This window comes from Medicago sativa, chromosome 8 (assembly GCF_051527215.1).
Source record: "Medicago sativa cultivar Bolivia chromosome 8, Bolivia_mono, whole genome shotgun sequence".
NCBI lineage: Eukaryota > Viridiplantae > Streptophyta > Magnoliopsida > Fabales > Fabaceae > Medicago > Medicago sativa.
In genome coordinates this window covers 75,795,763-75,864,587 of record NC_140756.1, presented here as the reverse complement: position 1 = coordinate 75,864,587, position 68,825 = coordinate 75,795,763, and the positions used below count along the sequence as shown (strand labels likewise).

At 32.8% G+C, this 68,825-nt stretch overlaps 7 protein-coding genes, 1 non-coding gene and 1 pseudogene across 9 annotated transcripts; 6 read left to right on the top strand and 3 right to left on the bottom strand.

Moving 5' to 3' along the window:
- The first annotated feature begins 11,058 nt into the window (after positions 1-11,058).
- On the top strand, positions 11,059-17,641 carry LOC146901588 (subtilisin-like protease SBT5.4; annotated as a pseudogene). The gene is made up of 11 exons (XR_015021296.1): positions 11,059-11,271; positions 11,376-11,485; positions 11,582-11,679; positions 11,770-11,931; positions 13,875-13,989; positions 14,997-15,539; positions 15,613-15,710; positions 15,812-16,075; positions 16,370-16,484; positions 16,591-16,804; positions 16,988-17,641. The product of XR_015021296.1 is annotated as a subtilisin-like protease SBT5.4 (transcript).
- A 1,804-nt stretch (positions 17,642-19,445) lies between these two features.
- On the top strand, positions 19,446-20,913 carry LOC146901587 (large ribosomal subunit protein eL43). Its single transcript, XM_085731972.1, has 5 exons — positions 19,446-19,513; positions 19,646-19,685; positions 20,245-20,333; positions 20,448-20,530; positions 20,616-20,913. Exons 1-5 carry the CDS (start codon positions 19,511-19,513, stop codon positions 20,677-20,679), a joined length of 279 nt encoding a protein of 92 aa, XP_085588098.1. The 5' UTR covers positions 19,446-19,510; the 3' UTR covers positions 20,680-20,913.
- A 2,416-nt stretch (positions 20,914-23,329) lies between these two features.
- On the bottom strand, positions 23,330-24,256 carry ATPD (F-type H+-transporting ATPase subunit delta). Its single transcript, XM_085731971.1, has one exon. The coding sequence runs from the start codon at positions 24,207-24,209 to the stop codon at positions 23,460-23,462; it is 750 nt and encodes a 249-aa protein (XP_085588097.1). The 5' UTR covers positions 24,210-24,256; the 3' UTR covers positions 23,330-23,459.
- Positions 24,257-26,038: 1,782 nt separating this feature from the next.
- LOC146901585 (Cytidine/deoxycytidylate deaminase family protein) lies at positions 26,039-30,896 on the bottom strand. Its single transcript, XM_085731970.1, has 9 exons — positions 30,599-30,896; positions 30,446-30,521; positions 29,569-29,608; positions 29,426-29,484; positions 29,299-29,336; positions 28,904-28,967; positions 28,573-28,626; positions 26,473-26,574; positions 26,039-26,269 (listed from the first exon to the last, which is right to left on the bottom strand). Exons 1-9 carry the CDS (start codon positions 30,796-30,798, stop codon positions 26,213-26,215), a joined length of 690 nt encoding a protein of 229 aa, XP_085588096.1. The 5' UTR covers positions 30,799-30,896; the 3' UTR covers positions 26,039-26,212.
- Positions 30,897-37,765: 6,869 nt separating this feature from the next.
- On the top strand, positions 37,766-37,846 carry TRNAL-AAG (transfer RNA leucine (anticodon AAG)). The gene has a single exon. It is a non-coding gene; the product is annotated as a tRNA-Leu (tRNA).
- A 3,837-nt stretch (positions 37,847-41,683) lies between these two features.
- LOC146901582 (protein FAR1-RELATED SEQUENCE 5-like) lies at positions 41,684-44,901 on the top strand. The gene is made up of 2 exons (XM_085735968.1): positions 41,684-41,958; positions 42,397-44,901. The coding sequence occupies exon 2, from the start codon at positions 43,224-43,226 to the stop codon at positions 44,673-44,675; it is 1,452 nt and encodes a 483-aa protein (XP_085592094.1). The 5' UTR covers positions 41,684-41,958; positions 42,397-43,223; the 3' UTR covers positions 44,676-44,901.
- Positions 42,412-43,126, top strand: LOC146901583 (protein FAR1-RELATED SEQUENCE 5-like). The gene is made up of 2 exons (XM_085737068.1): positions 42,412-43,071; positions 43,115-43,126. The coding sequence occupies exons 1-2, from the start codon at positions 42,412-42,414 to the stop codon at positions 43,124-43,126; spliced, it is 672 nt and encodes a 223-aa protein (XP_085593194.1).
- A 5,978-nt stretch (positions 44,902-50,879) lies between the features above and the next one.
- LOC146901581 (SHOOT GRAVITROPISM-like protein) lies at positions 50,880-51,969 on the top strand. The gene has a single exon (XM_085735179.1). The coding sequence runs from the start codon at positions 51,244-51,246 to the stop codon at positions 51,676-51,678; it is 435 nt and encodes a 144-aa protein (XP_085591305.1). The 5' UTR covers positions 50,880-51,243; the 3' UTR covers positions 51,679-51,969.
- Positions 51,970-63,028: 11,059 nt separating this feature from the next.
- LOC146901580 (glucuronoxylan 4-O-methyltransferase-like protein (DUF579)) lies at positions 63,029-64,971 on the bottom strand. The gene has a single exon (XM_085731969.1). The coding sequence runs from the start codon at positions 64,074-64,076 to the stop codon at positions 63,174-63,176; it is 903 nt and encodes a 300-aa protein (XP_085588095.1). The 5' UTR covers positions 64,077-64,971; the 3' UTR covers positions 63,029-63,173.
- Between the last annotated feature and the right edge of the window lie 3,854 nt (positions 64,972-68,825).

Genomic DNA, 68,825 nt, shown 5'->3' with positions numbered 1-68,825 from the left:
TGTTGAAGTCCCTGTATATGAAGCTGAAGATGAGGATGATGATTATGAAGAGGTACCGTATGAGATCACTCGACTGCTTGAGCAAGAAAGAAGAGCCATTCAGCCTCACCAGGAAGAAATTGAGCTTATCAACCTGGGTACTGAAGAGAACAAGCGAGAGATCAAGATTGGTGCTGCACTCGAGCCAGAGGTGAAAAAGAAGATCGTTCAGCTTCTCCATGATTATCCAGATGTCTTTGCATGGTCCTATGAAGATATGCCGGGTCTAGATCCCAAGATTGTGGAGCATCGGATACCGACAAGGCCTGAATGTCCTCCTGTCAAACAGAAATTGAGAAGGTCTCGCCCAGACATGGCTCTTAAGATCAAGGCTGAGGTGCAGAAGCAAATTGATGCGGGTTTCCTCATGACAGCTGAGTATCCTGAGTGGATTGCCAACATCGTACCAGTACCAAAGAAAGATGGGAAAGTTCGAATGTGTGTTGATTACAGAGATCTGAATAAAGCCAGTCCGAAAGATAACTTCCCATTGCCTCATATTGATGTGCTTGTTGACAGTACTGCTCAATCCAAAGTGTTCTCCTTCATGGATGGTTTCTCTGGTTATAATCAGATACGAATGTCTCCTGAGGATAGAGAAAAGACGTCCTTCATCACTCCGTGGGGAACGTTCTGTTATAAAGTTATGCCATTTGGCCTGATAAATGCTGGTGCTACCTATCAAAGGGGTATGACCACTCTGTTTCACGATATGATTCACAAAGAGATTGAAGTATATGTTGATGATATGATTGTGAAGTCAAGTGATGAAGAGCAGCATGTCGTGTATTTGAAAAAGATGTTTGAAAGACTGAGAAAGTACAAGCTGCGGTTGAACCCTAATAAGTGCACATTTGGTGTAAGATCGGGAAAGTTGCTAGGCTTCATTGTCAGTCAAAAAGGCATTGAAGTTGATCCTGATAAAGCCCGAGCCATCAGAGAGATGCCGGCCCCTCAAACTGAGAAGCAAGTCAGAGGGTTCCTCGGACGTCTGAATTACATTTCAAGATTCATATCTCACATGACTACTACTTGTGGTCCAATTTTCAAATTGCTCAGAAAGAATCAGCCTGTTGTATGGAATGATGAATGCCAAGCAGCTTTTGATAGCATTAAAGAATACCTGTTGGAGCCACCTATCCTTGTCCCGCCAGTGGAAGGAAGGCCTTTGATTATGTATCTGTCAGTGTTAGATGATTCAGTGGGCTGTGTTCTCGGTCAACAAGATGAGACTGGTAAGAAAGAGCATGCTATTTATTATCTGAGCAAGAAGTTCACCGACTGCGAGACTCGGTATACGATGCTTGAAAAGACTTGTTGTGCTTTAGCCTGGGCTGCCAAACGCCTGCGTCATTATATGGTGAATCATACAACTTGGTTGATATCCCGAATGGATCCAATCAAGTACATTTTTGAAAAGCCTGCTGTTACTGGAAAGATCGCACGTTGGCAGATGTTGTTGTCTGAATATGACATTGTATACAAAGCTCAGAAAGCAATCAAAGGAAGTGTCCTTGCTGAGCATCTTGCTTGTCAGCCTCTTGATGATTACCAGCCAATTAAGTTTGATTTCCCTGATGAAGAGATTATGTATCTGAAAGCAAAAGACTGTGAAGAACCATTGATCAATGAAGGGCCAGATCCCAATAGCAAGTGGGGATTGGTGTTTGATGGTGCTGTTAATGCTTACGGTAAAGGAATTGGAGCCATCATTGTGACTCCGCAGGGGCACCACATTCCTTTCACTGCTCGAATAACTTTTGAATGCACAAACAACATAGCTGAATATGAAGCATGCATCTTGGGCATTGAAGAAGCCCTCGATCTGAGAATTAAGCACCTTGACATCTATGGAGATTCTGCACTTGTTATCAATCAAATAAAGGGTGAATGGGAGACTCATCATGAGAAGCTGATCCCTTACCGTGACTATGCAAGACGTCTGTTGACATACTTTACAAAGGTTGAACTACACCACATCCCTCGGGATGAAAACCAGATGGCTGATGCTCTCGCTACTTTGTCTTCCATGTTTCGTGTGAATCACTGGAATGATGTGCCTGTAATCAAAGTACAGCGTCTTGATAGACCCGCTCATGTGTTCACTATTGAAAATATGCCAGATCAAGCTGATAGAGATGTGAATGATAAAAAGCCTTGGTATTATAACATCAAACAATTCTTGCAGAATCGTGAATATCCACCTGGTGCTTCCAACAGGGATAAAAAGACCTTGAGACGATGGGCTAGTAGATTCCTTCTGGACGGAGAAATCCTATACAAGAGGAACTATGACATGATCTTGTTGAGATGTGTTGATAAACAAGAAGCTGAGAAATTGATGCATGATGTACATGACGGTACTTTTGGGACCCACACATTGGGTCACACCATGTCAAGAAAACTATTAAGAGCCGGCTATTACTGGATAACTATGGAGCGTGATTGCCACAAACATGCTAAGAGATGTCACAAATGTCAAATTTATGCTGACAAGATCCATGTGCCTCCACACGCTCTCAATGTTATATCTTCCCCATGGCCCTTCTCTATGTGGGGCATTGACATGATCGGAAGAATTGAACCAAAAGCGTCCAATGGACATCGTTTCATTCTAGTGGCAATTGACTATTTCACCAAGTGGGTTGAAGCTGCCTCCTATGCCAATGTGACCAAGCAAGTGGTTGTCAAGTTTATCAAGAATAACATCATCTGTCGATACGGTGTTCCCAACAAGATCATCACTGACAATGGTTCCAATCTGAACAATAGCATGATGCAAGCTTTATGTGAAGAATTCAAAATTGAACATCACAACTCTTCTCCTTATAGACCTCAGATGAATGGTGCAGTTGAGGCCGCTAACAAGAACATCAAGAAGATTGTTCAGAAGATGGTCACTACTTACAAAGACTGGCACGAGATGCTACCATTTGCCTTGCATGGTTACCGTACTACAGTGCGCAGTTCAACCGGGGCAACTCCTTTCTCTTTGGTATATGGCATGGAAGCAGTCCTCCCTCTGGAAGTGGAGATTCCATCTCTTCGAGTGATCATGGAAGCAAAGTTGACTGAGGCTGAATGGTGTCAAAGTCGGTATGACCAATTGAATTTGATTGAAGAGAAACGTATGGATGCTATGACTCATGGACAGTTGTATCAAGTGCGAATGAAGAATGCTTTTGACAAGAAAGTCCGACCTCGAGAATTCAAGGAAGGCGAACTTGTATTGAAAAGAAGGATAAGTCAGCAACCCGACCCAAGGGGCAAGTGGACACCTAACTATGAAGGTCCTTATGTTGTCAAGAAGGCTTTCTCTGGTGGTGCTTTGATTCTTACACACATGGATGGTGCTGAACTCCCAAATCCTGTTAATGCCGATATAGTCAAGAAATACTTTGTCTAAAAAGAAAAGAACAGCGCGGTAGGTCGAAAACCCGAAAGGGCGGCCTAGGCAAAAATGCGCTTCCCGGTGGATCGAAAACCCGAAAGGGCGATCCAGGCAAAAGTTAGGGACAAAAAAATGAATATGAAAGAGCTCGCTGAGATTGTACGCAACTCAGGCAAGAATGAGCGCCTCGATGAGCCGAAAACCCGAAAGGGCGGTTCATGCAAAAATGAGGTTGACAATAAAGCCAAGTAACTATATCTGGCAAATCACCATCACCCCTTGGGACATCTGCAACTGTCAACGATCTTCTTCATCAGAGGCTTCTGTACCTGTGAATTCAAAATTTCTATGAAATGTAGCGGTCATCGTGTTCAATGTATCACCAACCAATAAAATTACCATTTTCCAAGCTTTGTAAATCCGTGAAGCCATGCCTTTGGCTGACTTTCACTCTTCTACATCAATTTGAGCCTTTCTATTGTTTGAAACTCTATTTTTCTTTCCACTTTCAATGCTTTATATACAAAATATTTTCTGTCTATTTGATAATGGCAATATCTGAAACAAACATCTTTTGAAAATTGAAAAATCTTTTTCTGTCTATTTTGAAAGCAAACCTGAGCAACAGGGTACATTTCAATGAAACATGCATGAATGAATGAATGTCAATGTCTATTTCAATACATGTTACAAGCAGGTTACTCCCCAGGATGATCTGTGGTCAATGGCAAGAATGAAAAAACAGAATGGAAAATGAAAAATTGAAAAAAATGAAAATAAAAGGCTCGCTAAGTCGAAAACCCGAAAGGGCGGCTTAGGCAAAAATGAGCACCCCGCTGATTGACAACCTATGAAGGCAATTCAGGCAAAAATGGGGCAATGAAAAGAATCTTTACCCCCCGGTGAATCGAAAACCCGAAAGGGCGATTCAGGCAAAAATGGGGTTTGAAAATGAAAAAATGAAAGAATGAAATATTGAAAAAGCATTGACCACAGATACGAACATCCAATGTTTACCCAGCACTGACACGCCTAGCAACGGCGACCTGTATCCAAGAACCTTCCAAAGGTCCTCCTTTACAAGCCTTATTGCTCTCAGCCATGGTTTTGATACGTCTCTCAAACGACGGTCTCTCCAAAGAGGTTTTTCCCCTGTGAATATGTCGCAGCACGAGCCACTACGTGCCCAATCTTCCAATGTCTTGTCTGCCTTTGTGAAATTTCTCTGTCAAAGTGCAAACCAATCATGCATTTCAAGCATTCATACATGCATAATCATGCATTTTATGTGCTCATACATCCAATAATCTTGCTATACCATACATACATGTTGCATATCCAACTTTCAACTGCCAAATTCAATGCAAGTTTCAACTCTCCAACTTCAATTCCAAAATCATGTCAACTGTCAAATTCAACTCAATGTCAATTGTCAAATTCGATGCAATCTCAACCTTCCAATCTCAATTCCAAACCATGCCAAATGTCGAATTCGAAGCAATCTCAACTCCAATAACAATTTCAATGTTGACATCCAATGACAATGTCAATGTCAATCTCCAATTCCAATGTTGACATCCAATGACAATGTCAATGTCAATCTCCAATTCCAATGTTGACATCCAATGACAATGTCAATGTCAATCTCCAATTCCAATGTTGACATCCAGTGACAGTGTCAATGTCAATCTCCAATTCCAATTCCAATGCTAATCTCTAATTCCAATTCCAATGCCAATTTCCAATTCCAATGTCAATTTCCAATGTCAAATTCCAATTTCAATCCAATTCCAATGTCAAATTCCAATTTCAATCCAATTCCAATGTCAAATTCCAATTTCAATCCAATTCCAATGTCAATCTCCAATGACAATCTCCAATATCAATTTCCAATCCAATTTCAATGTCAATGTCAAATGTCAATTTCAATGTCAATGTCAATATCCAATGTCAATGTCAATTTTCAATCCAATTTCAAATCCAATTTCAATGTCAATTGCAATTCTCCAATCCAATGTCAATGTCTATGTCTCAATCCAATTCCAATTTCCAATCTCAATTTTCAATCTCAACTTTCAATGTCAATTTCAACTTTCAATTCAATCCAAATCAATGTCAATTTACTCTTGGGCCAACAAAAAATGGTCATGTCTATTTGCAAATCAAGTCAATAACAATTTACCCTCAATTGGTATCTTGTTAAGCCAGACTTTCAATTGGTATCTTGTTACCGGTCAAGTGCCAGGTTCGATCCAAAAAAGAACCACTTGTACCTGCTTGTATACCTATGCTTCCGGACAAACGGCAAGTTCGATTTGAAGAACAGTTTGTACCCAGCTCATGCTTTGTTATCAGTCAGACGGCAAGTTCAATCTGAAGAACAGTTTGTACCTAGCTTACGCTTTGTTATCAGTCAAACGACAAGTTCGATCTAAGAGAACAGTCTGCACTTTCCCACATGATGTGGTGATAATCCAACAAGCAAGTTCGATCCAAAGAAACAGCTTGTATCAACCCTTTTGTCTATGTCTCCAGCCAAACAGCCAGTTCAATCCAAAAGAACAGTTTGTGTCTGCCTATCTGTTTGTATCTTCAACCAAGTGTCAAGTTCGATCCAAAGAACAGCTTGTATCTGCCTATATGTCTATGTCTCCGGTCAAGTGCCAAGTTCAGTCCCAAGAACAGCTTGCACCTATCTCTTGTTTTGTATTTCTTGGTCAAGTGACTAGTTCGACCCAAAGAACAACTTGCACCTTATTATTCTATCCCTGGTTTGTCTACCCTGTCAATGTCCACCTGAATCCCCAGCGACATGATAGGTTCCATAGACTCCAGTTGTTTGTCTTGCATTCATAATCAAATATTGCATAGCATTCATAATTTTGAAAATCTGAAAGCGTATTTTTACGTCCAAAAACAGTGCAAATGTTAATATTTAAGTATCTTCGTCCTGTCAACTCTAAGACTTCGTCTCTTGACTCTCCGGACAAAGAAACTTAAATAGGGGCAGCTGTTATACCCTAATTTTGGACCTAAAAATACTAGTCAATTTTTCTTTCCTTGCATTACAAGTCATTTGAACTGTCTCTGATCAATTCCATCGTTCTCTGCATTTTATTTCAGTATTCTTTGCAAAATTCACATGTAAGGGTATTTTAGTCATTTCCTATGTCAAATGTCTCTCAATCTTTCAAAACTTTGTTGAGCCCTTTCAAATAGGTTGAATAAGTCTGTGTTTCATTCTATGTAAAAATCCATTTTAAAAAAATTGCATTTGAAGTCATTTTTTGAGTCAGTTTTGCCCCTAGGGGCATTTTGGTCATTTCAAGTGTCAAGTCACTATCTAAATCCTAAAAATGGTCTCTGAGTCTTTTAATTTTGCCTGTGTAAGTCTTTGATTCAATTCCTTGATAAAAATCCTCTTTAAAAAAAATTTCATCTGAGTCATTTTAGTCGTTTTTAGCCCCAGGGGCATTTTGGTCATTTCACACGAAATTTCGGCAGAGAGGTACTTTAAAGTACCTCATTTAGGCCATTGGTTCGTTTTAGTCCGTTTTGTCAATTTTAGGCGTTTCACTTTACGTTTGTTTCAAATTACAGTTTTTAATTCAATTTTATCTTTTTTATTTTTCTTAAGTCCCAATATTTCCAAAATTTGCATATAAGTCCTTTCCTTAGTTTAAAATTCACTTTTTAGTTTTTTTTTATTTTTTTCGAACTTGTGGATTTTTCTTTTAAGTCTTTTTTGTCCGAGGTTTAGTAAAATAGTCCTCCAACTTTCAAAAATTGCAGAAAAGTCCCAAGAGTTTGTTACAAAGTTCATGTCCAGGTGGCGCTCTCACATTGGTCCAGTAATACACTTGGCAGCCTATAAAAGGCGCCAATCATTGCAGTGCCATTCAGATTGCAACAACTCATCAAAAACACTTCCAATTTTCTCTCTCTCCACAAAAACGAATCAAACACCACAAAAATCCAGAAAAGCTCAAGAACATGATGAACAAGTTCATCATCTCAAAACCCTAACCGAATTCAGTTATCACAAAAATCCATCAATTCTCATCAAATTCAAGCCAAAACTGAATCAAGAACATGACACAACACAGAATTCTTCATCAAACGCAAGTTTCAATCCAGTAATCACGCAACAAAGGTCATCTTCGAACGAGATTTTGGTGCGAAGTTCTCAGAAGTTCTTCGCAAGAACTCTCATCATCGAACTAGTCCCTGCAATTCAAGTGCAAATCCAGGGGATTCACACGATCACAGGGACGAAAAGAGTGAGAAGAAGAAAGGTCAGAAGCTCTCTCTCGAGGATTTCCATTCGAATCTCCACCAAATCCAGGTATATTCACAAAAATCCTCTCGTTTATGCTTTAAAATCATCATCGAAGACTCAAGATTGAAAATGAACGGTGAATTGAAGTGAAAACTTCGAAGAAATCCAAAAGTTCGAAACGAAACCCTAATTCGAAAAATCATGGAGATTCACCGTTTGTTTTTCAAATACGAGTTCAATTTCATAATCAGAGAAGAAAATAGAGCATGTTAGGGTTTCGTTTCATGAAGTTTGAGAACGTAGAGACCGAATGTTTCAGTCCTAGATCTACTCCGATCTGAGTTTGTTTTCAAGAAAACGTTGCCAAAACCGTAAAGAGGAGAGAAAGAGCTTTAAAAAGATGTGTTCAGTTCTCAGATCGGAGGAGGTTGAAGCTCCGACGCGGCGGCGCCACCATGGGCCACCACGTCGGAGGAGGATAGTCTCATCGGAGAAGAGAGAGTCAGTTGCAGACTCTCTCTCTCTAGTTTTTGTCTTAGAGAGAGAAGTAGAGAGGGGAAATGAGTGGTGGACCGGTTCAAGGCCTTATATAGGCCAATGAACCGGTTCACCCATGGGTAAACTCATGGTTTCGCCCTGACCCGTCCTTAGGCCCAAGTGCCATGCCTGTTGCTGCTTGCACCCCCCATTTCTTGCATGTTCTACTGATTTTCTTGCTATATACACCCTTGCCTGTCCAAATTTGTTCACAAAAAATTCTAGAATTCTTCATATGTGTTCTTGATATTTTTCTTAACTTTTTTGTGATATTTTTTTTGTGCTAAAGCCTGTGAAAAATAATTGAAGCATTTTTTCCTTGTTTTTTGGTAGAATTAATAATTTTCTTACTTTTTTTAGTCCAAAAACCCTTTAAAAAATTCCTAAAAAATTCATGTAGATTTCTTGATATTTTTGTAGCATTTTGTGATAATTTTCATATGTTAAAATTGGTCAAAAAACAAAGTATTAATTTTCTTGCTATTCTTGTCATATTTTAGGCTAAAAAATAAGTGAAACTTTTGCTTGATTTCAATCCAAATTGCTTGTTAAATTTTAGTGACCTATGCCACTTGATTTCATAAGGTTTTAGCTACTGTTTGTGTTTAATTTTGTTGTATAATTGTGAACTTTGGTAGATTACTTAGCTTACAAGTCATTAAGTAGTTAAATAATGTAAATATGCTTCAAACTTGTTTTAAAATGTCAAGAAAACCATGTAGCCTTAATTCCCATTCCAAAACTTGTTTCTAAACCTTTAAAATGTAATTGGAATGTGAGGATTATAGGTCACTTGGTTCTTGCATTTTATGAACAAATTTTAGCCATGTTTGCACTTATTTTCTACCTTTTACATTCTAATATTTCTCTTGCTTCACTTCTTTGATATTGCCTTATGCTACTAACCTTTTCCTTTCATATTTCATATTCACCATAAGCATCATCATTGCATCCCATTTTCATCTCTATTTTCTTTCTTACAACTTAATTTGTACCAAAAGTTAGAATGTAAACACTTAGGAAATTTTGTAATATTCTTTCATGCTTTTAATTTCTTGGCAAAGAGGCCATAGAATGTATCTAGGGTATGATGTAAAGGACGATGGACTCTAATGGTGTACACCGACACAAGCACCGACACATGCACACACATCACTATATAGCTAGAATATGCATGTTTAGATGTATGTTTAGGATTGTATGTTTAGATGAATGCCTAGGACTCATACTTAAGAAAAACCCAATTTTCCAAACAAATGTGAACAACTTCACTCAAACCTTTTCCAAATAAACCTTGGGATCCAATATCCCATTGTATTTTCTTTTCCATTTTCTTAATCAAATTTCAATGAAAATAATCAAACTTTGACTTCTTTTGCAAATGACTAATTCAACCTCACAATTTTCCAATCTCATGCCCTTGAGGCCTCTTTCTATTCTTCAAACTCCAATCTTCAAACTTAAAATCAACCAACAAAAACAAAAACATTTTTTGAGAGAGAACTACGGTGGATTTGATCCCTTAAACGGGTACGTAGGCAAGGAACAAAATTCCTTCAATTCAACTAAAATAAAAATCCAAAAACATTCTTCTCCCTCCAATTCTTCACTTAGAACATCCTTAGGTTTAATAAGCATTTCAAAATAGCATTTAAAAATAAAGCGCGCGCGTAGAAATTAAAGACGGTTCCTATAGGTTACTATAGTCGTTATGGGTGCCTAACACCTTCCCGTAGCGAAAACAACTCCCGGACCTCGATTCTCAAGGGTTTTGCTTACTTTTTCCCTTCCCAAGAAAAAATAAGATATCACCGGTTTAAAAGGTTCAAACGTAATCAAGGTTTGACACCCGAAAACCAAAGATAAAACACTAAGGTGCTAAAATAACTTTATGGAAAATGCTACTTCTCAAGAAAAATAGCTTTAAGAATTTTTCAAGACACAGTTGTCAAATTTTAATTGGATGATTTATTTGTCCACTTCCTATTTTTCAGCCACACCTCCTTGAATTGTGGCAAATAGTGTATAGTGATTGGCTATTCTTTATTCTTGAAGAATTCTTGATGTTATTTTTCTAAAGATATAGCATTGCTCTAACTTTATAAGGTGTTTCCTTAAGTCAACCATGATATAGAAACCAATTGCGAGAACAATATAAAGTTCTTGTCCCCTAATGCGCCAACTAAGAATGTGCAAACAACACACGAGACTAGTTCTAAAGAGGTGTTATACATCCTAGATCCAATTCTCCAAGGGCCCAAGCCAACAACTAATGATGCTCAACATTTACATATGCTTGAAGAGGCAGCCGACTATGAGAATATGGTAGAATCAGACAAATTTCTAGAGTTGGATGATGGATATTTTGACAATTATTTAGAGTTCCACGAAGATTCAGTATTAGACATTTTCTTCAACGATGATAGCGATAGCATCATGGCAGCATAAATACCATCGACCTCATTCATCTTGAATTCCAGCTAAGGGAACTTAAAGGAGATTTCTTTGTTGAGGATGATGAGTGGGCTACCTTAGTCAATGGTATAGAGACTGAAGGTATGTTGTTTGAGAAACTCGCTTAAAATATGGTTAAGCATTTGAATTCTTTATTCATCAAAGCTTAAATCAATGGTAAAATATTTTGAATCAGATACATCAATTTTTGTTGAAGCAACTTTAAACCGGAAGGAGTATAAAATATTTTTATTTTTTAATGTTGCACCCATTTCTTACCTTTCTTTTGAATTATGATCCATAATTTTGCATGATGTCGTCATACCTTTAAAACAATAATTAAAATAACCATTTTTATTAAAATTATTTGATTTAACAAAAACAGTGCCTCAAAAGCAATTAATCGGATCTATATAAGCAGGGGATACAATACATAGACCCTTTGCACATATCCGAAATTAGTTTTTCAAGAGAAATTTCATTCATAACAATGCCATCCTCCATCCATCATGTGTTAGTGTCACTTCTTATTTGTGTTCTTTGGACAGAACCTACCATAGCAATCAAACAGGCAAGCTTTGTCTCAAGCATCATATATTTCATTATTCAATTAATTTTCTAATTTTCATATGTGAACATTTTGACTGTGGCCTAATTATCTTCCTTTTTTTCTAGTCTTATATTGTATACTTAGGATCACATTCTCATGGTCCAAATCCTTCATCATTTGATATTGAATCTGCCACAAACTCTCACTATGATTTACTTGGATCTTACCTTGGAAGGTATGGTACTATATAACTAAACCCTCACTATGAAATTCTCATGTGACAAAACCAAAATGAATTGATTGGATTTAATTTATTTATTTTCTTGCACAGCACTGAGAAGGCCAAAGAAGCAATATTTTATTCTTACAATAAAAATATCAATGGCTTTGCTGCAATACTTGATGAAGATGAAGCAGCGAAGATTGCAAGTATGTAATTATCATCATGCATTGATTCCATATTTATTTTAATGCATTTTATTTTATTTTTAATTTGTGCTACCCAATTGGTGAATGCAGAGAATCCTAATGTAATATCAATTTTCTTGAATAAAAAACATAAACTTCAAACGACACACTCATGGGATTTCCTTCAGTTGGAGAGCAATGGTGGAATTCCAAAGGATTCAATATGGAAGAGATCATTTGGTGAAGACACTATCATTGGAAATATAGACACTGGTAATGAATGATGAATCATGTCTTTGTGTTGCTGCATGTGATTTTGATTTGGGATTGATTCATCCTGTTTTCATATATTTAAAAATTGAATACCATGTTTATCCAAAAATATAAAATAAAAAAAAAACGATCATATTGATTAACTATAAAAAGGTTTTTTTTTTTTGAAGGAACTATAAAAAGGTTTATTATAACGTGACTTTCTTTTAGATGAGTATAAACTGTATAAAGTAACTTATCTTTGGGGAAAATAATCAACTCAATCAGCTGACGACTGAGGAAATTTTGATTTAAGTCATTGTAAATTGATTTTATTTCCTCTAAAACTAAAATCGCTTTAGGCTATTTTATCTCTTTTTCTTCCATCCATTTGAATAGATAAAGACACAAAGAAGTTTAAAATTGTATACAAAAAAAATTAATGATGATGAAAATTATTTAGTGGTAGAATCCACCGTCTATTTTTAATGTCTATCTCTCATTTTAAATGATATCCTCCATCTATTTTTTGAGAAAATAGAGAGGATCTTTATTCACTAATTTTGGTCGGGATTTATTTTATGACATAAAAATAACTTTCAAAGACCAAAAAAAAAATTATATTTGAATTGAGGTCAGAAAAAAATTTGGGTAGCAAATAATCAAGCTTTCATTTTTAAAGAGATATAACCATAAAAATACTCCCTCCGTTTCAAAATGAGTGTCGTTTTAGGTGTTTACACACATATTAAGAAATGCAATGATTAAGAGAAAGAGAATGGTTATTTTACCAAATTATCCTTATTAACTATTGGTTAGTTTTAAAAGTAATATTTTGGAAGTAGTGTGCAGAGTATTAATTGGAGGGTACAATTGAAAAGAAAAAGTTATTATTGCATTGGAAACTAAAAGCGACACTCATTTTGAAACAATTTTTTTTGGCTAAAGCGACACTCATTTTGAAACGGAGGGAGTAATAAATAGAGAGATCAAGTTAAAAAATAGCCTTTAAAAAAACCATTTTATTTAACATTTCAAAGAAAAATCATTACTGAAATGATAATTTTTTTGGAAATGGATGAGTTGTTTTTAATGAAGCATCTCATTGTCCAGTCATCATCAACCTGGATAAATATTCTTTCAGGTCATGACTACTGTTTTGAGGCACTTATTAAAAAAACAAAAGAAAATGATTGCCACAAATTTTTTACATTAAAAAGAGCATTTTTTACATTTTTAAATTGACTACAAAAAAGTTAAGATAATTTTACTACATTTAGTTCCTTAACATTGGTTTACATTTTCTTTTTCTTTTTACCTTTTAAGTTTTTCATTGATCTCCCTTTATAGGATACTTGACTATTGACTACTTTTTTACTATTGACTATTCATTAAACTAAAACGATTTGTTTTGCTATATTTTTAGTACCTCATAATACTATGACTTTAAAAGGAGATTCTGATCGATCACACCCTTTATATAACTTTTGTTAAATGTTTAAGTTTTAAATTATTTTGACAAAAAAAAAATAATACTTTGAAACCAATAAAATTTAGAAAAATAGAAGGGATTGATATATTTTGAGAAACAAACAATAATTCTTCCTACTCTTAAGGTAAGACCCTCCAACAAAGTATAAAAGGGTATTAAAAAAGTTAAATGTTGATTAATGTAATCAACAATAGGTTTGTTTAAGTAGTAGGATAGGACCACTTAAGTATATGGTAAGTGGTTCGATTTGTATATTCCATAGATTTTCCGATGAAGATTACTCATAAATAAGTAGTGGTGGAAACTTAGTACTAATATCATGGTAATCCAAAAAAAAAGTTAGTTAGTGTAATAAATTTGTAAATAAAATGGAAAATGATCATATAATTCGAGATCTTATATATTTGCCTCTTTAATCGATTTGTATGTCTGGTTCCCACCCACCTTTGATTGATATGCGTGCTTATGTTAGGTGTTTGGCCTGAATCCAAGAGTTTCAGTGATGAAGGGATGGGACCAATCCCAAAAAAATGGCATGGAATTTGTCAAGTTGATAAACAGAATCAAGATAAATTTTTCTGCAACAGGTAACTTAATCTCTCTTGCTACAACCTTGTAATTATCTCATTTAATATGTATGTGGAATAGTTCATCATTATTACATTCAAAAAAAATCATTAATTATTAGTTATATAAAGACTTGTTTTGATAGACATTTTTTTGTCAAGTGATGGACATGTTTTTTGTTTTGTTTTTTTTTCAGGAAAGTGATAGACATGTAACATGTTATTACCGTGCATAAATAGATTTTCTTTATTGTACTAGTATTATGCAACAAGGATTTATGTTCCTAAAATGGCTTACATTATGAATAACTTATATCTTTCTTTATAAGCATATCTGTTGTGTGACTTTTAAATTTAAGGACCCTATAGTACCACATTGTATTTTATCGTTGGTGAATTGGAAGTGACACTCAACTAAGTTTAAGCTTCCATAAAAGTTCATATTCAGCTTCTTTTTTTATTAAAATAAAAACGATATTTTGATTTTCACCAATTCCATGATATATATTGTTGAGAACATGTCATGTTGATGAGATCTTATTTGAAAATGTGTTTATATAAATGGGAAATAGTTAGTATTAGTAGTTTGGAAATTGATTTTAAAAGGTTTAGTTAGAGTTAACCTAAATTCCTAAAATAGCATGAATTTATTCTAAAATTTGTTGGATCACTTATGTCACACCTCATATATTAAATCCTAGGCATGAATATTATGTTGAGAAATTTCACACTGGATTAAATATGACTTTAAAATGTTATCGTGAGGTTAGTTCAGTTGACATGGACAATGCATGATATATGCAAGGTCCGAGGTTCAAACACCGGCCACCATAAAAAAATACGACTTTAAAATCTATTTAAAAAAAAAAAAACATGACTTTGAAATGTTATGTTTATGAGCGGTATAAAATTGTCACTTTACAAGTAAAAAATTATATTAAAACATATATTTTAAAAATGTCTTTGATGTTACTTTTATCAATTCTGTATCACTTATATTTTGACTTTTACTGTATATCTATATATAGGAAGCTTATTGGAGCAAGATATTTTTACAAAGGATTTTTAGCAAGTCCAAGTGGTGGTAAAGGTCTCCACAATGTATCATTTAATAGTGCACGTGGCATTGATGGTCATGGTACACATACTTTATCAACTGCCGGAGGAAATTTTGTTGCTAATGCAAGTGTATTTGGGTATGGAAATGGAACAGCAAGTGGTGGATCACCAAAAGCACGAGTTGTGGCCTATAAGGTTTGTTGGACCCTCGATAATGGATGTTTTGATGCAGACATTTTGGCTGCTTTTGAAGCTTCCATAAGTGATGGTGTTGACGTGCTTTCGGTGTCTTTAGGAAGTGATCAAGTGGAATATTACGAAACTGGTAGTTCTATAGGATCCTTTCATGCAGTTGCCAATGGCATCACTGTAGTGAGTGCTGCTACAAACTATGGACCTTATCTTAGCTCTGTAGGTAACTTGGAACCATATGGGTGTTCACAGTTGCTGCAAGTACAATTGATAGAGAGTTCACTAGTTTTGTTACCCTTGGTAACAACAAAACACTCAAGGTATATATATTAATTGTCATATCTTATTTCCCTTACTATTACAGTTACCATTTTGCTGAGAATATTCTATTAGGGTGCTAGCCTTTCAGAGTTGGAATTGTTGCCTAATAAGTTGTATCCATTGATAACTGGTGCTGATGCCAAATATGATAATGCATCTTCCAAAGACGCGTAAGAATACTCTCTTTTTTTTTTTACTGGATTGACCCTCTCAAGTAATTTTTATCTAGTGAAAATCTTTTCCTAATTAAAATATACTTAATCATTTATAGCCTTAATTGCACGGGTGGAACTCTTGATCCACAAAAGGCTAAGGGGAAAATATTGGCTTGTCTTCAAGTTCCAGACGATTGTCACTTTCTTTGTAGAACTCATAAGGGTGTGGAAGCTGCTCGTGTAGGTGCTGTTGGAATTATTTTGGCTAATTCAGATAAGGATTCAGGGAGTGGAATTCAAGCTGACCCTCATGTGCTTCCATCTTCATATGTTAACTTTATAGATGGCAGTTACATTTTTAATTACATTAACCACACCAAGTAATTATTTTGTTATTTTGTTTCAAGCTTGATGAATTCTACCTTGTTTTGATTTCGCATTTGGATTGTTTGCGGTCAGAGTTCAGTGCAATCATGTAGTCCTGACATCAATAACTATTGGATCAAGATTGGGCGGTACATAATTTAGGCTCAGTTTAAAATATGTATGTTGATCCAACCATCCACTAATATCATGATTGCACGAGATTTCGACATCATTCATTCCAAAACCTTTGATTTCATGGTTTTGATTATTCATAGCATTTTATATTTATTCATTGATGTATGATGTAGGTCTCCTTTGGCTTACATTTCTAAAGTGACAACACAGTTGGCTACAAAGCCAGCTCCTTTTATAGCTTCATTTTCAGCAAGAGGACCAAATCTCGTTGAGCCAACAATCCTCAAGGTTTAGTCTTCTATTTTGAATATGACTATCCCATTTTAGTTGGTCTTATAATAACTTAATCTTATTATATTCTTGCAATTATGATTTTTGTTTTCCGTTGTTCTAGCCTGACATCACCGCACCAGGAGTCGACATAATTGCTGCTTATAGTGAAAATATATCTCCCTCAGAACAAGAATATGACAAACGTAGAACTCTTTTCAATATTATGTCAGGAACTTCAATGTCATGTCCTCATGTTGCTGGTCTTGTTGGGTTAGTTAAATCTCTTTATCCTAATTGGAGTCCTGCTGCTATTAAGTCAGCAATCATGACAACAGGTAAAGTAGAATTTCGCACACCGATAAGATCACTTTGTGCATTTTCTTGCACTTTCTTTACAAGTGTATATATGCATTCTATGGCAATGTTATGGTTGACATTTCTCCTTAGAAGTATTTTTAGCTTCAAAGTCCAAAAACGTTAAGTTTAACACAACCTAAATATATTAACGTATTTTGCAGCAACAACAGAAGACGACACTGGGGGGCCTATTTTGGATTCATTTAAGGAAAAGGCAACTTCATTTGACTATGGAGCAGGACACATTCAACCTAATCGTGCGGTCGACCCTGGACTTGTATATGACCTAAATATTACTGACTATATGAACTTTTTGTGCGCTCGTGGCTACAACAGTTCCATGCTTAAGTTGTTCTATGGCAAGCCCTACATTTGTCCAAAATCCTTCAATTTGAAAGATTTCAACTATCCAGCAATCACAATTCTAGACTTTAAAGTCGGACAATCTATAAATGTTACTCGTACTCTTACCAACGTGGGGTCTCCAAGCACATATACCGCGCAAATCCAAGCTCCCCCGGAATATGTAATTTATGTTGAGCCTAAGACACTGAGCTTTAATCGCAAGGGCGAAAAGAAGGAGTTCAGAGTTACATTAACCTTCAAGCCGCCAAATAAGGATAAGTCTGATTATGTCTTTGGAAAGCTAATTTGGACTAATGGGAAGAACTATGTTGTTGGGATACCTATTTCACTTAACAATCCACATTAGTGAGGTTTTAGTTTCATAATAATGCATTTTGCTACCAACTATTAAAAGTGATGTATTTATTTTTCTTCCCATTGAAATAAAGGTTTTATTATGGTGTTTACAATGCACAAGTTCCCTGAAGATGGAAGGGAATATGCAATGTTCAGTTTTCAAATGTTTTAAGGTGGATGAAATTAAAAGGAAAAAAATGAAATAAACCTGATATTTTGTGATCATAAAAACTGAATTGACAATAGTACTAGTTCTCTGCTACATATTAATTCAGATAAGTTCTATGCAAAATTAAAGAAGTCACTGATCATCCTTTGCTAAGTTTGTCAGTTTTTAATATGTACATATTAAGCACTAGTTTTTGTTTTGTATTCATTTTAAAGGATATCATTACGATCATTCTTCTATCAAAATATTATTTAGTAGTATATTTTACTTTCATGTAAATCTTATGAGCGCATTGTATTCCTTTTTTGCCTCTTGTTCGCAGGAATCGCAACTCATTGCCATCGAATGGTAGAACCGTGTTTGTTTAAAGTGTACAAAAGACGTTACTACGAATGTACAAAAAGTATTGTGTGTATACTAGAAACCTAAGCCTTTACCCCATGAAAAGTGTAAGGCTTAAAAAAAATTTTTTTTTTTTATCAGATAGCCTAGTGGCTAGAAATTTTTTTTTTTTTTTGGTCAGGTAGCCTTTTTTTTTTTTGTCAGATAGCCTAGTGGCTAGAATTCACCTTATAAGGTGAATAAGTGGGGTGTCCGGGGTTCGAACCCCGGCCCCTACATATAATAATGCATTGTCCTACCAACTGAGCTATGCTCACGGGACTAAGGCTTAAAAAATTTACTCCATTAAATTTGCAAAGTAATAATTCTGTTCCTTTTTTGGTGGAAAATGTTACTACCTCCGTCCCGGTATAATTGACCTACTTTGGTTTTTCACACAGATTAAGAAAAGTGTATAAATAAAGGGGAAAGTGGAATATATTGTATTGGGAATGATAAAAGTAGTATTATTTAGTGTTATATTGTATTGGGAATGATGAAAGTTGTATTGAAAATTGAAATGGGTCAGTTTTTTTGGGACACTTTTTTTTAGAAAATGGGTCAGTTATTCCGGGATAGTATAATGAATTCTCCATTGATATATTGATGGATCAAAACAAATATAGAACTTCGAAAACTTTGGTATTAAATTCTGAAAAATGACTAAATTGATTGACATTGTTTAACTTAATCAACCAAATATTTATTTTGCAAACTCTATCGAATAAATTACCCAACTCTTACCATTTCAAAGAAAAAAAAATTCATTTTGTTCTGCTTGACAAAAAAGATGGTGGATACTGGATAGCTAATAAATTAACTCATAGTGGATTAGTTTACAGTGAGTATAAGCGGATCTGTTTACGGTGATAGTTTATAACAAATAAGTTAGTTTATTGAATTTGTAAAGTTTGATAAAATTATCAAATATATGTTTAATTGATATTTATTTATTTTTTTAAGTAAGATGACAATTAACAAGGGTAAAGTTGATAGAATAATGATAAGATATAAACAATATATGACCTAAATATTACCAACTACATGAACTTTTGTAATATTACCGACTGCAAGAGTTCCATGTTTAAGTTTTTTTTTGTGGTGGTCGATGTTCGAACCCCGTACCTTGCATATATTATGCATTGTCCATACTAACTGAGTTAAGCTCACGTGGGCAGTTTCATGCTTAAGTTGTTATAAAGGATCCAAAATTCCATATTTTTTATTACATGATCCATATTTTCTGATACCCGACCCACCCATCTGCGGAATCAAATAGAAAGGAAATTAATCGGATTTGTACCCGACCCACCCATTCACCCAATGCGAATCTCTATATAGAGAATTAGGGTTTCTCTTCTCTGCTTGTTCCATTCCACCGCTGCCACTCCACTCCACTCCATAGCTCACACATCCTTCGATCTCTGTAAAAATGGTACTCTTTCTCTCCTTCTCCATCATCCAATCCAATTCTAAACATTTCTTTCAACTTTCAATTTTTTGTTGAATATCGAAAATATTCATTCCTTTTATGTTGAATCTGTACTTTATTTTTTTTTTTTCGCAGACTAAGAGAACAAAGAAGGCTGGCATCGTTGGCAAATACGGTATGTCTGAAATTTGACAACTTCTCTGTTGTTGTTACTGCTGTTATGTTCTTCTATGTTGTAAATGTGGTTTAGTTTATGATGGAATGATTACTGATCTATCTATGTATTGTTGTTAAGATCTAAATAATTATGCACATAGGTATAGGTATATGGTTTATAAACATTATGACTTAATTTGATCATGTAACCGAACCCACGTGACATTAACTGTTGTTGTTGATGTTGTATAGCGACCATTTCGATTGGTTTATTCCTTAGCTTATGCAAATAAATAACCTTTTGTGTAAGGTAGTGTATGCAAAAACAGCTTATGAAGTTACTGTTCTCATCAGTGACAACTTATAAATTAACATAAAAGCTTATTTATTTGCATAAGCTATTCTTCATAAGCCAATCCAAACAGGCCCTAGGTAGTTACATTCTAGGTGGTTTAATATTTTGGGGTAAAATTGATGTTACTGAACTGTCACCCAATTCATGAACTGTATTTGTAGAGCAAGGAGAAGTTTGTTGATTTCTGATGATTTAATTTGTTTATTTTATTGTATGATATTAGGTACCCGTTATGGTGCTAGTTTGCGTAAGCAGATTAAAAAGATGGAAGTCAGTCAGCACAGTAAATTTTTCTGTGAATTTTGTGGAAAGGTAGTTCTTATGTAATATTGTATATCATCTGTCAAATATCAAATCATTTAGTTTACTAGGTTTAATCTAGCCTTTTCAAAATGTTGAGTTCTGATGATCAATTACTTATTGCAGTATGCTGTGAAGAGAAAGGCTGTAGGAATATGGGGATGCAAGGACTGCGGTAAAGTGAAAGCAGGCGGAGCTTACACTTTGAAGTAAATTTTCTTATTCTTTTTCTCGGTGTTTTATTTTTCTATTCTGAAAGGCAGCCTCATGACTTTGTTATCATTATTTTGACAGCACTGCGTCTGCTGTGACTGTTCGGAGCACCATCAGGAGGCTGAGGGAGCAAACTGAAAGTTAAGCTATAAGCTCTTGATGCTAGCTTCTTCTTAAATTAAGTTTGGCTAATTTTGCAGAGAACTACATTGATTGTACTCAAGCTAAACTTCTATTTTGAGTTCTATCTGAGATTATTTTAATATTAATAGTTTGCTACTCTTCATATTAGAGCAAGTACCTTTGTTGTTTCCTTTCATTATCTGCAACAACCTAATAGATTCTTTCAATGCTTGTCAATCTAAATATTAGTTGCCTAGTGTTTTTCTTGTTTTGATGAGCATGTTTTTATTCGTGATTCTGCTGAGGCCATGGTACATTATAATATTTTGGCCTTTTGATTATAGAATACTGCTTAATATAACGATTTTGAAGGGTTAAAGTATCACTGCTTAGTAGAACAATCATGGTTCTGCTTTGGTCTTTTTGCTAACATGTAGCTCTGCACAATCAATTAAGGTCTAAGGTGTACCAATTTGTTTGTCTTAAAAGTTAACTTTCTTTCTAACCAAATTTATATCTAAGAGTTGAATTGAATGGGGTTTGCTTCATGTTTACTTGATTTATTAGGAATAACTTTTCTTAGAATAGAATATAAGGATAAGGATGGGAGTTTTATTCCCAGGTATTTTAAGAAATGTTTTATCCCACCCCTTTGGAATTTTTTTCTATTCCCATGAATTTTTATATCAAGGAATATAATTTAATAAAAACTTAGTTCTATAATTTTATTTTAACAAGTCATTGACAGAACAACGGTGTAAAATTGATCCATATGCTAATATTTTCTTGAATTTCCAACGTTTATTTTGAGTTGCAAGTTTTGGCATGAGAAAAAGGTCACACAACACAACACATTAATCTACTGTGAAAGAAAAGTACACATAAGCTACAAATTGAATTAGTTCATCTACTAGCTTTGTTTTCCTTTGAGGATTTCTTTCGTCAAAATAAAATTTAACAAGTTGGAAAAACTGTTGGGGTCATAGACTAAGTCTGTCTAGGGGTGTTCCGCTTGAAGTTTAGATCTGTGAGTAAAATCACGGTTGATGACTATGAACACGTGTTTACTAAATTTCATGTTTGTCATTTTTTTATGTTTGTCATTTTTTTTTTCTTTTCGGAAATCAATTTGAGACTAAAAACAATTCTATTTGAAGCTACTTTTTGTAACTTTTTTTATTTTAGAATTGATTCTAACAGTGAGCTCGTACTCTTACCAACGTGAGGTCTCCAAGCACATATACGACGCCCAAATCCATTTTTTTCTTTTCGGAAATCAATTTGAGACTAAAAACAATTCTATTTGAAGCTACTTTTTGTAACTTTTTTTATTTTAGAAGCTCGTACTCTTACCAACGTGAGGTCTCCAAGCACATATACGACGCCCAAATCCAAGCTCCCCCAGAATTTGTAATTTCTGTTGAGCCTAAGACACTGAGCTTTAATCAAAAGGGTGAAGAAATAAAAAAGGAGTTCAGAGTTACATTAACCTTCAAGCCGCCAAACAAGGATAAGCCTGATTATGTCTTTGGAAAGTTAATTTGGACTAATGGGAAGAACTATGTTGTCGGGATACCTATTGCACTTAACTATCCTTATTGGTGACGTTTTAGCTTCATTCATAATAATACATTTTGCTATCAACTCTTGCTCAAAAAAACATTTTGCTACCAACTATTATAAGTGATGTATTTATTTTTCTTCCCATTGCAATAAAGGTTTTATTATGGTGTTTACAATGCACAAGTTCTCTGAAGATGGAAGGGAATATGCAATGTTCAGTTTTCGAATGTTTTAAGGTGGATGGAATTAAAAGTAAAAAATGAAATAAACCTGATATTTTGTGATCATAAAGACTGAATTGACAGTAGTACCAGTTCTCTATGGAAAGTGTAAAGCTTACGAAATTTACTCATTAAATTTGCAAAATGTTAATTTAGAACTTTTACAACCTTGCAACAAAAAAAAAAAAAAAAAAAAACTTTTACAACCTACATAGTATAATGAATACTCCTCCATTGATATATTGATGGATCAAAACAAATATAGAACTTCTAAAACTTTGGTATTAAATTCTGAAAAATGACTAAATTGATTGACATTGTTTAACTTAATCGACCAAATAGTTATTTTGCAAATTCTATCGAATAAATTACCCAACTCTTACCATTTCAAAGAAAAAAGTCCATTTAGTTCTGCTTGGCGGATAACTAATAAATTAGCTTATAAGTTAGTTAATTGAATTTGTAGTGTTTAGTAAAATTAACGACTGAAGTAACATATAAATGCAAAATAACATGAAAAAAAAATTCATGTTTAATATATATATATTCAAATAAGAGATGACAAAGTAAAATGGAGAGAAAAAGTTATGAGCTATAAGCTTTAAGTAACAAGCTACTATAATTGAATTAGCTTATCAAATAAGTTATAAGTTATAAGGTAGTAAAAATAAACACCAGGATAAAAAAAATGTTAACAATGTTACCAAACAAGTCTGTTTTTGCCATATAAGCAAGCTATAAGCTAAAAATCCAGCATTTCCAAACAGAGCCTTAATCTAACCTTTAAGGGACAGTCTTCTGTTTATAGAAGGAAAAAAAAAAAGGCATATAGATAACTTACTTACTACTAGTACTACTACTAATATACAAACTAAAATTTCCAAAATGTAAAAAGAAGGGGAGCCAATATATTATTGTAAGAAGATTGTGCACAGTTGAGGATTCATTCATACATACATAAATATACTTATAACCCAAAAAAAATTACAATTTGAGTAAACCAAATTGAAACAAATTCTCATGCAGCAAGTTTGATATCACCCAAATCAAGTTGAGCAGCAATTTCCTCAAGTTTCTTCTTAACACTCATATCAATAAACTTAGACCCAGAATTCCCATACCTGACGGTAAAACCCGCCACCAAACTTGGATCAAGAGCAGTTTTAATCCTCACATTCTTCGCCCCTGTGAGTTTTTGAACCTGTTTCGCAATCTGCGCCAAATGCTGTGACTCCAATTTCACCACTGAAGACACCACAACAAGCTCTGTGTCGGTTAGAGTATTGTAATGAAGTTCGAATTCTCTCACGATGTCGAGGATGATGTCGATTCTGTTTGCTTCGATGAGGAGGTTGAGGAAGTTTTGTGTGTGTGGTTGGAAGCTAGAGGAAGTAGCGAATTCAGCGATGAGTTTGCGTTTGGTGGAGTCTTCGATAATTGGGCTGGAGAAATAGTCGAACACCTTGGGGTCAGTGAAGAGTTCTTCGATTTTGTCGATGTCAGCGGTGGTGGCGTCGAGGGTGTTGTTGGATTTGGCTAAATCGGCTAATGCGGTGGCGTAGCTGGCGGCGGCTGGGGAGTTCATTGTGGAGCCAAGTGCGCCACCGCCGGTGCGGCGGGGTTTGGTTTTGGAGAGTTTGAGTTTTGGGGAGGTGAAGGTGGTGCGGGAGAGGATGAGGTTGAGGATGGGTTTTGGGGTGAGGGTTGTTGTGGTTTTGGGGATTGGTTTGGAGTAGATTGAGGCTGTGGTGTGTTGTAGAGACGCCATTGTTGGCGATGAAGAAGGGTGTGAGAAGAAAGTAGTGAGGTGTGGTTAGTGGAATGAAATGAAGAGGGTGTTTTGTTTGCGTTTGTTTGTTTTGTTTTTGCTGTGATTGGTGGGAAGAAGAAGGTGTGATACTGATAGGATTGAGTGGAGAGGAACACGATGGCCTCTTATTTGAGGGATAAGATAATGGCAATCTAACGTGTGGACGTATTTGGGAGAGAAGAGGATTTGGTTTTTCAAATTTCCTACTTGGTCTTTTTTTTACAAAATCCTACTTTGTGCTATATATAAATATAAATATAAATAAAATAAAATAAATCAATGGGAAAGAAATTATTTATAAATAATAATAATAAGTTATAGAAACAAAAACATAATTGATAATTGAGGTTGTTCCGTTCCCCCTCAAGTGCACTACATCGCGTTGAGATCTTGATTTTGATCTTTATAAAATATATCTCGTTCGGTTGATGAGTGTGGGTGTTGTATATAAATTACCATTGACATCGATTCTCAAACAATTTGAGACTTTAAGGTGTACCAGAACAATTGCGGTGCGGCGTACCTGAGGTTGAAATGAAACATTGGTGACTTCACTAGGGGTGCAGACCCATAAACTCTCTCCCTTAGCCTCGAACGGGGGGACAACTGTTTCGGTACACTTTAAAGTCACACAATGCTTGTGAATCGAAGTTAAGGGTGGTTTATATACAACATTCGCACTCCTCAACACAACGAGACACCATTTTATAAAGGACAAAAATGTGAGGGCTCACTCAACGACCCAAAGCAGACAATACCTCAAAACTAATCAATTTAGTGACTCATGAAATAATGTTTTTTTCGTTGACTGGTGAAATAATGTATGAAGAGTCCTAATACATTATTTCACCAGTCAACAAAAAAAGTTGACGGGGATAAGGCTAATGGATTAACGTGAATAGTTGGAAAAACTTTCTACAACTAACGATGAATTTCACATATACGGGTTTTAGCTGCTCACATAAAATCCGTGCTATATCTATCAAGAATGAGTCCTAACTTAAGAAATGACATAATGAAAAATTGTTTGGATAATCTTCATTCACTTAAAGAAGAATTATAGTAACGAAGGGCCATGTCACTAAACCAACATCTAGAACCTGTTTGTCACCTTAAAAATCCTCCACTCACATGACAACAAAGAGAAGAGAATTTAGTCTTTTTATCTATCCAGTTATGGGTTAAATTGGTTATTGTTGTATGCACATTTCGATTATGAGTGATCTCAATAATATCAAATTTGATCATCGGATTGGAAGATCAATGAAGCGTGGATGGGTTGCAAAAGATGGCATTCCAACAAATACATGTGTCCTTTTAACTTTGAAAGCTTGGAAGCTCATTCTACACTGAAATTAAAACATAGACAGTTATAAGAGCATGAGACTCAAAATAAAGTTGAATACCTTGTATAGCAACTTTTAGGGAGGATGTACGTAACTGGGAACGGAGGATGACAGCCTATTTGGGCGCAATTGCACACAGGGAAAAGATGGGAAGAGAGAAGGGGGAGCCTCTCTAGGGATTTCATAGTCCAAAGCATTCTCACAATCACATAGCCATAGGAATAGGACCGTTTCTACTCTACCATCACATATCAAAGTAAATTCCTCTTCATAATGTGAAAATTGTAAATTCTAAGATGTCTATAGTTTTGGTGGTTTTCTTGATTATGAATCCTAGAAAAATTAGGTATTACAAACTCCTACTACCATACTTGCAAAGATCCAATGTGGAGACCTTAGATGAGGGTTTAATTTAGGTTTATGGTATGATTGCACACAACATAATGAAGAGTCAAAATGTGTCATGACTCTTATCTTTGTTGCTTGTTTTGTTTGAGGAGAAAATCAAATATATTTCAAGTATTCAGAATTGTCACAGCCATCATCTTCAGGTAATTCTGATTTTTGAATACAGTTACTACAAACACTGAATACATGTCATGTCAGGCTTCAAATCTAATGATCCTCATACTTGAGATGAATTTCACTCATCAGTGGTTGGTGTTTCCAGACCTGCATAATCATAACCAAGTAAAATATTTACATTAAAGTTATGTTCAAGAGCTACTACACATTGGGTAGAGACATGAAACACAAATATAAGGAACATGCAAATTGATAAGTTATTACTATTGAATCGGTATCAGAATTTGGTATACCTAAGCCAACTGAATGAAGTGAAATACACATACAGAAAACTATGGATAGGAGGTTACCTTTACACCAGCCAATGAAAGTAGCTTATGAGAGGCAGTATATGTAACATCTGAATTTCCTAATTTCTTCTCCACATAATAAATGACTTCGGAAACTCCTGACTGCAAGAAAGAATTTAAATATATGATGCACCTCTTCTAAGGAATGAATAATAATACCAAGTTTAAGAAACCTCACATGCATATGCAAGGTGGCAGTGCCAAGTACGTCCAATTTTTTTTATCAATCAGAAGAGGATTAAACACGATTATCAGATGATAAACGCTCATAAATTATTGTAATTTCTATTAGTCCTAAAATCACTTACAAAATTAACATCACAAATCACAGTCAAACTTCATTTTGTTTCCCTTCCACATAAGAGCCTACAATAGTTTTGAACAATGATAAAATGTGGCAGTTGTATACGAAACCAGCTGAGTGATTTATTATTTTTCATTAACAGGGTAAGGAAGTCACAGTATTAGATAAATAATTCTGCTGTATACTTTACCTTGGGTTAGTTAGTTAGTTTGCTGGGTTAGCTTAGTTGTTTAGCCTAGCCCTCTGATGTATTTTTTTATCTTGGGTTAGTTTGTTTACATAGTCTATTGGGTTAGTTAGTGTTTTAGCCTAACCCTTTCCTAGTTGTGTATATATACACTTTTATGCTCTCTATCAATGATTGAGGGATTTCTTTGTAATTCATATCAAGGCTTTACTCTGTTCTATGGTATCAGCCTGCAATATTCTCTTTCTCTGATCTCTTTTTTTCCATGGCAGATCCAGAAGATAATGATGGTTTCACCATTCCTACTGTTAATCAATCTTACAAAACAGAATCCTCTATGTTTTTTTGAATGGCAAATGTTAGTAGTTAGTTGTTATTTTAGTTTTTTCTCCTTCGTCTGGGTTTGCACTCAAGACCGCCAACTCCTTATCCCTTAGCTCAAACCACTTGAGCTACCCAACCCCCCTCTGAAACAGAATCCTCTAATCCTTACGTAGGTCCCTATTATCTTCACCCAAGAGAAAATCCTGAAGCTGTTCTTGTTACTTCTCCTGATGACCCTTTCCATGATGCTACCTTCTATCGCGTCTCACTGGTCTCCTCATTTTTCTCACCAGCACAAGACCTGACATATCCTTTGTTGTCCAGCAGCTCAATCAACATATGTATAACCCTCTTAATTCTCATCATCATGCTGCAATCCGTATTTTAAGATATCTCAAGAAAAATCCCAGCGAAGGATAATTCTTCCCAGCCTCATCTCCTTTTCACCTCAAAGCTTTCGGTGATTCCGATTGGGCTACTTGCCCTACTTCTCAAAGATCTGTTACAGGATACTGCATCTTCTTGGGAGACTCTCATTTCATGGTGTTCAAAGAAACAAGCAATTGTATCTCATTGCTCATCAGAAGCTAAATACCGTGCTCTCGCTGCCAGTCTGGGTTACAGTGGCTGACTTATTTACTTGGAAATCTTCAGGATGCATCCATGATTCCAGCTTTTCTGTACTGTGACGGAAAATCCACCTCTCATATTGCCGCAAATTCAACCTTACACTAGCGTACCAAGCACATTGAAATCGGTTGTCACGTAGTTCACGAGAAACTCCAAACAAAACTCTTTTGACTAATGCACATCGCAAGCAAAGATCAATTAGCCGCTACTTTTACAAAACCTCTTGATCCTCAACATTTTCATTCTCTCCTTTCCGAATTCCAAACCAGGAATTATTGACATACACTCTCCACCTTGTGAGGGTATTAGATAAATAAGTTTGTTGTATACTTTACCTTGGTAGTTTGATCGGTTAGCTTAGTTAATTGTTTAGCCTAACCCTCTGATTTATTTCTTGATCTTGGGTTAGTTTGTTTACTTGGTCTGTTGGGTTAGTTAGTGCCTTGGCTTAACCCTTTCTTAGCTGTATATATATATATATATATATATATATATATATATATATATATATATATATATATATATATATATATATATATATATATAATCCATGTTCTCTATCAATGATTAAGGGATTTCTTTGTTATTCATGTCAAGGTTTTACTCTGCTACGCACATCACTATAGTATGCATCAAATTCAACAAGACCACCAACCTGGATTATGATCTTGGCGCACTCATTGCAAGGAAACATGGTCACATACAGCCGCTGCATCGGTTAAAAAATAAAATAAGAATATCTTAGGATCAGGTGGTAAAATAAAACTTGATTTACGAAATATATAAGAAATTTCTTCAAGGTGCTAACTGGTATAAACAGTAGCATGTTATATATGCTAAAACTAATGGCATTGTCCAGGTGTGGAAGTTACAAAAGGAACGTCATAAATAAAGTATAAAGGAAAATAATATCCAAAAGCTACAATATTTCCAATGAAATAAGACACTTAACTATATGTTAATTAGAGAGGTTCAGAGGAACTCACTTGTCCAGCAGCAGAGGCGTGATTTGTGTTAAGAATAGCATTTACTTCAGCGTGACAAACATAACTGAAATAGAAAGAACAAAAAAACCATTATCAAAGTGATCCTGGTTAATGAAAAGACTTGAGCAAGGATGCACGTTTGGATTAGGCTTATTTTGAGCTTATGCAAAATAGCTTATCCAACTAAATAAGCTTTTATGTTGATTTATAAGATCTTACTAACAAAAATGGTATCTTTATAAGCAGTTTTTTCATAAACTACATTTACAAACTTACGAATAATACATAAAGGCTTATTTATTTGCATAAGCTGTTTTGCATAAGCTCAAAATAAGCTTAATCCAAACGGGCCCTAAGGTTACAACAAGAGTGAAATATGATTTTAAAACACTCACGGGTACTTAGTCTCCAAAGGATTCCCAGTCCTAGATTTCTGAAACATATAAATAGATTTATCAATCAATGAGAAATTTTAAATGATAGCAAAAGAAAAATAACTCAACTCCTGCCTTAAACACCAACCTTGGCCCATGGTAACTTGTCATCAGAACAACCTCTTGGAAATCCATTATAACCAATGCCTGCCACGGAAGGAAAAAAACAAGGCATGAAACATGTGTTTCACAAAAATGAATAGATTGGATAAGAGTACAGAATGAACTTACCGAGAATTATATCATCTTGACTAACTAAACAAGCACCCACCTACAATATCAACAACAACAGCACCAGTATGCATAACCTTTAAAATCAGCATTTTAATTTGTATGCACTATCTGTATAATTTTGTTACACATGCATCCAATCATATTAAATATTTGTTACAATATTTAGGTACTAAGATACTAGATTAGACTTAAAATATGATTTGATCACAGTATGATTTGACCAAAGATGTGTATAAATAATTACGAGTATCGGTGCATGGAAATTAATGTCTGTTTGAATTGGCAAAAGCAATTGTGAGACTGTTTAGAAAAACTTATGAAAATAGCTTGACATGTTTATAAGTTGTTGTTGGCTTATTCTCATAAGTTTTCCCAAAGAGCTTATGAAAACAACTTATAGCTTAAACATAAAGAATTTAACTTTATTTTGTCTTTTAGCTATAGAAATATGTTGTGAATTTGAACCCATGTTCAAACCAACATGAACAAAGATGTGGAGCAAAGCCCTAGAACCTCGAACCTTTGCTCACTACCCAATGTGTTTAAAATGTTTTTCCCAAACCGTAGAATCTCACCCAATAGCTCTCCTCTCAACACTTAAAACCCTATCCTTTCAGTGTTCCCTCTCTCTAAGATTCCATTTTGTGAGTTGTTACAAATTGTATCAAAAAACAGCTATTTATAGGCAAAATTACACTGCATGACTCGAGTCAACCTGATTCGAATCATGCACTTACACAATAAATAGTTTATTTATACACAAGCGCTTATCATGATAAGCGTTTTTGCTATAAGCTTCCAATTGAGTTGTTTATCCAAACAAGGCCTTGATCTCTAAAAAAATAAGTACAGACATTATGCAATAAAATATGACCTGCCTATTAGGGTCTTTGGATCTTTCAGCAGACAAAAACGCAATAGCCATGAAATAATCATCCCAAGACAAGTATCTGCATAAATTCAAACCCGTTAAATCAACACGAGCTAAAAAGTAAATAAAAGAAGTTAGAATTAGAAATGAAATTACCCTTTGCGCTTGGTAGGGTCGAAAGGGTCTCCAGAACTTCTAACTCGTGAAGAAGAAGAAGAAGATACGGTGCCGTTTTGCGAGGGATTGGTTTTGGATGAGTGAGTTTGAGAGCGGTAGAAGAAATGAAGAGCGATTGCGGAGGCCAATGCGCCGAACGCAGTTGAGGTGGCAACTAGAGTAACTTCTCGAGAGTTCATGGAGTTTTCAAATCACAATTATGAATGCTTGGCTTGGGGTGAAACAGTTTCAATTGTGTTGTGGATTTGTCATTTGTGGAAGGTGAATTCAATGGAAATAGTTGAAAGCGGGAATGTGACAGTATTTAGGTCAAGTGCGCGGGAAATTTCTGAGGGATTTTTCATTTACACTTAGATCTAACAATTTAATTTAATTTAATAAATCTAAAAAATAGCAGTTCTGTATTAGAATTAACATTTTTTTACTTTTTCTAAAGTTGAATTCACTATGTTATCGTGAACATGACTCGGATAATATGTATAAAAAACTTGAGGTTCAAACATTCATTTAAAGGTGAAATTTTACTTATTATGTTACGTGATAAAAAAAAAAAAAGGAAATTACATTAACCTCCCTTAAGTTTTGTTTTAATGACACTCACACCCCCTCTATTTTTATACAAGACACTAACCTCCCCTACTTAGTTTTTAACAAGACACTAGCCTCTCTTACTTAAATTACAATGTGATTTACATCTCTCTACCAGCTTAACACCGTTTGCATCCGTTAAAACATAATAAATTCCCATCCACTTCCTTTCTTCCAAATTTGAAAGCGTTATGGCTAATTTTTTCTTTTCCTTTCTTCCACTCAATGAGTTCCCTTCCACTTCAATTTTATTTTTTTAATTAAAAACTAATAGATGCAATCTGAAATTGTACAAATCTTGGGATGCATTTTAAGCCAAGTTGTGGTGGTACAAAAATTAACGGTTAACATCATCCACACAAAATGATAGGAATTAGAATCCGGTTCAAATTATAGAAAAAAATGCAAAACGTGAAGTCACAGTTCTAAGATGTTCGCAGGTCAAGTGCAGAGGAATGTGTTTTACTTACCAAAGGTGTTGACGGTGTTACCTAGAGGGGAGGTAAGTGCTTTTTCAAAACTAGAGGGGATGTTTGTGTTATTTAGCCAAACCTTGAGGGAGGTGAATGCAATTACCCCTAAAAAAAGTTGAATTCACTATTTTAACACATTGTTTCTTTGACTGTTGCGTCTAATATAAGCAAATAAAATGATCTTGCATCATTCATAACTGCATGAATGTCTTTTTCACTGTTAGATCAATAAATCACATCGTATCTCATTTATTTAATGGTGAATTTTTTTGATACAGATCTCACTTGTGCACCATAGAATTGGCTTATTTCTATTTATATTTTTTTAATGGATGTGTTAAAGGGACTCGGACATTTTTCTTTTGTTTATGCTATTGTAATGTGATATATTATTGATATTAGTATTTTCCTACCTTTAAAAAAAGATATATTGATATCTTATGTCTGTCAAAAATTAAAAAAAAAATATATTAATGTATATGAAATTGCCTAGTTGAAAAACTAACAACTTATCTTTTGCAGGTATAACAACTTAGTCTCTCTCATGCAAGCTACTACTATATCTCAGCTTTTGTTTGTGATGAGGCTGATAAAAATGTAGAGATTATGCTTATCTCTAATACGAGGTTTAAAGATCATAGGTAAGTTTTGACCTTTACAATGTTGCATGATTAACTTAGTTTTGAACTTCAGAATAGCAGTAATCATACGTTAATCATGAATTTTAGTGTTAGAAAAACATTTTTCTCCAAGATGTTGTACGATGTTGAAACATCCTATTTCATGCAAACCTTTATTTTAACCAAGTTACGCCCTTAGCCTGTTAGCCACTCTTTACTAACTGAATTTCAAACTAATTCTTATTAGCATCATTTATTTGTTTTCTTTATTTTAAATGTTGAAAACCTCAAATGATTGTTTTCCTTTTTACACAAACAAGTCATTTACTTAGCGAAGTGGTGAAACCATAACCACCTTAGTTCATGTGGGATCAATTTTTTTATACTATAACTCAATGCATTGTATACTCGCACTTAATTGTATGCAATATATTTCTATATCATGACTGTCTCTTACATAAATGATTAGTCAACTTATGGAGGCCTCATTGAGATCTCCATGGTTTACTATGTAAAGTTTTTTTTTTTTTACGTAACCTTGGACAATAAATATATTGTTTGCCTAGTATTATGGTATTTTATTTGGTTTTCAAATGGCTAGAGAATGCAGCAGACTCATGCCATCGTATAAGTTTCGCATCGTGTTGTCGATATGATCCATTGTTAACTTACTTCCACCTTTCATCTTCGTCCTCTCACCCATGAGCTCCTCTCTTATCCACTTCCCTGGTTGGACCATCCAAGTTAATCACATCCGCCCTGAAGCAAACTATTGTGCTAACGTCATAGGGTTTAAAGACCATGATTATTCCCTCTTGTTACTGTACATTTTATTCTTGTTGGTATTAATATTCTTTTCTATACGAACTTAAAGGAAGTTATTCCTAGAGTTGTGTCATAGTTTTTCTTTCTATTTTCTCTCTTATATAAAAAAGTTTAATCTCCATACACTATAATTACTTTACACATATATATCTTAAACTATGTGTTACCACACTATTTGATGAAGATGATAAATCATATATTTTCAAACACGCTAAAAGATGCGGTAATACGACCAACATGAGTTGAGTCTAGAGGAACATTGTATTGGATCTTCAAAATGTGTTTTCAAAATAAAACAACTAAAAAAAGCCTAAAGATGTATGAAAGAGAATGTACATGGTGGGCTTGGGCCTATATCTTATCCAACACTATAAATTATTGAAAAGAAAGCACATACAAGAAAAATGTAAAATAAAAAATAAAAAATCATTTAGAATTTACTCTTTTCCATTAGAAAGTTTGATTTAAGAGGCTTTCACACTACATTTCACAAAGAGGAATAATATCACTTCATATTAAAAAAAAAACAGAGATATAACAGCATCATGTCATACTTTCAATTGGAAAGTACAGCAAACAAACGAAATTTCAAAAATATCTTTATTCCACGATGAATGATCAGTTATTAAAAAAAAAAGTCTTAACATAAACGACTCTTTTGATTTTCATTGTGATGTTAATTACTTTTTAATTGTATCATTTAATTATTGTCATATATGTCAATCTCAAGACAAAACCACTATTTCTTGTGTTGTGAGTGATAGAGTCAAACCGCAAGTGCACGGTAATAGTAGTAAAAGAGTATCGTTCCGCTAGGGAGTTATGAATTCGATTAACTTTTAGAGAATGATTAGAAGAGAAGAAAGATTATAAAATAGGGGGTTTTAAATAAGAGAAAATAACAATAATAAAATAAAAGGAGCCTTGGGACCATTGGTTCGTCATAACAACAAGTACTTCACTAGCCAAGACTTTAACTTCTTATTTCATGTTTTACACCTTAATTTCTAAATACCGGTTTCCCTTAGCCCCTCACCTTTCCAATAAAAGTCCGGTGAGAGTTTACCCCTAGTAACCAAGCCTATTTCGCTGACTTGATTACTAGAAGAAGCTTATAAGGATTGAAACTACACATGTCTCAATAATTGCAAAGACTATTTCGCTGCCTTTGCAATTATTGTCTAGATTCACTTGTTCCAATATCAAAGCTCCGCTTTCGCTTTATGAATTGATATTTGAGATGATGGATTAACAATTATCAAACCCTCCACTTTCGCTTCTACAGTTTGATAATGGTTAATTCATGTTGAAACGGTGAATCTAAATTAGAAATTACGGTTACATGAAATTAGGGTTAAAGCTTGGTTCGATTAGGATTATGTCATTAGACTTATCCAACAATCCCAAGACAAGAAGAGTCTACTCACTAACGTTCATTGTAGACATAGAGAAGAAGGAGGAGAAGAAGAAGAATATAAAATAAAACAATAAAGTAAAAGTGAACTTTTATTCCAAGAACAAAAGATGATTGTTTATGATGGAGAGCTACTCTATTTATAGCTTTACAATTGACATAAAATCTAAGCAACTACAAGGGCTATTCGGTAAAACTAAAACAGAGTAACTTGGGCCCGAAGAAAAAGCAGCAAAAGAGACTTCTGGAGGGTGGCACGACCGTGCCACATGTTGGCACGGGCCGTGCCAAGGTTCTGACTTGTGGGAGACATATTTTTGTCTCCGTATCTTCGTATTTTCGCACTGTATTTGCTCCAGTCTTCTTTCTTTTGCTCCAAGACACCTTCCACCATATATTCGTTCCTAAAATAAAATAAAATGCAATTTGAAGTAAAAGATTCAAAAAGGAAATAAATTTGCAATAAAATAAAATGAAATCTAAATAAAACTAAACCAAATAATGCATTAAAATAGACTAAATTATGACTCATCAGTGAGATAACCATACTGCTTTATTTATTTATTTTAATTCTTTCAAGTATAAAAATTACAAATGAAAACTATTTAATCATCAATTATAGGGTACTAAAACTATTTAATCATCAATTATAGGGTGCTAAGAAGGACAAATCTCTCTCTCAAGAAAGAAGGACAAATTCAAGCAGCCATCGAGTTGGGATGGAGCCAATAGGTTTAAGGCAATATTACTTTGGGAAAAGTACTGCAATGGGTTAGGTTGGACATGAAGCATGTGAATGATTGGGAGTTTGGATATGCCATGCCTTGCAATCTTTGCAATCTCCCTAACCCCCATTTTGATCAGCTTTAGGAGCATAAATCTCACAAGCACCATTTGAGGGAGTGATGGAGGCCACTTTAGCACAATGATTCATTTATCATGGCCTCCAACTAATCCTTGTGTAAACATATTGTTCCTTGGGTCCCAATGTCGAGAACCTCAAAGTCCTTTACATTCAAGCAGGATCGTTTAGGTGCCCTTTGCCAGTTGTAGCATAAGAGTGTACCTTTATATATGATTTCAACTTTTTACAATGACGAATGGGGGGAAATGGAAATGATCCCATTATACATGTTCTTTTTGTTTCTTTGCAAGAAACTTTCATTTTCCTTTTGTTGTGTTGCTGTGAAATAAATAACTTTAGGTAGAAGTCAATGAAATAACAACAATTTATTACAAATAAGATAAGATGAATTATATTTTGACACAAATTTATGTATTAACGATATTATTATTCGGTTTTTTGTTTGCCAGTTACTCTAAATATTTGGTTGAAATTTCGGTCTTCAACTTTGATGATCTAGATTCGATGCTCTACCATACCGAAAATACAAAAAAAAAAAAAAAAACAGTTTTATGTTTTTCTATTATTTTTTTATCTCTCTTCCAATCAAATTAACATTTAAATTTAATGTATTTTATATAATGTCTCAACACAAAGGACTACTTTTTTGTGTTAAAGTATTATAGCTCAATAATATTTTAACATTAAAATCCGCTATATAAAATACTAAGATTTAGAAGACTCACTTCTACCGCAGCCAAACAAATTATCACTTTTTTACAAATTTAGTTTGTAAACCATTAAAATCGACTAAAAAAACTTTTAAATTATTCTCTCATCCAATTATTTAGCCCCTCAGTTAACACTCCTGTTAAGTTGGCCAATAGTTAGTAGTCCCTAAACTATAAAAATACATCGATTTAGTGTCTAAATTATCATGAAAATAATTGATTAGTCCCTACACACTCAATCTTCTTTGTTAAATTCCTCTTATCTTCTATAATCCACAATCAATATAAGGGATATTTTGGGTTTGTGTGAGAAGTATTGCACCACGACAATTCAACACGAGGTGGAAAATTTGAAGGTGGTGAACAAGAGTGCATGAAACTGTCTCACAAAGTTTCCACCCAACTCATGAAGGAGTGCATCCCTCAAAAAAAAAATGAAGGAGTGCATGAAACTATATATATGTATAAAGACATAAAAGATTTGCATGGAAAAAATATGAAAAATATACTTACAGCTATTAGAGCATTTACGCTGATAATGTGTTATGACACTCTTCAAAACAATAACAATAGTAAAGATTAAAAAGAGAAGAAAGGATTGTATTATGTTCGGCCAAAAGTAAGTTTCTATTATTATAGTTGAAATATTATTTCTGGTCCTTTAAGTTAGATGATTATAACAAGTTAGTCTTTTAAGTCGTAACATTCGTAACGTATTTGAATCATTATCCTAATTTCATCAAACTCAATCAAAAAGTGTTTGTGTGGATGTTTAATGTTAATTGATTTGTCCAAATTCAATGCTCTCAAAACTAAGACCCAAAGGTGTGTTATTTGATCTTGATTCAAAACAAAATTGATTGATTACTTGATTTATAAAGTTGTTAATCAAATATTTATCTGTAAAATTAGGCTTGAATTCAAAAATAAGAAGAAGAAAATGTGTATAAGTAATCATGTTTGATGTCATAAACATTTTTTACCTACCATCTTAATGTTAAATGGTCTATAAACATTTTTTAACGAAGTTGGCTGAAAAGATAGATGACAATGCAAATATTACATGACTTAAATGACCAATTTATAACAAAAAATAACTTAAAAGATCAATTGGTAACAAAGAAAAATTAAAAAACTAATCTGTTTTAAACATATAACTTAAAGGACCACGTAAGGTATTTGACGATGATTATACTATAGTTTTATAGAGAAAATACAATATGAGAAAAGATTAATGGGCATTCACTATTATAACAAAAATGATTTTATAAATCCTGCTGATTCATTTATTCAATAAAATAACAAATTCATCCAATGATTTTATACGTGTTATCTTTCACACAATTTAGACTCTTATATTGTAACATTTCCAAAACCATAGGTTAAAAAAAGAAGGAAAAAAAAGGTGCGGGAGAGAAACTTTCACATCACAAGCATAGCATGTGGATTAGGCACCATACTATACCAGACCCAGTATGACCAAAAAGCATCAGTGTGCATATGCTTACATAGATCGGTTTGGTTTTAATTTAACACGCAATTCCGCGTATATCTCCAATGATAAAAAGAAGAGTATAGTGTGTGCCCCAAAAAAACTTAATTCCCTAATATGATTAGTATATATATAAAACGTTCAAAAAACTAACAAGTTGTTGAGATGGCCGAGTTGATCTAAGGCGCAAGATTAAGGTTCTGGTCCGAAAGGGCGTGGGTTCAAATCCCACTCTCAACAAATATTCCTTTTTCTTATTTCAGTTTTTAGAAAAATCTGAAAGCGCTTTCCATTTGAATAAAGTAATGTTTCGATCAAAAGGCTGTGGCTGTTTACGGGGTCTTTAATAATTATGTTATTTTTGTTACATTTTAATGTATTTATTTGAAATGAATAAAAAATTATTTTTGAGAGGAAAAGAGTAAAAAAAAAAGTATTGAAAAGTATTAACAAATGTAAAAGATGTTTGTTGTTTTATTTGTTTATTTGAGTAAAAAATACATTCATTTATATTTATTATATATATTCATTTTATTTGTTTAAGAGCGCTAATATAAGATGAAATATGTTTCTTTTACCATAATTAAAGTTTTGGGTTGAAACTTATGCTTGATCGTATGAAGTGTTTGTGCGTAAGAGATATCCTTTTTTTTTTGTTAGATAGCCTGGTGGTGAAATTCACCTTTTTTTTTTACCAATTTATTGTCTTTGTCATCTGAGTTAGCTCATGGGGACACACACGAAAGATATTTGATTACACTAAAACATATTCACTTTGATTTTCTTGGCAATGGCTTTGTTCTTGTCTACCAATCAATGGATTGTATGACTCGTTTGTGTTTTTGTCTAGTTCCTGAGTGGTTTTCAATCTAGTTGTTTTTTCAAGTTGATTTGGATAAAATTTGGCGTAAGTTTGTTGTGCTTCAATGTCGATTTTGAGTTTTATTGTTGGACAATTGTCTGATTGATTTGATGGGACTTCTATTGTTGGATTTATGGTTGTAGAAGCTCTTATTTCTGCTGGTTTGGTCTGGTTCAGTTGGTTTTAGTTTCGTCTAGTTCAATCAGTTTTAGTTTGGTTCGGTTCTTCTCGATGTGGTTTGATTGATTTTCCTTTGCGATGGTTCCTCTCTTTGGCTTCTACTCCTACTTTATATGTTATTGCGATGGTTTCTCTCTTTGGCTTCTACTCTTTCCTTTATATGTTATTCTGCTTGGTTGCTTCTTTGCATATGTGTTATTCTTTGGTCGTTGCCTCTCAACATTTTTAAGGTTAATTTGTAACAATTCAAAACTTATCACGCTTCAACTTTAAGGGAGAGTGTTAGAATATTAAATGTTTATGATTTGTATTATTTAGGCTAAATTAAACCATATAAGTCATTTATGTTGTTTAATTGTAATAAATTGATCCATTAAGTTTTTTTCATACCACTTAAGTCTTTTAAGTTAATTAATTGTAACAAGTTAATCCTTTATGTTTTCCCCGTACCAATTAGATCCTTTAAGTTATCTAACTGTAACAATTTAGGGGATTAGATATCTTAAAAATGTAAGTTATTCAGTGTTTAAATGTTGCAATTAAATAACTTAAAGGTCATAAATAATATGAAAAATATTTAAGAGACTAACTTGTTACAATTAAATAACTTAGAAGATTTAAGTGGTACAAAAAACAAACTTAAATGACCAATTTATTATAATTAAATAACTTAAAGGACCTTTGGTGCAATTTAAACTATTAGTTATTATTGAGTGGATTCTTGTTTTTTGATTGGTAAACTCTTGATGTTTCCTATTGATGCATCGTGACTTTATCGGGAAATGTTTTTATATAGTCTATTTGACTTATGATGTTGGGCCTTTTATATTTATGAGTTAGTTCCCTCAAAAAAAATATTTATGAGTTAGTAGTAAGGTTATTTTATGGTTTACTAGATATTTTATTTGTAATATTTATTTTCATAAGTTACATTATTTGCATCATGGAAACCGTGGCCTTTTTCTCGTTCCTCTATTTTGTTATCTATATTTTTTTAATGGAAAATGTTAGCATGCTAATTGTTAATACATTTCTCTTTGTCAAGACTTAAACCATGAACTTCAACTCTTTTAATCTTTAAATCAGTCGAACTATCTAACTCTCCTTATCATCTAAATTGTTCACATATAGTTTGTTTCGATTCTCCTCGAATTATACCCGTCATTGTTCCGATGTTAAGTTCCCAAAAATTTGGAAATGTGCTTGCTTTGTTTTTGATATTTGGTTCTGTTGAAAAAAGAAAAACAAGGGAGTTTTAGCTCGAAATTAAAATTTGGAGTTTTAATATTTGCAATTGACATTGTATCTTGAATTTATTATTCAGCTTACTTTTAAATAAATATATTTAAATATTAAAAAATTATATTTAACTCCATTTTATTCATAATGGATGTATAAAATTATTTTATTTGATATTAATTTGTTTTTCTAGAGAAATTTAATATTGATTTGTGTCACCAGACCAGACAACTAAACACGATGTGGATTTTATTCACACATGATACTAATTAGAGAAATGATATGGGAAATGTTAACCGGTGTCCCCGGGGCACTGGTTAAGGAAGCATATATAGTAATACTGCATTGGAACTTGTGAAGTCAACTCTTTAAAAATTTAAAAAGTGTTATTTTTAAATTAAAACTTTCTTTTTTTGGTTTCCTTAACCAGTGTCCGGAAGCACCGGTTAACACAACCCAATTGATAGTATTTGTACAACCATTTTCTAACAACTTTTTGACAACTTTCTCTCTCATACTCACATCATCTTTTTATTCTCTCTCTTCCTTTTTTTTCTCTCTATTATTTTTGACAAATCAAAAGAGATAAAACCAAAGTTGTCATAAAAGTTGTACCAATAAATTGTACAAATATCATTACTCTATTGATTATTACTCCACCCAAAAGTAAATGAAGTAAATGAGTAAAAGGAAAGCCCCCACCCAAAAGATGAAGGAAATGATCTCATGAGTGTTAGTCAGTGTGGCACAATCATGGTCAGCCCCTCCCTATATTATTAGGCCATTAGCCACTTTCCCACGTGCCAACCTGCCCTTAGCGTGGGCGGAGTTGCCAAATGCTTGTTTAGAAAGTGGCTCTTTTTAATTTTAATTTTACGTACGGGACATGCATCAAGCCCTACCAAAAAGCTACGATCAAATTATAAAAAATGATAAATGCTTTTAGAGCACTGTAAGATATTTTTTGCATAAAAATTGATATAATTATTATTGAAGACAAAATTACGATAAAATAATTTTTCAAGACAGACTTTTATTTTATGCATTCTCAAACAATATCATTAAGCGTACAAAAAAAAACAGTATCCTTAAACAACATCATCAAGGCATTTAGCACATAACTCTCATTTTCTCTTTCTCTCAAGATATATATCTGTATAGAGTGCACACCAAACATTTTTAATTTTTATAAACATGTTATTTATCCAATGACTTGACATACAAATTAAAAAAGAAAAAAATAAATCAAAGTATATCATATTAACATATTTCATTTAAATAGTCAATATGAAATATGTTTTATTTTTTGGGTCGAAATATGTCTTTAATTAAGTAGGCTAGTATGCCAAAATGGACCTTAAATTTTTAAACATGTCGGATTTGGATTTCTACGAAGCTTAGTTTGACGACTCAACCTACTCTTTCCGTTGTCAATTATAAGCAAATTTTAATTTTTTTGATTCATTCAATCAATGATGTATATGATCTATATTATTATTATGGACCACATATATTATTAATTGAATGAACCTAAAAATTCAAAATTTGCTTATAATTGACAACGAAGGAAGTATCTGCACCATATTTACCGGAATGTGCTGCAATTACCTTGGAAAAAATTAAGCATATCATTATCTCCATAACTACTTATTTTGATTTTTTTTTACCAAAAATTATAATTATGACATATTATTATTTTGTACTTGCTTAGATGGCTGAGTCTCTTGTCACTCAAATCAGTTACATGTTTGTTATTAGTTTAATTGATTTATAACACCTCATTAAAAGTTTAGAGTGGGGATCCATTGACTCCAAGAGTAAGTCTAAACACTTACTCCAAATCATGACCATTCATTTTAATTATAATTAATGGCTGTGATTAATTCAATTTAATTGTTAAGGTGGGGTGTTTTCCTCTCTCCACATCTACACACATTTATCTTCCAATACACAACAATTCACAATTATCTTTCTGACAAAACACATCAGTTATCGTCATTTGTCAATGTGCTTTATCACCTCCACCTGCTACATCCATTGTTAAGCACATGCCCTTCTTTTCAATATAGAGGTAATCAACTTGCTAATTATGCTTTATTTTATATTTTATTTGTGTTGCCAATTTCTTATATAATTAGGGTTCGATGCATTCCTCTTTTTCTGATTCCTTTCTTTTCTTTTTTGTTGATAGAAGCTTTTCTAGTTTATTTTATTTTTGATAAATCGATGCCTTTCTAATTTGGCCATTTTTTTCTTTCTAATTTATAAAGATGATATTATTTGTTGTATAGTGCTATACTTATCGTGGGTATTTTGCTGTTTTTTTTATTGTTACGTTCATGGATTATAGTAATCCTTCAACTATAATTGGCTTTTTTTTTGTTTGGCCTCCATTTGTACTTCTTGTACATGGTGTATCGTGGTATATAACTATGTTGTTAAAATAATATATCATAATTCTGATTATTGTTTAATGATTTGAATTGACAATTATTTTTATAAAAAACAGGTGCATTGGTCAATTATGGATGGTAATGTTTTTGAAGAAGCCACACAGTCAACAAATGTGGAAATATCTGAAGAAGATATTTTAGCTGCTGCTCCTAATGTTGGTGAGGAATTAAATAGTGAACCTTGTAAGGGGATGGAATTCAAATCTGTGGAAAAGGTTAAAGAATTTTACAATTCATTTGCAAAAAGGATGGGTTTTGGAGTACGTGTTCGCTCAACTAAACCAAAGAGAGCTGTCTTTGTATGTTGTAATGAAGGTCATCATATAGTGAAAAGTTCAATAAACAAAGAAATCCAAGATGACACAAATCAAACTAAAAGAAAGTGTTCTACTTCTCGAACTGGTTGTCTAGCCACACTTGTTGTTAAAAGAGGTACATTAGAAGGAAATTGGATTATATGTTCATTTAAGAATGATCATAACCATCCCATGGTTAGCCCTAAAAGTGTGTCTTATATGCGGTGTCATAAAAGCATGAATGGTGCTGCAAAAAGTCTTGTTGAACATTTTAAGGAAGAAGGTATACCGACAGGAAAGGTTGCTACAATGTTCAGTGAAGGGGACTTGGCTTTCTCTAATAGGGATTGTTGGAATCATGTCAGAAGTCTTCGAAGAAAGAACTTAGACGTTGGAGATGCTCAAGCTGTTTTCAATTATTGCAAACAGAAACAGGTAGAAAATTCAAACTTTTTCTATGAAATCCAATGTGATGAAGATTCTCGGATGATAAACTTTTTTTGGGTTGATGCTAGATCAAGATTAGCTTACCAACAATTTGGAGATGTAATATCTTTTGACACCACATATAAGACTAACAAGTATGTATGCCATTTGCCCCGTTTGTTGGATTGAATAATCATTATCAATCAATTTTATTTGGTTGTGCTTTACTACAAGACGAGTCAGAACGCTCATTTATATGGTTGTTTGAAACTTTTCTTAAGGCAATGGATGGTAAAAAGCCCAAATCTGTCATAACTTACCAGGATTTGGCTATGAAAGCTGCTTTAGGCAAAGTATTTCCAGAAACTAGACATCGCCTCTGCTTATGGCATATTAGGAAAAAATTTGCTGAAAAGTTAGCTCATGTTTATCATAAAAATTCCACTTTCAAGCGAGAATTGAAAAAATGCATTCATGTTTCACCAAGTATAGAAAGTTTTGAAGAAGACTGGAGCCGATTAATGATTGAGAACGGACTGGACAACAATGAATGGCTTCAAGGGTTATATAAAATTAGAGAATCTTGGATACCAGTTTATAATAGAAGCTGTTTTTTTGCTGGGATGAATACAAGTCAAAGAAGTGAGAGTATCAATGCGTTTTTTGATTCTTTTGTGAATGCAACTACAACACTGCAAGAATTTGTGTTGAAATTTGAAAAGGCGGTTGATAGCCGCTTAGAAGTAGAAAAAAGAGAGGATTATGAAAGTAGGCATAAAAAACGCATATTGTCTACAGGGTCAAAACTTGAGGAGCACGCTGCGTCTATTTATTCGAGAAACATTTTTGGTAAATTTCAAGATGAGATTGGGAAGATCTACAAATTTGCAAAAAAGAAGATTAGCAAAGATGGACCTAACTATGTCTATCAAGTTTCCAGCAACTACAATGCTCAAGATATGTTTCTCGTTGATGTAAATTTGGAAACACAGATTGCAAAATGTGGATGTCAATTATATGAGTTTTTGGGGATATTGTGCAGGCATATACTCGTAATTTTTCAAGCAAAAGGTATCACTCAAATTCCTGACCATTTTATTTTGCAGCGTTGGACTAAAAATGCTAACAAAAGCATTGAAGTTTGTGATACGACGAGTAATTTTGAAGGTCAAAATAGCACGCCAAAGATATTAAGAAGGATGCATGCTCAACAAGAAGCAAAGGTATTAGTTGATTTGGCTGAAGAGTCTGATGAGATATACAAATTCATTATATCTGATTTGAGGCGCACTCGTATGGCAGCCATTGCAATGAAGAAATCAAATTTAGCTATCAGTGATGGAGTTTCTCCTTTGGAATCTGGCCAAAATGTCAACCAAAATTGCTTGTCGGAGGAAGAAAGTGAACCAGAATTGACTATTAGAAATCCACGCAATGCACAAACAAAAGGGAGAAAGAAGAATGGACAGAAAAACACTCAAAATTGTAGATTCAAAAGTGGAATTGAACTGTCACATGCTCAACAAGTAGCAGTCAAAAGAAAAGCATGTCATGAGTGTGGTGAATCTGGTCACAACAGCAGAACTTGCAAGAAAAGAAATCAAAATGATTAATACTATTAGTTAATGGCATAGTGTGTTAAGAAATTATCCCTTTGTATTGTTGGATTTTTTGCAGTTTTATTTTTGAATTAATACTGTTTCCAGTTTCATTTTATTTTTGAATTAATACTGTTTCCAATAAATAAAATGGAGTTGGTTATTTTAATATCTCATTATTATTGTTACTATAAGAAAAGGAACCAATTATTGTTGTTCCCTTGTTCTGGCGTGTTGCTCACTTTTGTTGATCATAGGTATTGATTGTTGATCAAGTTTTTTACTTGGTAGTAGTTTGTCAGTTTGACAGGAATTTGGGTGAATTGGAGCAGTTTATTTTCTTTGTCAATTTGTATTGGATTAGCACGCTGCGATCTCTTTGTATTTGGCATGCCTCGTGCTGTTTTGTTATTTTTTTTAAAGCACCATATATTAATAGACAGCCCTAGCACAAGTAGTACCAAAAGGGCAATAGATAGGATTACAAGAGTTCCAAAGGCAGCTGAACTGAAAAGCAAAACAGCAATACATGACATCCTATCTTATGTAACTATATGACCATTAATTAATTTTGTTCAAAGAAGTCCTAATAAACAGGTATCATTTTTGTCGACTTAAGAAAGAGGTCCTAATACCATTCACATAAAACTATCATTTTTCCCTCCACTGTAACAATTTACTAACACTGTTAATCAATTGAAAAAAAATGGTTTTGTATTTTCTCCCTCTTAGAATCTCTCTCCCTGTAACTTCTCTTCAGAGAAGCTTCTCGTTTCTTTTTTGCTTGTATCAGTTTTCTCCTTTCTTACGTTAAATATTATGCTCCTCAAATATTTTCGATGCACATAAACTCAATTTCTTATAAAATAACAATCAAAGGTTGTGTATCAGATAAACCCTAATTAAATTTTTAGAGGAATAAAAAGCACAGAATTTTCATTGTGAAGAAGCATTGATAAGTAAGGATTCAACATGTTAATAAAGAACCCTAAAATAGAAGCATGCAAGCTTTTGCAAATTGATAGAGAGAGAGAGAGAAGAAGAAAAGGAAGAATTATGCATGGAAGCTTTTGCAAATTGTGTATCAGAGAAACCCTAACTAGATTTTTTGTAGGAATAAAAACACAAAGGATTCAACATGTTAATAAAGAACCCTAAATTGAGAAAGAAGAGAGAGAGAGAGAGAGAGAGAGAGAGAGAGAGAGAGAGAGAGAGAGAGAGAGAGAGAAGAAGATGAAGAAGAAGAAAAGGGACGATTATGCAAATTGAGAGGGGAAAAGAAAAAGAAAAGAACGATCTTGTGGTGTAACTGATGTGTTTTATCAGAAAGATAATTGTGAATTGTTGTGTATTGGAAGATAAATGTGTGTAGATGTGGAGAGAGGAAAACACCCCACCTTAACAGTTAAATTGAATTAATCACAGCCATTAATTATAATTAAAATGAATGGTCATGATTTGGAGTAAGTGTTTAGACTTACTCTTGGAGTCAATGGATCCCCAATTCCCCTATAAAAAAGTTCATATTAATATTAAAGTAGTTCTGAATACTACTTATTTATTAGTTTAATTTATTTATAACACCTCATTAAAAGTTTATATTAATTCCCCTATAAAAAAGTTCATATTAATATTAAAGTGGTTCTGAATACTACTTATGCTACAACAAGTCTAGAAGTGTTAGAGGCTTCTATTAAAAAACCCCAAATGATTTTACCAAACTTTATGTTTCGTACTTGGATAAAGATGACAATTATCAAAACTTTGTTCAATCTTTAATGATATTTGATCAATAATACAACTTTTTGAAAGAGACTTCACTTTAAATAGCTGCATGCATGTATATTTATTTTCCCTTTTTTTAAAATAAATAAATAATTGCGTGTACATAAAAATAGGATTGTTTGGTGAAATTAATAACAACTATTTCATTGGCCAATAGAAATATGATTCTTCTTAGGAAAATGTTAACCGGTGCCCAGAAAATCAAATATAATATGAGTGTCTTGGAACTTATGTAGTCAAAGTTTAAAAAGTGTAAAATATGATATCTTCAATGTAAATATTTCTTTTTTTGTTTCCTTAACTAGCGTCCCGATGACACTAGTTAACAAGACCCATCTTCTTATTACACAAAGCCTAGATATATGTTGAAAAGACAGTATGAGAATAAATCTTATTAGTATTATTTTTTATTTATTTTATGAGTCTTGTTAACAAATGCCCTTAAAGATTCTAAAATAGAAACAATTGATAATTTTCATGTAGAGAAAATTGTTTTTTGATATTTCATTGTGTTGAATACACAAATTCTAAGAAAAAATTTCTACTTTAAATTTCTTGTCAAGTGCCCTAAGGACACTTGTCAGCATTTCCCTTATCTTATTTATTTAACGTACTTATGATTTCACTTTTAAAGAGACCAAATATGTTTTAAAAGTATAAAATTAAATTTGACATATTTCAATATTTTTTAGTATAATTGATTTTATTTTATTTTATTTCTAAAATTGATTTTACTTGAAACAAAATTTATAGTCTTTCATTATATAATTGATTTTCAATACAAATTTAATAATTTATAATTTAATTTACTTTTACATAGGTTTTTCATTTCTCACTTCTCCTTCTCCACCAAGGCGCACGTGCGACTGTAATAATTATTACACACATCATGTCATCTCTGTAAAAGAAAAGGAAAAGTCAAAATCAATTAAAATATTCAGAGAAACCAAAAAGATAGTACAAACTTTTCACTATATCAATTTTCAAACACATCCCATCCTAATAACGCGATCCGTTATTTTCCCTCCTTTTTCCCTTTTCATAACGGAATTCCCACGCTTTAAACCCCTTCTCAACTAAATTACTTTTTCGCCCTCCTTCATTTTAAAACTAGATAATTAGCTTAGTTTTTTTTTTTTTTTTAACAAGCACTAGCCTAATTTTTTTTTTTTGAGGGAAGGTACTAGCCTAATTGAAAGCACTTGCATCCCTCTTGCACATAATTGGAAATAATAAGATGATTTTAAATCTATTTCTTTGTGCTATCAACTTATAATTATTCCTCTAAAAAAAAACTTATAGTACTATTTTTGTTCCAAAATAAAAATTGCATTTTATGTTAAAATTTGATACTTTTAGACTTTGTTTGCGAGTTTGAAGGAGAAGGGAAAAGATGGTTTCTGAAAAAAAAATAAGAAGTAAGTGAAAGAAATAGAGAACAGTGGAATAAGAGGGTTTTGGGGGTCTACTTTTCTTCGAAATATAAAATTCTCGTCATTTGAGGGAACTCAAAGTTGTTATAATATTATTAAAATTAAAAATTTCTCAATCATTAGCATTAACTTATCACTATCTAAAAAACTACTATTTCGAAAAAATGTGAAATGCTTCTCAATTTTCCTCTATAATTTTAACCCCAAAATCATTCATTTCCCTTCCCTCCAAACTCCCAAACAAAATCTTAAAAAGTATTCGTGACATAAAATTTAGAAAGTTTTTTTAATCAACAAAATATAGAAAATTCTTAGAGAAAATAAAATATACAACGTCAATATAAATAAGTTGTACACTGATATATTTTATTTTGTTTATTTTATTTTGCTTTGATAGAAAATATTAAATAATTAAATGTTATTTTTAAAATGCAGTAACAAAATAAACTTGTGTGCCAAATATGTTAAATTGTTTTTGATATTTAATGCCATTGTATGTTCATTAATGATGCACTCCACTAAACTCATGTTCTTGTATACAAAGAAAAAAAAGCTTAACATATTGCATTACATATTTTAGGGTGAGGCCTACGTTACCCTCTCTTGTTTAGGGGGTAATTACCCTCTCATGATATCAACCAATCAAAATGTAATATACATAGGCAACATTAAATGTTAAATAAATGAGTTAATTTTTTTCTAAAAATAAAAGAGTTAATCTTAATCATAAGGTAACTTTTAATACTTTTAATTTTTATTTAATTATATTAAGGTGTTCAATCTTAATTAATTTACACTACAAGATATATAACAAATAAAATTTTACATCAAATTTCTTTCATCTAGATGCCCTTAAATTCATCACTTACATTCATAAAATTTCTTCCATTCCAGAACCCCGAACGTGAGAACAAAAACATCTCCTTCATTCAAATTTCTTCTTCTTTATTCTTCCCTTGATCAATTCTTGTTTCTTTTTCATTCTTCTTCCCATTTTGATTGTTCAATTTTGTCGTTCCAAATTGCTGCAGTTTCCAATTATTGTGAGAATTGTCGTTGTTTCGAACCACGTCAGGTATCATGACTTATTTTTTTATTTAAGCAACCAACCTAATAAAATTTGCTAACACGCATAGACCTGCCTCACTATCAGCCAAAGCCTTTAAGTACAAACAAAAGAACAAAAGCCTCATGACGTAACCATTTCAGCACCAACCGAAAAAAAATGCTAGCAAACTCCCACAACATCACAGAGGCAACACCTGCTAGCAGTTCTCAAAGTACAACGAATGACTTACTCACTTGTTATAATTAACTATCTCACAACCAAGAAAAATCATAACAAAATGAAAAATCAAGTCACCATACCTAACGTAGTTCAGGAAATAATAGCAATTCTCACGATATTTGGAATCAAACGAACGACGACGATTCTCACGAAAATTGAAAAATGCGGCAGTTTGGAACGACAACATTGAACAATCAAAATGGGAAGAAGAAATTTTATGAATGTAACTGATAAATTTAAGGACATTCTGATGAAAGAAATTTGATGTGAAATTTTAATTGTTCTAAGCCAGTCCTTTAGTGTAAATTAATTAAGATTGAACACCTAAATATAATTAAGGCAAGATTACATTAGGGGTCTTTTATCTTATTTAATTGTAACACTTTGGTCCTTTATCTTTATTTTTTTTCCGTTTATGTCCTCTATCTCTCTTAAAAGCACATATACATCTTTTTTCTCATTTTTTATTAAAAAATACATAATTTTATTTTTAAAAATATATTTTTATTAAAAATGAAAAAATCCAAAAATATGATGTAGATGTTCATCATCTTCATCTTCTTCCTTTGAAGAATCTAATATGCCAATATGAATAAGATTTTGATTTTTGTGTTTAAAAGAAGATTTGAGGTAAACATAACATTAATTCATGATATTTGGAGATATATTAGTGTAGAATTTTTTTTGATTCAATGAAGATGATGAAGATTCAAAGGAAGAAGATGAAGATGATGAACACCTTCATCATATTTCTGTGTTTTTTTTCATTTTTAATAAAAATATATTTTAAAAAATAAAATTATGTATTTTTTTAATAAAAAAATGAGAAAAAGGATCATTTATTTCACATTTAATATTGTCAATGTATATTACGTTTTGATTGGTTGATATCATGAGAGGGTAAATACCCTCTAAACAAGAGAGGGTAATCTAGAAAAAACCATATTTTAGTGATATATTTGTGTGTGCGCGCGTGCTCACTCATTTTTAATGTGTAAAACTATTGCAATGGTATTTTTTTTTTTTTTTTTACAATATTGCAATGGTAATTTTAAGAATATCAAAACGAGTCAACCAACCTTATTTCAACTTATTCCGTCATTAATATGTCAGAAATGAGGTTGGATGAACCAACTAGATGTGTATAGTTGAAAATTTCACTCCCACCTTTTTTTGGGTCAAGTTAAGTCCCCCACCCTTTTTATTTAGACCTGATGAGTCAATCTTTCCCATCCCTTTTTTAGAAGGTTAGATGAGGTGTACTAAACAATAACGACAAATTCAAAATTACAACTAGTTTCATAAAATATGACAAGTTAAATGGATCAATTGACACGTCCAATTCATTTTGTCATCCTTATGCAGTTTTGGCTATTATTTAGACCTTTGTTATTTAGACCTGATGAACCAATCTTTCCCACCCTTTTTTTAAAGGGTTAGATGAGACGAACTGACCAACAACGACAAAATCAAAATTACAACTCGCTCCATAAAAAATGACAAGTTAAATGAATCGACATGTATAATCCATTATGTCATTTGTGTGTAATTTTGCTTACATTTCTTTTAGTAATTTTACCAACATCATTTTTTATTGATCTCAAACTCAAAACAAGACAAAGAAAACAAGACATTCGTTGTGTGAAAATCTCAAATAAGTCTACAAAAAAGATAAAATTCAATTGAGAACGTGAAAAAGTCCACATCTTTTTTTTTTTTTTTTAAGGAAAAAAGTCCACATCTTTAAAGTGTCAAAACTAAACCAAATTTGTTAAATTTTGTCAGCAAAAAATTATTTACTTTTGCCGATATCATTTAAACTCAAACTAGCACGATTTATTAAAAAAAAATTACAATAAAAAAACGACACGATGTTGATAAAATTACGATTAATCCATATAAGTAGATTAATAGGAAGGGTGAAGTAGTAATTTCGCACATCATGGTGTTTATATATTGGTTCCCGCTACGGGGTGTTGAGTCCATAACTCGTCCTTCAATTTCATTTCATTCCTTTCTTACACAATTGAAATAGTTTCGTTTCCTTCTCCCAATTCTCCTTCTTCTCTTCTCTCAAATGGAAAATCAACTCAACAAAGAACTCAACCTTCTCCCACCACCACGCTCCGATTCATCCCTCCTCCGTTTCCGATCATCTTCAAAAACCGATCACAGAGCTCCATCACTCGACCTCCAGCTCTCAATCAGCGTCGGTCCACCATCCATGCTTATACACGACGGCGTAGAGACGCTGAAATGGGAAGCGGCGGAGCAAATCCGCCTCGCCGCGATGGAAAAGGCGTACGCGGAGAGAGTTAGAGAGTTAACACGGAGGGAGATGGAAATGGCGCAGTCGGAGTTCGCACGTGCGAGACAAATGTGGGAACGTGCGAGAGAAGAAGTTGAAAGAGCTGAGAGGATCAAAGAAAGAGCAACGAGACAGGTTGATTCTGCTTGTATGGAGATTACCTGTCATTCTTGTAGGCAGAGATTCAGACCGGCTTCCGTCTAAACACTAGTATTAATCTCTCGAGTCGGATAAGACTACAATCAATCAATTCAGAGCTTCGTCCTGCTTTCCCTCTTTTGATTCTCTTAACATATCTTTGTTTAGAAAAAAATAACTCGATCAATATTTTAGTTAATTAATTAACAAGTTTTATTTTCGTGGTTTGGATTGTGATGTACTGGACCCATATGGTTTGAATGAAATAATTAGTTAATTAATTAATTGGGTGATTGAGTTAGTTACAAGTGCCGTGTTGTATATGGAAACGTTTCATCTTAATTTGGTCCATTTTCATGTTTTGTTTGTGGAGTGTGTATTTTTCTCTTTCTGGTTAATGTTATATGGATGGATCAAAATATCCAGAATTGAAGATGTGGTAGTAGTACCCGTGGATCAACATGATTTGTAACTTGTTGTGTAGTTTGCATAAACTTGTTATATTATGTAGTTTGAAACATGTAATCGAGATACCACCGGACATCTGGACATCTGGAACGTGATCAAGCAAAAATGATATATATTAACAACGTCAAACAATCTCTTTAGCACAAGGTGTACCAAAGTGACCTTGTTGTATTGGGCTTAAATTTGTTCCTTCATTAAAAATTAACGAGATATATATTGCTTATATTGGCTTGGGTCTAATTAATTAGAATTAGAACTAGAACGTGAGGTTGTGATCATTCATTAGCTATAGTAGTAATTTTGTAATGTCACAAACATGAAACATGGGATGGAAACTGATCGAGAATAATTTAACAGGATGTGGACAGTAATCATATACGTGGTGAAAAGTTGGGGATTTCGATAACGAAAGAACAAATGAAACAGAACAAAAAACATAGTAATAGCACCAATCACACACATATATATATTTATTTAGCTGTATCCACTTGTATTCAACTTGTTAACTTTTCCTCATTCACAAACCAAACACCCACTACCCTGTTTATTTAGGATCAATTTTTTTGACTTAAAGCATCGATATCAAAACAGTGATCGAACAGTACTAGTGTGTTCCTTTTCAAAGATGTTGCAAGACTAGATTTAGCTTCATATGTCAGCAACTTTTTTTCACTCTTAAAGTTTAGATTATGAGAAATAAATTACACAATTAATGTCGGCATAAATTTATAATAAGATTGATATATTTGCATTTATAAACGTGTTACCTTGGAATAAAAATTCCAGATATGCCAAGTATTGTTTGTAAGTAACGTAACACTCAGTTACCGCTAAAACGGGTGAAGGGTGTGATGATACAATAATATACATAAGTCACAATTTGATTCTATTATCAAGTTAAAAAGTATCTAGTGGGCACATATCATAGACTTTGTGAAAAAGTTCATCTTAGAAACGTTAGGAAGGCATGAGGTCGCAATCATGATGACCTAAATAGATTTAGATTCCACACAAATGTGTTACACAATAATGAATTGATTTTAAATCAAGTCTAATGAAATAAATTATTCCAAGATCAACTAGCTAACACATGTGAATGTGTGATTTTTTTTTTTTTTTGTCAATTAGTCTAATAACTAGAATGTACCTTTGTGTGAAAAAGTGAGGTTTCTGGGGTTCGAACTCCAGCTCTGCATATAACAATGCATGTCATTGTCAACTGAGTTATGCACCGGGGATGTGTATTTTTAAATACTAGAGATCTTGATATTGAGTTAAATGTGTACCGGGTACTCAATTTAACTCTATATAATCTATTTTATTACACCTTACGAATTGGCTTACTAACTACTAGTGGTGCCAACGTACAACTGCACAACTTGCTTCAAAAGAAAGCTATTTCATGTTATCCATTTAATAAACATCAATAGTATTTGCACGTTATTCATATGATATGATGTTAGTTATATATATTTTTTCTAATGATAAAAAAGAAACATACATTCTACTCAAGAATCTACAAATATAATATCTATATATTATTGCATAATTATATGGGGACAACCTGAGAACTATGCATAATAGTATATATTTTGTCAAAAAAATTGAGAACTATGCACTAATAGTATATATTGATTTTTTTTTTTTAATAATATTTTTTAAGAAAACACTGTTAATGAATAATTCTCTTTCTCTTATGATAAGGTATATAAATCAGCATCATTTAACACGTCAAAATCAAAGGTTTGTATGTAGCTGACACTACAACTTGAATTATCAATTTCTCATGAAGCTTCAAAATCAGCAGAACATGATAGAGTATAATCAAAGATAACTAAATATATCAACCAAAATGAGTACATGTTCTTGTCCACTAGGAAAACTAATGTTCTTTTATTACGGTCTTTCTCTATATGGATAAAAACTTGAATATCAACCACATAAAAACAATAATGTAGTATGAATCTTAACTTAGTTAAAAACATAAACTATATCACCATCATATGCATGAATAATGATCGATAAAACCGTACTCCGACATATGACCTGCTAAAACGCAGTTAAATTGTCTTTTATATTTTATTTGGTTACAATCATAGAAATGCTAGAACAATCAATCAATTTCCGTTCAGAAAGTTGAAAGCACGATAAAGATGTAGGACATGTATATACTGATCCATCAAACTAGTCATCATGATAAAACCTTAACATTTGTCTTTTCAGTTTGTCCTCATATAATTGTCAAGTGATACTGTTTATATATTGCTGGAATTGTGGAGAATCATACATATATCTATTATCAAATAATTTATATGATGTTTACATGCATGAACCATCATATATAGATAAAGATACATCCTTTCTAATTATTTCACAGTTGATAACTATGACAAACAAATCTTCATCGGCATTGCAGGGATATGCAGTGCACAACACACAACAGGAGAATCCACATTGATATGTTAGAATGCAAAGGAGTATTTAATTATATATATTTTTTTATTTCATGAATATATGGATTGACGGCGATTTAATAAAATCACGATGTCACCGTAACTTTTATCAAAATCGCGACGAGTCGCTGTGATTTTGATATTTGTTAAATAAAATCCATTGCATAAGATACATATTTCAATGAAAATTTAGCTTATCGTTTGTAGGTTGGTAATTATTAGTGTATATTTGGAATCACAATAAGATTCACCAGATGAATTACAATAACACACTATAATTTGGTCAAACTTATCGACTATGCAAACGTACAAATGAATTAATTTGTAGCTACAATTCAAACTTGTCAATCATCTTGGAAATGAAAGGAAAGAAAATAATGAATGTTGATCTTATTCTTATCATGTGAAGATTTCAGGTTGAGGAAAGATGTTCAGAGTGACATAAAGGAAGAAAACATTTCCAAAAATGAGGGAACCGTTTTCAACCTCTATCTTGGCAGGGAAGATGAAAAGGAAAAAATGGAATGGAATGATATGAAGATTGTTCAATCAAATCACTTAACCAATCAGGGAAAAAGGTGGCTAGCTTCCCAAAGTGTAGGAAAGTTCAGATCTGTAACACTAAAAAAACTCTTCTAGGGTGGATGCTGAGAGCAAATGCTCATGTGTCGACCATAAATTGTCAGTAAATCGAATTATCAAAAGGCAAAAGGTGTCAGTAAATAATTTTTTTATTTAGCAATAAGTAATTTGGATATTCATGTGAGATATGGTTTAGATCAATTTTGAGATAAAAAATCATTAGATTCAAAGATTAAAATACGCGTCGTTTGGTTGGGCTTGTGTTAGACAACTCCTTTAAAAAATATGGTTCAACTAAATGTGATTTAGTTTGACCTAAATTCTAAGATGCGATCATACAAGTACTAATGCACCATATCCTATAAGAACTCTACGGTTAAACTTGTTTGAACAAAAGTAGTATTAAGATGGAAGACCCCTGAAGAAATTTTTGTGTTGTACCTCTTCCTTTTTTTTTTGTCTAAAACAAATGTAATTGTAAAAAGCACTATTAATATGATTGTAAACCAGTTTGAGGCAACATCTTTTTTTTTTGTAGTGGTCGGGATTTGAACTCCGAACCTTGCATATTTTATGCATTGTCCCAACCAACTGAGTTAAGCTCACGAGGACAGTTTGAGGCAATATCTAACATATAATGATTGATTATGTATAATACATATAAAACAGTAAAAATATAGATTAAATTAAACTAATTAATAAGTATTATTAAAAAAATTAAAATAAACAAATAACAGATTAATGAAATAGTTGTAAAAAAATATTATTGCAATATCTCATTCAAAAATTAAAATTAGAAATTTGATTTTGATTTGATTTGTTCCGGTTTTAAAAGAGGAATACAAAATACGATCCAGTCCAGGCAACTTTCACAAAAAGACACTCAATCATATTCGATTTTATTTTTATATGATTTTTCCACTTTTTTTAAACGAGTTTGCAGTTTTTGATTTGGATATGAATACCCTTACTAGAAGAGAGATTTCTCACTGCACACTTTCTATTATTGGATTACAAGTATTTGATGGAATTATTAAGGGTGTTCATAAAAACCCACTTGGGTTGACCTGGTGGTATTGACTTGGGTCTTGGGAGTGTGCTCCTTCGCAAGGTCTCAGGTTCGATTCTCTCCGGTGCTAATTTAGGTGGGCTATTTAGTTTCTTCAAAAAAAATTAAGAACATATCCTTACTGGGCTATTTAGTTTCTTCAAAAAAAATTAAGATTAGTTTCTTCAAAAAAAATTAAGAACATATCCTTACATAGCATTTATAAAGATAGGTGGGCTATTTAGTTTCTTCAAAAAAAATTAAGAACATATCCTTACATAGCATTTATAATACATAGCATTTATAAAGATAAAAGCATTTATAAAGATAAAAAAGATATAGCATTTATAAAGATAAAAAAATGATTTTACCATCATTCAATAATTTAGAGATTTTTAAATTATTGAATGATGGTAAAATCATTTTTTTATTTTATTATGATAGACAAAACAAAATAGCATTTTCTTAAAAATCTCTAAATTATTGAATGGTAAAATCATTTTTTTATCTTTATAAAGATAAAAAAATGATTTTACCATTCAATAATTTAGAGATTTTTAAGAAAATGCTATTTTGTTTTGTCTATCATAATAAAAAGGAAACCCACCTTTTTAAAATAAAATTGTCTATTAAAAATGATTTTTAAGAGAATCTATTAAAAACAATTTATGGTTAATATATAATGGTGATTGGGTTTAACAAAAGAGGTCAGACTTCACAACTTGGTGAAATAAAGTTTAAATCCAACAATGAGAGATATCTACTTTATTAAGAACATATCCTTACATAGCATTTATAAAGATAGGTGGGCTATTTAGTTTCTTCAAAAAAAATTAAGAACATACCCTTACATAGCATTTATAATACATAGCATTTATAAAGATAAAAGCATTTATAAAGATAAAAAAGATATAGCATTTATAAAGATAAAAGCATTTATAAAGATAAAAAAATGATTTTACCATCATTCAATAATTTAGAGATTTTTAAATTATTGAATGATGGTAAAATCATTTTTTTTATTTTATTATGATAGACAAAACAAAATAGCATTTTCTTAAAAATCTCTAAATTATTGAATGGTAAAATCATTTTTTTATCTTTATAAAGATAAAAAAATGATTTTACCATTCAATAATTTAGAGATTTTTAAGAAAATGCTATTTTGTTTTGTCTATCATAATAAAAAGGAAACCCACCTTTTTAAAATAAAATTGTCTATTAAAAATGATTTTTAAGAGAATCTATTAAAAACAATTTATGGTTAATATATAATGGTGATTGGGTTTAACAAAAGAGGTCAGACTTCACAACTTGGTGAAATAAAGTTTAAATCCAACAATGAGAGATATCTACTTTTAATGTCTGACACGTCTCAAATAAGATAACTCTATTAAAAAACAAAAAAGTCACATTGAATTTTGTTTTTAGAATATTTTTTTTTCGATTCTAACTTTTTTGAATGTGGTAAATAACAGATGAATCAAAGCTTTTAAAGTGATTTTTTAAATTAAAAAAGTTGTAACAAACAAGCTTTATAGCTCTATCAAAAAGAAAGATACGTTGCATATATAGAGACGAAGAAAGAGGGTTGGGATCTTCATTTATCAAATTAGTCTATCGAAATTGACATCAAAGGTGATTAAACATAAGATTTTGAGAGGAGCAAACTTCAAAGTTCTAAGTAAACACCATTTGACCAACCCAAGTTGATTCAAATTGATATTCTTCATTTCTTAAAGACCAAAGAAGTCTGTAAACATTAGAATTGTGACACCAGTCCCATTCAGTTTCATTAATTATATATATCAATGATTACTTATACATGAGTAGAAGGCAAACAGACAACAAACTGCACTGCTAGACTTTTTTGGATGGCAAAACTAATCCTCGTAAGTACAACATTCATAGACCTAGGAAACATGAAATTGCTATGTATGATCTTTTGAACTCTATGTTATTGCAGTCTATCTTCCCATGACATCTATAAATATATTGAAGGCCGAAAAAATTGTATGCCATCCCATCTCAACAATCATACCTCCACTCCACTAAACTGGACTTTTTCAATTGTTGTTAGTCTAATGCCCAACCTTCTTGGACAGAAGTGAGGTGGCAATTAGATTCTGATTTTAAATATGATGATAGTAAAGTCTTCTTAGTTTGTTTCATTGGACCATGTATATTTATGTGATAGTGGTATTAATGATTGTCACAACTTACTGAACAATATATTTTATGTATCCATATCTGACATTCTTATCTTTGCTATTATATGCTTAGCTTTGTGCATTTTATGCATCTACGTACCAAATAGAAATGAGCATAGGATTCTTACTGAAATAGTGTACATGAAAATGTTATCCTAAGGTATTTGCAAATGAACTTTTAAGACATCAATCTTTGAGAAGTTATCTTACTTATTCTGTTATTCAGCATCTTCCAATTCCAATTGTGAAAAGCTTTTGTCTTTTCATTTGTGATAGATATTAGATTTCCTACACTCTTGCGTTGGTGCTTGACCCGCAAAAGATGTTCCATGCACATGGGCAAAAGCGTATTCATACAACATTAATATATATACTTTTATGCAAATGTTAGGAGAATTTGAAAATTCTCTAACCCCAAAAAAAGCTATACCCTATAGCTTAAGGATTCAACGACACAAAAAATCAAACCTCATGGCAGCAACATGGCTTGGTTGCTATCTCTGTCCATATTCTGTTAGCTGGTGGGTCCATACATTGCATCACATACTCTTATACACAAAGCCTTTCCCCCCTTCCCATACGTATAGTGCGCAACGTGTAATGTTACATAATCGCTTATAAGGTTTTCTTTTTTTTACTCAATCACAAGCTTATAAGCTGAATATTGTGAAAACAATGCACACTAATTGTTTCAAATAATAAGTGAATCATAGATATCATTTTATTGGGCATGCTTATCATATCTTGTAAGCTAGGTACAGAAGTAAGCGATCAATTAATTACTATAGTACTCCCTTCGTTTTAAAATGAGTGTCGTTTTAGATGTTTACACACATATTAAGAAATGCAATGATTAAGAGAAAGAGAATGGTTATTTTACCAAATTATCCTTGTTAACTATTGGTTAGTTTTAAAAGTAATACTTTGGAAGTAGTGTGCAGAGTATTAATTGGAGGGTACAATTGAAAAGAAAAAGTTATTATTGCATTGGAAACTGAAAGCGATACTCATTTTGAAACAATTTTTTTTAGCTAAAACGACACTCATTTTGAAACAGAGGGAGTATTATCTACGTTTATGAACTATTTTCTATGAGGATATATTAAAGGATCCAGCCCAATGTTGATTTATTTTATCAAATTGATTTATGTAAAAAGAAAGAGTAATCCTAATCGTGCATCATCAATTTATTTCAAATATTTTTAATAAAAGGTTTAAAACATTGTAATTTAGAGGTGAGTGAGGGATGAAAAAGGATATTTTATTTGCAAATTTTACAAGGCGAGCGAGGGATAAAAAATATAGGGGCGAAGATGAGATAAGACGGCTCTAACAATACTATGAGCAACCTTATTTACTTGTCTGCTAACAAACGGCACCACAAAATTGTGATTAGTTAACAAGATATTTTTACATTGAATCATAAGGTCTCTAAATTCATTGAAGGGAGTAGTAGTAGTGTAGAGTGCATTTACTAAAGATCTACTGTCCGTTTCTAATATAACTTCATGCATATCATTGGAAATTGCCATCTTCATAGCTTCTAGCAATCCAATGGTTTCCACTTCAAGAACAATAGCGGAAATTTGCAAGTAATCTGATTTACCAAGTAAAAGCTGCCCCTGTGAATCTCTAAAGCACATACCATTACCCTACGATTGAATTGTTATTGAAAATATCGGTATCCACGTTGCACTTGATTGTACCATTTGGAGGTTTCGTCATGAGAAGTTGCTGCCCGATTTTTTTTTTTTTTTTAAACAGCAAATTTTATTAAACAGCTTGATCCCTGCTCAAGACGAACAGAGACCGACGAAATTGAGAATACAAACAAAAGGAGCCGTATATAGGCGGAACACCCGAAAATAAACACCCTAAAAACACACATGAGGGCCACACCCACCAAAATACACGTCACCACCTAAAACAGACTCCTTCACGAAACCACCACTGTAAAAACGATATCCAACCATCCATCGTCACTACTCACCCCCAAAGAAAATCACCCCTAAAAAATAAACCCCCCATTCTGTACACCAAAGCTGAGCCACAATCGAAAAGCTCCTAACCGAAAGATCATTTAGCTTCCACCACGCGGTGGTGCAAACAACTAACAGATCAAAAGGAAAAGGCGCAGCTCAACGGGACCCGCTTCCTCCAAACACCCTAAAAAACGCGAACAAGAGCTAGTGACGACGAACAAGGACACGAGCAACAGAGGCAGCCTCCCAAAAGAATCACCACCCACAAAACACCCGCCTCCTCACCTAAACAAAACCAACCACCCCTTTGTATAGCTCCCGTCCACAAACAAGCAGCCGCCAAACAAGCAAAATCCGAAGCACCACGGCCACCGGCACGAACAACCACAACCACAACCACCACGATCTTTACGACGACAAAACGATCCGGGAGTTCGTTGAAGGAGGATTAATCGTGAATGGAAGAGATACCGCCACACTTGCAGCCGTCGAAACCGGATCACACATATCGGCACCACACAAACACCCCCCCACACCACCCACCACCACCACCACCACATATCACGACCATCACGTCACCACCTTACAAACATAACAGCAGCGAACCACTACTGCCTGACCACCACACACCACCACCAAGCCTCCACGGACCACTACTGCCTCTCCACCACCACATATCACCACCATCACGACACCACCACACAAAAGATGTTTACTTTTAGCAAGCTGCCTGAATTTGGTTGTGTGAGTTTCGCCTTTAGCAAGCTGCTCCACTCAAGACGAACATCATGGGCACAAGAGACGATGGCAGCAGAGCAGGGGGAGGATCAATGAACTTACACTATTGAATATTTGAAAATATAATAACTTCTCTTAAAAAAAATAAATATATTAACTTTTCCATATTTTTTTGGTATAAGCTTTTCTATTTTTATACTTAAAGTATAATGAAACTTTTCTCGCATAAAATTTACACATGCATCATACAGTTTTTTTTTCTTTCACTAGTAGCTATTCTTGACTAGACTTTCTTTCGATTCTAGATATGATTAATTTTTTTTTATTTTTTTTAAGAAAGATATGATTTAAACTTAAAACTTGAATTTAGAAATTTTAAATTTAACGTTCAATTAATCTTTAAGAAATACATACATATATAAGTTATTTTACACTCAATATGAATTCATATTTAACCATCGTCAATTTCACAAAATCGATTCATTTAAAATAAATTTTACGGCTACAAAACCATATGATATTAATTTGGATACACCTATAAAACTTTTTACACTATTACTCAAACTGTGATGCACAAGAAGATACCACCTTACACTAGAACTAGAACAATAACTTTTTTTCTTCTCTCATATATATTGAAGTTATGAACTGGTCACTAAAGTGGACTACTCTGTTTGGATAAATGGGCTAGTGAAATGCATGAAATTCAGAAGCCTGCTCTTTTGACCCCCCAATTGCTCATAATTTCTGCAAAATAACCATCGGGTGTTATTTCCCAGTGAACTTTTTAACCACAAAAGTTGCCCGGCAGAGTGACGACCGGGTAGGTCGAGCAATTGCGGGGCCAAAAGAGCAAATTTATGAAATTAAGCAAAGTTTTCAACATGAAAGTTTTATGTTATGTATTATTGCTTTAGAACACGTTTCTATTTTCAATGGGACAACTTGATCCATAGACCATAGTAGCGTACAAAATACTAAGATGCTCTTACAAATTGGTTTCAGCATTTTATTGATAAATCATTTGTGTTCAAGTAACGTGTGGGAACTTAATTGTAATTTTTGCGAAAGCAACAAATGAGTGACAAGTTAACTGATCAGTAACTAAGGATGGAGTGATTAAAACGGATTCACTGCGGTTTCAAATCCTTAATTTGTATTCACTTAGGGTATGTTTTCCTTCTTTTTTTGTCCTTTCCTCCTCTCTTTTTCAAAGTCCTCCATTCCTAAACTCTCAAACATAACCTTAGTAAGCAACTAGAACTACTCAGATTTCAAGTGAACTTTTTAAATGTTTATATATACCAATTTGTCGAGCTCGAAATCAAACTCTCTGATTTGTTGACCGCTTGAATGCAGAGAATTCCTCACTAAGTATTTGTTTAAGATGTTAGATTAACTAATTATGATCGATTACTATTAAAAACTAATCTATGATTAATTGATGAATATGTATTGGATTTTTGTTATAAATAGAACCTACTGAGTTGACTCATTCTTTTATGCCAATAGGAGGTTCTTGGCTGTTTGGTTATTTAATCGTTGCTCGATTAGACTGTTACCTAAGACTAAAAACCTAAACCATTAGAAAGATAGTTTGCTCTCACATTCGAGAAATACTTGTTTGATCACAAGACCAAATATATAGTGCTTAAACATTTATGATCCCTAAAATGTTAAATCAATTTTATTGTTTATTATAAAAAAAAAAAAAATGTATATTTCTATGTGTGCTTACACAGTACATTTGTCTTGTGACCAAACAAAACTAGCTGCTCACACTCTACTTTCATCGGTCATTTAAAGTTCCAAGGTTTATAATTTTTGATTCATCTACAAATATTATACATCATTAACATGTTACAATTTGTACCTATGATTATAATTCTTGATTCATCAACAATACGTGATTAATTAGTACTATTTGCAACAAAGTTAGATCATGTAAGCCACTTAATTGTATTACGCTTGTTTGTACGAAATTGTCATTGAAATTGAACTATACTTACATAGTGGCACCACCTTCAAAATGGAAATTTCTAAATTAATAAATACTTTAATACTATACTCTTATATGTACTTACACAGGGCAGAAGGTAGTGGAATTTAAATGACCTCTAATTCTAAAATGCCATAACTTCTCTTTAGAATACAACAAATTCTCATCACAAAGAAACTCCCAAGAAAACCATTTCTCTACCATTCGATCTACATCATGTACAAGTACATCTGAACCATTCCCACCTCTAGCTAGAACACTAGCAGTGTAAATGGATGCCATTCTACCCGGTGACTCGGTCGAATCGCCAGTCGGTCCATCAACCACTATGACATCCCAATTCTTCTCATATACTATTGCAGGCAAATTTTTCAATGCAAGTTTACATTTTGATGTTTGAAGGTGTCTTGAATCTGGTTCTGGTGCACATGCTGGATTGTTTCTTGCATGTTTGAGTAGTTTATAAGCTTCTTTTGTTGGTACATTATAGTTGAAATTGTATATTTGAGTGTTGTTGAAGTTTGTTGTTACCTTTCTTGTTGTTGGTCTGTCGTGGTTATCGTCGAGAAAGATGGTGTGGCCTGCTTCATTCATTGATGAGATGATAATGAATTGTGGTTGAAAACCAAATATAAGAAGGTTGCATGGTGATTTAAGAGCAATTAAATTTGATAAAACTTTGAATTCTTTCTCTTTGAAGGTGGTGGTGATGTTGGAGGATTCATGTGTATGTGATGCAATAATTTTGTTGTTTGTGGAAAATGGTGTAGAAGTAGTTTTGATAGTGAGACTAAGAATTCTAAAGATTGATATGGTTGAGAGGAACAAAACAAGGAGAGGGATGAGTTTCTTTTTTGTGAGATTCATCCCTCTTGTTACTTTTTGATATTTGTGAAATATAGAAGGTTGATTTTCTTTTACTTGAGTTGTGTGTGGAGGTGAAAATTGAACAAGAGGACGAATATGAAGTATATCAGGGGGCATCTTGGATTTTTTCTCTCTTTCCACCAATGTTGTTACATTATGTCTTTCTTATGGTGTTGTGTGCTTTTGATGATGATAATAGCTATTCTTATGTGAACCTTGTTGAGTAGGGAGGAAGGGATGTTTTTGCTTTTGTTACAAGTTTCACTTTGTTGTTACCTAATTTTTTTATATTGCTGGTTGAGCTTGGAAAATTAATATACATCAATATGTGTCTTTCTTGTATATAAAGATATGTTCATATGAATCTTTTCTTTTAGTGCTGACATGCGTCCTTAAGTTTGGTTTATTGTCAAAATTTATCTTTTGGTTGTTTGGTGATGATGAGCAAGTTGGTAGATGCATAGCTGGTTGTTATTGAATCTCTTTCAAATTTAAGTACCATAAAATATGATGACTCAATAATTTTTTGTCGTGTAATGAATTAGGCTATGATAAGCAATGATTGATCATTGGTTTATATCTAGAATTTCTCTAGAATTTCTCTTGTATATATTGCAAATTGAATGCAATAAATGTAACATATAGTTAACACGACCACCTAATGTCACAAATAAATAAAGTCTGTGTGGCATGATGTGAGAAATTGTACCATCATTATTATTATTGTTATCTAATAGAAGACGGAGAAATACTCACTTTAGACAACCTCAAATTAAAAGTATTTGGGACACACATAAATGAAAAAATTAAAAGAGAAATATTTAGTCATATCACTTAATATTATATTTAAAAAAAAATTATCATTTGTGTGCGCCCAAATAAATTTTATTTGAGGTTGTATCCACACAAGAGTTGCTCGAAAAAGATGTTACTTGTGGAGTAAAAAAAAAGCGTTAAGAGAACTAATCAAGTTTAATTTGAAATTTCTATTAAAAACTCTATTCAGTCCTTTTCAGTTTTCAAGGGAGAGCATTGTGGAAAATTTCTAAACCAAAAGTTATATTTAAACTAAAAATATATTTGTTGTTTTGAGATCCTTGTCGCTATCTAATTTTTTAAACCATATATTTCTAAACGGCCTAATCACCTCATTAGTCCTCATAATTAACAAAGATATATTAGTGTGGAAAATAAGTTTCAGAATTAATATAGAAAGATTGTTATTATTGGTGTAGTGAGAAACACAACTAAGGAAGGGCATATCTAATTATCTATTCAATAGTATACATTACTTCATTGGAAATAATATAGAGCTCTTTTTGGATTTTGTGCTCAACATGTAGCGTGAGAGACGGAGAATATTCTCACAAATCTCCCTTCAAATTTTCAATTAAATATTATACAACTCAATTATAGTAGCACTGGTTTTTCATACCAGAAAATAAGAGTAGAATTGGTTTTCCTTTGCTATAAGATTATAAAGTTATTTACGGATCCTATGTTCATCCGAGTGGAATTGAACTCAGATTTTTTAGATAAAATCTCATGTTTAAGTATTGTAGATTGAGACCTTATTAAAAATGGTTAGTCAGATCCTCGATGGATATTAGTCATCAACAAAGTTGATCGATACTTCGCATCCATAACATAGTTACACAAAAAATTGTATAAATATTTTGCTAAATATTCTCACTTAATTTCGAGGTGAACTCTCAATGAAAACACCAATTTTACAAACAAAGAACCATAGGATATAAGTCTCATTAGGATAGTGTGTAATGTGGAACTTATTGAAGTTGTATCGGAGTCTCGCATTGTCATTGAATGTATATATGTGATTGAACAGTCTCATTTTGAGAGTGTAATCCAACCTAATTTAATAGACTAATAACAGTTGTACATGCTGAATGTGATCTCTGGAATCTGAATTTGTTTTCTGTCAAATTTAATTTCATTGTGCATGCAGTTTTTACCAAACAAATTATTTTCACATCCAAATTCTGTTCAGGTTTTTTTCAATGTCTAGCAAACAAAAGTGCAACAAAGTCTTTTTCAAACAATTAACTAATTAACCAGCTTTTCCAGCGATTAAGAAAAATTGAAATAATTAACTCTAATCTAATCCTAAGCAAAAAGATTCAGTCACACAGTTACCTTGAAACAAGACATGTAGCTATGTACGTGTTGTGTTGACTTTCCACTAATACTAAACTATGAAATGGTCATTTTCCATCTAAAATATAAAAAATATGGTGATGCCGTTGGCAATGGAAATTGTTGTAGAAATTAGGAATAAATTATTTCTACAAATAATAATCTATCATATAAATAAAAGCATCAATTAAATATTAAAGAGAATAAACAAGAGGGATAACAAGTAAACTTATCTTTCTTGAAATTGCGGTGATTGCGGTGACTTGATGTCGGTAACGGTGAAGTGAACAAACACGAAACCATGAAAGTGATAATCTGCCAAACACTAAACTGTTATATAACATGAGGCGTGACAAAGTCACTGTCCTTAAGGATTTATCCGCCTCATAAGCGCATATCCTCCCAGGATACAACATGTTCTTCCTTGATGTGAATCACATCAAAGGCGACAGAACAGCTTGAATTTGATAATCACAAGAATGATGAAACCCAGGAACTCGATAGTGGAGGAGAGAAAATGATTTTTAAGAGAGATGAAACTATTCTTTCTTTTTCTTTTGTACGTGAATTTTCCAGTCAAAAAACCAGGATTAAAGAAAATGGTATATTATATTTGTGAAAGGATAGGTGTGATTAAATCATCGTAATAGCATGGCCACTAATTCCATATAAATAGGAGCAAGCTAGTTAAGTGACCGTTATTTTAGAGAAAGCTATATTATTGCCACATTCAAGAGGTATAAAGGAAAAAGGTTACAAAAACTTGGAATTAAAACATGGGTACAAGACCAAGTCAAACATTATAATTAATAATATGAAAATAATTTTCTATTAAAATAATTTTCTATATTTCTCAATTAAAAATATGGAACACAAAATATTTGAAACTTTTGAAATATAATCAAAATTTACAACAATCCCCCACATATTTCAAAAGTTAAACTAAAAAGGTTAAAAGAGTTTTCCTGGGTAAACATCGTAGATATAATGCATCGGAACGGTGTAGCAAGCTATGGAACCCGTCCTAGACTAATGAGACTTAACACACAGTGAATTGGTTTAGCAAGCTATGGAACCCAAGACACTTGTTGTATGCAAGAGGTCTCACAATCACATTACACCCCCACAATTCTTACTGTTACGCGGTTGTGCGCGAATAGGCCGTGCGCGTGCCTGGTATTCATGAGTGCTCTAGAGACCCGCCACGGTCTCATGCAAGCGGCCCCACTTGACACTCATATAGGTGATTCCATCTAGTGTATGCTACAGTCAAACACCACCCATAAGGGCTTATGGTAATCATTAAAAGCTTTTAAAGCTTATCCATCAATTTTATATTATTTAGCACATCTCATCCATTATCATACACTATAGGAAAGAGACAACGTTATTTTAGTGCTAACAGAACTAACAAGTAACTTGTTTTTACCCATTGAACCTTCTTCATGGGATCTCCAATCACAAAGGTTGGGTTCCCATTACTTGTCGTTTTCGAGTGGCAAAGTCTCATTTCCCTAAATTTCTTCCCAAGGGGTTTTATATACGGATCCGTTAAATTCACAAATATTGACTAAGACGTCTCTAAGTCAATTAACCTCATATTTCATCAAGTTTATAAAAATAAACTTGGATTACATAATAAATTAATACAAGTCGTTTTCTATTAAGCGACAACATGTTCATCAATAAGATAAATCTACTTATAGATTTATTCTCATTGGATTCATATCTATTTGACATCTTTGTATTATTTAAATACAAAGGTTTATCCAATCTATAAACAATATCTCATATATTATCAAACTAATTTCCATAATATATTTCATCTGGTCTACTTAGATAAATACTAAGCGACAACATCTTCACAAATGAGGAAAATATATTTATGATTAATAATTTTATTATATATGTCTACATGAAAAACTTTCAGGCGACAATACCCCCACATTACGTAAAATAGGTAGATTTCTATTCAAGTCTACTTGAAAGATTTTCAAGTGACAACATTCTCACAATGGAGAAAATAAATCCTAATAAATATATTTTCACATAAACAAATTTAATTAAACATCATTGTATTATTTTAATACAATGGATAATCCATAAAATATTTTTCAAAATTGTCTCAATACAATATCATGTCAATTCACTTGTATAAGGTAAAATTTTCGAAACACTAAACTCATACATACACATGTCAAGGAGTGCTTATAATATAAACATATATGACATATACCCAATCAAAGTCAATTTTATAGAGAATTAACAAGTATCGTATTATATTAAAATAGAGCTTTATAAACACTTTGGCCACAAAGCATAGACAATAGCAGTTTTAGAAATTATGAATCTTAAATCGCAGAACTTTCTAAAGTGTTCAATTACATAACCAATTTTATTTACTGCCCAAAAATACAAGTTTGATATGATCTTGTTATCATATATATATATATATATATATATATATATATATATATGCAGTTGATTGATGTAAATTACTTAAACTCAAAAATATAACAATGCACACATACAACTAATTAGAATTGAGTTTTACATCTCCTCCATAAGGAAGGGACAAATCAACTTAATTTGGTTCTAAAATTCGCAATAAAAATTTACATCTTTGACCCAATCACAAAAAATCACATTCACAATTATCACAAAGTAAGTACATTTAAAGGAATACATACTTGCAGCTTCCCACTATTCAAA

Bases quoted from the DNA above. Each gene is read 5' to 3' on its own strand.
- LOC146901587 (XM_085731972.1), top strand. The intron at 19,686-20,244 runs GTATGTCTGAAA...GTATGATATTAG, and splicing joins TGGCATCGTTGGCAAATACG to GTACCCGTTATGGTGCTAGT. The intron at 20,334-20,447 runs GTAGTTCTTATG...TACTTATTGCAG, and splicing joins TCTGTGAATTTTGTGGAAAG to TATGCTGTGAAGAGAAAGGC.
- ATPD (XM_085731971.1), bottom strand. From the start codon at position 24,209: ATGGCGTCTCTACAACACACCACAGCCTCAATCTACTCCAAACCAATC.
- LOC146901585 (XM_085731970.1), bottom strand. From the start codon at position 30,798: ATGAACTCTCGAGAAGTTACTCTAGTTGCCACCTCAACTGCGTTCGGC. The intron at 29,485-29,568 runs GTAAGTTCATTC...CTTCCGTGGCAG, and splicing joins TCAAGATGATATAATTCTCG to GCATTGGTTATAATGGATTT. The intron at 26,575-28,572 runs GTTGGTGGTCTT...TCTTTCTTGCAG, and splicing joins GCGCCAAGATCATAATCCAG to TCAGGAGTTTCCGAAGTCAT.
- LOC146901583 (XM_085737068.1), top strand. From the start codon at position 42,412: ATGGATGGTAATGTTTTTGAAGAAGCCACACAGTCAACAAATGTGGAA.
- LOC146901582 (XM_085735968.1), top strand. From the start codon at position 43,224: ATGCCATTTGCCCCGTTTGTTGGATTGAATAATCATTATCAATCAATT.
- LOC146901581 (XM_085735179.1), top strand. From the start codon at position 51,244: ATGGAAAATCAACTCAACAAAGAACTCAACCTTCTCCCACCACCACGC.
- LOC146901580 (XM_085731969.1), bottom strand. From the start codon at position 64,076: ATGCCCCCTGATATACTTCATATTCGTCCTCTTGTTCAATTTTCACCT.